General features: G+C 37.6%; 1 protein-coding gene across 1 annotated transcript; it reads left to right on the top strand.

The window, feature by feature from the left end:
• Positions 1-1,762: 1,762 nt before the first annotated feature.
• Positions 1,763-30,640, top strand: CALCRL (calcitonin receptor like receptor; the record flags this gene model as incomplete). Its single annotated transcript, XM_080632105.1, has 12 exons — positions 1,763-2,107; positions 3,058-3,202; positions 4,560-4,670; positions 6,522-6,634; positions 10,249-10,340; positions 15,282-15,408; positions 16,931-17,084; positions 18,307-18,367; positions 18,497-18,563; positions 24,256-24,474; positions 24,850-24,891; positions 30,419-30,640. Exons 1-12 carry the CDS (start codon positions 2,057-2,059, stop codon positions 30,638-30,640), a joined length of 1,404 nt encoding a protein of 467 aa, XP_080488231.1. The 5' UTR covers positions 1,763-2,056.
• Between the last annotated feature and the right edge of the window lie 41,449 nt (positions 30,641-72,089).

Genomic DNA, 72,089 nt, shown 5'->3' on the forward strand with positions numbered 1-72,089 from the left:
AAACAGCACGTTTGAACTTCAGTTTTTCACTGAATTACTTGTGCAATTTCCAGCAATCAGTGTTAGAGGATTGCATGCCAGTGGTAAAAATAGATTACTGATGCACTTTTAGTCTGGGTTAAACAGGCACAACAGTAACTGGTTTTACAATGATTCTTGTATTTGCATCAAGCCATACAATAAACAGCAGCAGTTTCATCTAGTCGGTATATCCTACAAAATGCTTTTTATTGTATTGTAGTTGTGCTAGGAGGATCCAGTTACAGTGTAAAAGCAGAACAGAAGTAGATACAGAATATTTGCTTTTTGTAACTAAGCTGTGTTGTTTTTTTTAAAAGGATGGGCTTTTTGTAAAATTGACTGTGTTTGCCAGTGTACAGTCAGTTGTCATCCACCAGTCTCTCATAGGATGTGACTCCTGGATAAGAAAAACTTCAAAGACAAAAGCAAGTGTGATCCAAGGGAGAAGGTGGCTTGAGTCAGGAGACAGGTACTCAGCTCCCAACAGCCCTCTTGATTCAGTAGCAGTGCGATCTTAGAGCTGGCTTGTGGGGAGTGAAGGCGATAAGATTTGCATGAAGAACAGTTTGGGAATGAGCTCTGAGGCATTGGTGCTCTGGCAAGCCCTGGGGCAATGAGTTGGGGTGTGTAGGGCCAGAGGATGTGGGGGTTGTGAGAGGGTCTGCAACATTGTGATTGGACTATTTACCTGGAGAGTTTTACAGGGGCCAGTGAGATTGAACGTTGTATGTATGTGCAGGTTGGGAAAGTACCGAACAGGGGGATAAAAAGGGGCATAGTGGTAATAAACGAGGATTTGAGTCTCTGCATCAACTTGAGTCCATGTTGTGAAATGCCACACTAGCTATAGAAGGGGCCTTTGGAGTACTTGAGTTTTATATCTGAAGTAGCAGTGTATTATCTTTAGTGAATTAATCTGTGCAAGGAAGCTAAACTCACTTAGATGTGGTCCCCCTTAATTTGGCTGATAATAGCTTCATTAATGCTAGTACAGTGAGATACTTAGCTTTTGAAAAATGATTTAGATGCAAAAAACTTCATCTAAATATGGAAAGGTCTTTTGCTAACATGGAAACAGAAGAGAAGCTCTTATCTTGGTTCCAGGCTTGGCTTTGTGATTTTCTCAGGGTACTTCAGGACGCAGTAAAATCCTGCTTGAGAAACCTCTTACATGTTTCCCTTCCTTTTGAGTGAATTCACATAGCAGAGTTATGCTTAATAGATTAAGTGCTTAATAAATAACTTTGTGTATTTTATGGTTTAGGTGCATTTTGCACTTCAAACATCAATTCTAGAAGAAGTCTGCACTGTAAGATGATTACAGCTGGTTTAGATCTGGTTTTTTTAAATTGATGATACAGTAACTAGTTTACAGCTACTGCGGATACAGGAGCTATTTTACAGCTCACAACTCATTCGTGCATTGCCATTGTCATCGTTGAAAAGCTGTAACTTCAAGATAAAGTGGCTACTTACTGGATCATTTCTTCCAGAAGTGGCAAGATCAAATTCATCTGGTATGAAGAGAACAGGAAATAATTGTGTGCGTGTGTTTGTGAAAGTCTAGTCCTCCTTTGGAAAAAACTGAACTGCAGTTCGCGATGATTGCCTAAAGGCAGAGATGTCAAGGTGTCAACTCGTAACAATTAACCCAGAGGTATATATCTGTTGAAGCTGATACCAGCTACCAGACTGAGACAAACCCTCTGGAGAACTGGTGTTAGTTGAGGCAGTGGAGGCAGTAGTGCAGGAAAAACCCTGCTGCTGGAATCTGTTGCTGGTGAATTGAGTGCAGATTTTCACATCGTATTGTACATTTTCATGTATATCACTTGGTGTCACTGTGCGTGAATAAAAACTGAGAAGAACTCCGTTGAGTTGTTTTAATTCACAAAGAAAATACGAAGTCTTTTATCAGTTTCGGCTTTCATGAATTGCTAAGGTTCTTCCTACTCTTTATTTTTATTTTTTTTTTTTCCTTTGCAGTTTGAGTTTGTTCAACTACACTGTAAAATTCACTGCACTGGATATAAAAATGACAAAAAACTGGATCACATTTTTGCTGCTGTTCTTATCAGTTACTATGGTAAGTCTGATGATTTTTTTTTTTTACTCACTTCCAGATTGAGCAAGTGTGTACACAATACCATAGAAATTATTAACATGGAAATGCAGAAACAACTAATATGTAGTTTCTGTACATCAGGATATCTATTTACCTTCTCCTTTAAATTCATGTGGTAAAGAAATACAAATAGTAGTTACCTCTGCTGAATGCAGCATATCCTTTGCTAGCAGGAAATGTTACAGTAATGGTTAACAAGGAACATACAAGCAGAACTGAGCAGACCCAGGAAAAGTGAAGGAGACCTATAACTTGGATTCAGAGGACATCCTCGAAACTTGTAATTTCACCCTTTTGTGACAGTGGCACAGTATTTCAATCTGCAGTTTTGTTTTTCTGTGAAGTTTAGTAGCTTCCCATAAAATATGTAGCTACTTAAAAAAAATGCACTGAAAAGGTTTAGCTCAAGATCCACGTTTTTAAGTGGATGTCATGTCTTTTGAATGCCTTTTTGTATCTTGAGGGTTGACTCTATGGTTCACCAGACAGAGAAAACAAATAACTCTAAAGAAGCCAAAAGCTTTAGCGCATACAGTATATGGAAAGTCTCTTCATAAAGGATAATTTTTTGCATAATATGCTTTTTAGACTAATGTAATGTTGATATATTTTACTGGATTTATATATTATCTGTATACTTCTGATTGTATCAGTGTTTTTTGGTCATTTTTCCATTACTATTTACAAATCTTGCAGATTGTTACTCCTCCTTGCTCAGTCGTGAGATATTCGTCAAGATTCAGTATATGAAGAATTGCTAAACTAACCAGAAAACCACAAAATCCTAGTGTCAGTAATAAGATTTGGTGATCACTTTCCTTCAGGAAAATAGTATTTAAAGTATTTTAGAGGATTGAAGTTTATATTGGAGTATGTACATGTCTTGCTAGAGAAAGTCTTTTTCCTTTTAGTTTTTGGCCACTGCTATACCATCTGAAGGGCATCAGAATATGACAGAGGACTTCTCTCAGCTGAGTGTTACACGGAATAAGATTATGACAGCACAATACGAATGCTACCAGAAAATTATGCAAGATCCTATTCACAGGAAAGAAGGTAGAGATTATTTTCTTATAAGGGTTTACATAGGCAAATGGTCAACAGATAATTACAGTAATCTAGGCTCCTTTAGTTATATCCATTTCTTGTCTTAGTAGCAATGATTTTTCAGGCTGTAATAGTGTTTGTACAATTTCTTAGAAATGTCACTTTTGGGATTCATGAAGATAAAGTAATATGTTACCTGTTCATAGCACCACTTCTTATATAACACAAAGCTTTTATTTCTGATAAGAAAATGTTAATTTAAATAGATATCCAAATTAAAAAATGATGATGAATTAATCTTACCACTTTATTCCATGCTTTTGTAATACCTCTGGTCACACCTGTCTTTAAAAATTGGAAGTATCTTGCTACGCATAGTTTTCCTGCTCCGAGGCTTTTGTTAGCATTATTTATGCTTGCTTACAATGAGTTTTCTTCTCTTCCAAAATGATTCTTCGGAAGAATTGAATGTCTGGAGGTCAGAAGTAGATACGAGCATTAAAGTGTAAGCTTATGTCCAGGCTGGGGCATCACAGCTTCAGAAGTATCTGGACAGACTGGAAAGTCTTCAGATGAGAAGAGGAGGAATTGCATAACATTTGAAAAACACAGCTTTGAGATGGGGGCATTATTAAGTCCTGAAGGAAGATACTGAAAACATCTACAAATTCGTAGAGAGGGTCAGTTATTCTGCATGCCTTTTGGGAAAGAATTTGATTATAAAACCCCAGCTTATTCTCAGGGGAGGTTTATTTTAGATGTTAAAATTTGTGTGAGTGCAGTGATGCATCGAAACAAGCTTTTGAGGGACACTGTGGATTCGGTGTCCCTGGAGCACTTGGAGAAGTGTCTGGCCATGGTGACTGCTGCAGGCTCAGCTCTGCCTGAGGCAGAGGAGTTATGGCTGCCTCCCAGACAGGCTTTCTAATGGCTTGTAGGGTACTACTGTGTTTTCAAATGACCTAGAAGATACATCTATAGGCTTGGTATGCATCCAACATGTAAATAAGATAAGCAAAGTTGTATTTGCAAGCTTAAGGCTCTTTGTTAATATGCATTGTTTGGTATGAATAGATTTAGGGGGATTTGCCTATTGTGCTCTAGATCTGAGGTTCGTAAATTGTAGATGTAGACTGTTTCAAGGTGACTGATGATGGATTTTTAAAATGTGTTCAAATAAATATACATTTAAGGAACTACTGAGTGGAGTTTTAATTAACTACTGCTAAATCTTATGTTTCTTTTTTCTTTTTTTCTTTTTCCTGCAAGTGAGAAACTTACCTTATACAGTCTTACATCTTACTTTGGAGGGACTGTTATGAAAGAAGGGTTGTTGTTTTATTACCAGATCTCTACTTATTTGCAGGTCCTTACTGTAACAGGACATGGGATGGCTGGTTGTGCTGGAGTGATGTTGCTGCTGGAACTGTGTCAGTACAGCGTTGTCCTGACTACTTTCAGGATTTCAACCCATCAGGTAAGTGTGCATGGACTTCTGCATTAACATATTTCTTAACAAAATGAGATTTTAGGTGCTTGATGCATCCTGTTTGCCCCACTCAAAGTCACTAATATTCCAGAATTTCAGTAACTTCAAACCTTCAAAGTTACCTTCAGTAACTTTCAAACTTCTATGAAAATTTGCATTTTCATAGAATCACCAAATAGTTAAAGGACCTTAATTTCATCTAGTTTCAATCCCCCTGCCATGGGCAGGGACAACTGTCATTAGACCAGGATGCTCAAGGCCCTGTCTAACCTGGCCTTGAACCCTGCCAGGAATGGGGCGCTCACAGTGTCCTTAAGCAGCCTGTTCCAGTGCCTCGCCACTCTCACAGTAAAGACTTTTTTCTTTCTATCCAACCTGAATCTCCCCTTTCTAAGTTTGAATGCATTGCCCCTTGTCCTATTGCTACAGTCACTGATGAAGAGTTCCTCTCCATCATCCTTGTAGGCCACCTTCAGATACTGGAAGGCTGCTATGAGGTCCCCACACAGCTTCTCCACACTGAACAGCCCCAATTTTCTCAGCCTCTTTGTATGGAAGGTGCTCCCACCCCCCTGATCATCCTCGTCGCTTCCTCTGGACTTGCTCCAACAGCTCCGTGTCCTTTTTATGTTGGAGACACCAGAACTGCACACAGTACTATGTGTAGAGAGGGAGAATCACCTATTTTGACCCACTGATCGTGCTCCTTTTGATGTGGCACAGGACAAAGTTGGTTTCTGGGCTGCAAGCACACACTGCTGGCTCATGTTCAGTTTCTCATTGAGCAGCACCCCCAAGTCCTTTCCCTTTATCACAACAAGTTAGTGTTGTGTGTTTTGGTGGGGTTGGTTTTTTTGTTTGTTTGGTTTTGTTTGTTTTTTGTTTTAGGTTGGTTGGTTGGTTTGTTTGTTCGTATTTTCTCTGAAATATATCCTTGCAGAATTCTGGAGACTGTGACATATAACTTGAAGTTAGGTCAGTTTTTGTCATCCTAGAGATCTCTCTAACAGGCAAGCAGAAGTATGACTTACTCTTTTACCTCAGTTTAGCAGTAGAAGCTGATAAGAGATTCTCCCACAAAAGAATCTTTTTGTGTTTCTGTAGGGCTAAGCTTTGTATCTGTAAGCATGTGGACAATGTCACAGACTTCCACTCTTGTCTCTTCCTTCTTCATTTGGTATTCCCAGGGTCTTTTCATGCTTCCTTCTATTTGACGATAGAAATCATTAGTTAGTCGCAGTTTTCCAGTTTGGTTCTTGAGCAGTTTCTCTGTTGATGTTTTCGTGCCTGTTCAGTTCTAATTTACAGTGGTAGGATGTCAGATGTCAGTTTAGATCTTGGATGATAAACAAGCTGTTTAAATATTTTTGTCACTTCATCTGGTAGTTCTTGAGCAGTTGGTTTGATGTGTTTTGATACTTACTGGCTTGGAGGAGGGAAAGCTGTTTGTTTTCTGAAAAAAAACCACATCAGTTGCTCTTGCTAAGCAAAAGCAATGGCCTCTAGTTTCTCAGAATTCATAGTATCACAGTATGTTAGAGATTGGAAGGGACCTCAAAAGATCATCTAGTCCAATCCCCCTGCCAGAGCAGGAACACCTAGATAAGGTTACACAGGAATGTGTCCAGGCGGGTTTTGAATGTCTCCAGAGAAGGAGACTCCACAACCTCCCTGGGCAGCCTGTTCCAGTGTTCCGTCAAACAAGCAATGTCTCTCTAGTCATATAAACAAAGCTGTCATTTGTCTGCTGGTCTTTCTTCATTAGATACTAGGCCTCGGGAAGTAGAACTTCAGTGCTGACAGTGTTTTTCTTTGTTTTTATTTCCATCTTCTTTGTAGAAAAGGTTACGAAGATCTGTGATCCAAGTGGGAATTGGTTTAGACACCCAGAAAGCAACAGGACGTGGACAAACTATACCCAGTGTAATATCTATACACATGAAAAAGTGAAGGTAGGAAAGGAATGAATGCGAGTTCCTCGTGTCAAGAAACTGATCTGAAAAATTGCACAAGTCCAAAACTCAGATGGCAACAGAGTTGATGCAATATCAAAATGCAAAACAAAAAAGTGTGTTGAATAAAAAGGGTGAATTGTGCTAAACAGACTTAGAAAAAACCTTCCAACCCACCTGCTTTGTGTTTTACAGCTGATTTCAGGTGCTTGAATAAATGATAATTTTTTTTTAATGGCATTTTAATGTGTGCATACTCGTATTTGTCTAGGTCATCCTAGACATCCACAGCCGTCTACTGGTAAGCAAAAGTGCATGCCCAATAAGATCAGACCTTTACATTTTACTCTGTAAATTTGAAGTAGGTGCAAGTTCAGCAGAACTGCAGGCTTCCACATCTGTGGAAGATGTGATGACTGCATGAGTTTATCCAACTGAGTTATGGTGGCAGATTTTCTATAGGTGCACAACCAGAGCTTTGTTTGAGATTCATATATCTTCAGGGGTTTGTTTCCTGGTTTTTGTTGGGTGGTTTTTTGTGGTGTTTTGGTTTTGGGTTTTTTTTTTTTTCCCCAACCAAAGCAGAGCTAATGTCTTTTTTTTTTTTTACAAAGTAAAAAATGTGGGGTTTTTGTTTGTTTTTTTTATCTTTACAAGGTAGGCAAGCTGTAGTTGACTGGATTCACCACAGGACCTTTGGAGGCCAAAGGGATGTAAATTATGAGGAATGTTAGATAGGGTTTGTTTTGCCTTGTGATCCTTTTCCTGTGTATGACTTGTGTCTTAGCTCCCAAGTGATGTTTTTTTCAGTCTCTGAGATGTTAAGCAGCTTTCAGGAATGGAAAACATATAATTGAAGTTTATTTAAGTTAAATTTTGCAAGCATCCAAAATTATCCCAGGCCAGGCAGCAGAATGCTTTGAGAGAGTGGTTTGCTATATATCAAAGTTGTTTTATCTATATATTTCTATATATGGGCGTATGCATACATACCTTTGTGGGTATATGTATAGATTCTTTTTGTTGGATAAACTTCAGTTTACCTTGCCCGTGCATTGACATATTTAGAAAAGTAGTAACAAGGAAAAGAATCTGGTGAACTTCCACATGCCTTCTTTCCGAGATCCTCCATGATATGTGATATAATGGGCAAAATTTCATATTTTGCATTCCCTACCCTTCTATGGGAATTTAAAACTGTCTACTGTATCTGTGAGCAAACTCTATGATACAAACTTTACATATATATCCGAGTTTGCTCACATGATATGAGCAAACTCTGCCATTAATACTCTCTCTATATATTATAACTCTACGTCCCTAATATTCTTTGTTTATGAAACAGTCATTGGAAGAAGCTTACTTGAAACTGTAAATGTCCAGTGGGTTAGGATAGACTGTAAATTAATTCAAGCCTCGTGGAAAAGAGCTCAATAATAGCAGATTGTGTCAAGAATACTGACATCTAGTAGAGATCCTGCCTGCCTGCATCATTGCTGTCAGGAGTACTTTATAGGAGTACTTTTCAGGAGTATTTACCTAGAAACCATATTGAGAAAAGGTGGTAATAAATCACAATAAAGCACTTCTGTATTGCTTTTTTGCAAATCATGAGACATTGAATACACTAATGACTAATTCTACTAGCAGAGTGCTATAATTCATTGGTTCTTGCTAATATTTGGCTGGAAACTGAGATGTTTTTTCAGACAGAAGCAGATTCTTGCAGGTCCCTCTTCATGAATAATGAGCTAGTTTCCCTCAGGCTGTTTTGCCAGCATATTTCAAGTCTGTCATGCCCCAGAAAGTACTGTTTAAATGGAATAATAGCTCCAAAAAGGCCTTACAGCTTGCTACAGTTCACATGTTGTTACACTAACAACATTATCTTTTCACTTTGCTCAGAAGGTGGGTTAAATAATGCACAGTAAATGTGACTGTTGTCCATTCTTCTCATTCTTATTAAATTCTTCTCATTCCTATTCTTCTCATTCTTATTAAATCCAAATAATGAGCCCTCCATAGCACATGAATATTTCTTGAATCATTATTAAGAAACGGAGTCAAGACAACTTCAGCATGATCAATAAGTTGTTCTGCTTCAGGAGAGAAATCATCAGGAATTTTTTCAATACTAGACAAAGACTGAATTATTACAGGATCCATATATAAATGAAAAACAATACAAATTTCAATATCACAAGGTACAGCATACAGTAACAGCAAATGCAATCATAAATATACCTTGGTTCTGAGCTCCTATGGAGGTGGGAGCAGCAGTCCCTGCCATACCACTGCCTTATGTTAGTTCTGAGTTGTGCAGAAATCTTCTAAATCCTTAACGTGCACCTTTGCCTAAATCAGTCACAGAATGAGGTGGTGATGTGGGATATGGATCTGTCACAGAAGTGTGTCATATGCATGTAGCCAAGCTTTAGTGATTCAGGGGTAACCCTTTTTTTTTCCTCACAAATTGTTATGAAAGTTTCACTTAAACCTATTGCATTGCTTTTAATTTTTTTTTACGTTATCTTATTTTAAATAATAATGATAATAATTTGAAAAATTCTAGCATGTACAAAGAGGTACCTTTGTCTTATAAAAACCTAAAGCTTTACCTGGAATATTCTTTTCTTTTTTTTTTTTTTTATTTTTATTTCAGAAGTCAATGTATATAGCAAGCTGCAGTTAGTCTATCTTAAATTGACTTAAGTAAGTCAATTTAAAATAAGTTCAATCTTAAATAAGTTCTGAAGGCACATACAGCTTGGAGTCCATGAGCATAGAATCCAGATAGTCGTGCTTTATTTTGATAGAGTAAGGTTCAGCCTTATTGTTATTGTTTCTGTGTACAAGACGATTATCTTAATGCAACAAGAAAAATTGTGAGGCAGATTCGATGACTGAAAGAGGGGATTGTTACAAATGGAATTTAATATCTTATTAATTCAAAGAATTAGTCATAACATGTTGTATATATTCCAAATATTAATTAACTGGTTCTGCATTTTTGCCTTTTGTACCTCTCCAGCTTTTCATAATTCTGTAATTTGGCTGTAGGCTTATTTAATGTAGCCTGTTTAGTCTTCATTGTTACCTTTCTTTGTGCCCTTCTTTAAATGCCAAGTGAAAACTAAGTTTCCAATATCATACTCACAGCTTGTTTTAAAGGAAGTATCTTTAGATGATAAGAGCAAATCTTCTATGACAAAAAAAAAATCCACCATAAATTCATATAGGAAGCACATTTTTTACTTAACAGTTGTGTTAATAGAGGAATCAAGCCTCAGACAGGAATGCCTCCAGTGCAGTAGCATAAATGGCCACATTTATGTAAATATTTAGAAAAAAACGTAGTCGTATATATTAGAAACCTGATGTCTTAACAATGAGTTCCAGTGATTATTTCAGCAAATGTGTTGCGTGTCCTATAAAAAGGAGATTTTAGCAAGATGTTGATTTGCAGGATTCTAGACTTCGCTCATCGTTCTCTGTAATGTTTTTATTAATCCTATTGTAGTTCTTTTATATGCAGACGAGATGTGTAAGTATGTGCTTTATCAGCAATAGTTCTGTATGCATCACAGGTGCTTGCTTTTGTTCTTATGTTGCAGACTGCCTTGAACTTGTATTACTTGGCCATCATCGGACATGGTCTTTCAATTGCATCACTTCTGATTTCTCTTGGCATATTCTTTTATTTTAAGTAAGTATACTTAAAATACTTTGCCAAATATCAGTGGTTGCAAAAATCCTAGTTTCAGTACTTTGAAACAGTAGCCATTCCAACGAAATTAGAAGGAGCAAGAAGGCAAAGAGTCGGTATATTGCTTTGGTGAACATTGTAATGTGATAAAATTTTAGGTTTCTTTTAGTGGAAACCTAAAATCCTAAATCTGCAAATCAAAAACTGTAGAATATATTGAAAATAGGAAGTGAGAAAATGGAAAAAAAGAAAAAGCTTGCTTGTTTTGGGTTTAGGTTTGAGGTTTTGTTGTTGCTGTAGTTTTGGTGATGGTGGTGGGTTTTTTTTTAATAAATAAGTTGCACTGTGGATATGCCAAGCATCAACCAAACAAAAGAACAAATGGAAACCAGAATACTGATGATTTATGATAGGTACAGTAATATTGCAAAGTAGGTAGCCACAAAATGTGGTAAACTCTGAAGAAAATAATGCTAAGAGCTATAATAGGAATGGGAATAATAAAAATAATCCTGAGTTTTTATTCACCGTGTTATCTCTATGACAGTTATGTCATATCCATTTTCTAACATTATTATGTTACCTTCCTGAAAGTGAGCTATGTATCACCACTGTCACAACAACTTGCAATATAATGCACATATCCTTAAAAATAAATTGTCTTATTACTTGTGAACTTACTTTTCTTTAACACGAAAGATCCCTTGTAGTTTTTTTTGAAGAAGTTGATGAGGTTTTGTAGAAAGGTGAAACCAGGAATGTTGCCACAGTTCTCTCTGCTAAATGCTGCACTACACAGTGTAGGCTTTCCTTGCTAACTGGCATAGTTTAAACATTTCTGCATTGGTTTTTATTGGCTAATTTAGATCTGCTCTGTGATCTTACCTGTTGTTTACTGCTGTACTCTACTGTTTCACTCGATCTTTTACTTTGCCTCTAACATTTAAATATGAATGGAACAAATGCTAGCTACTGTGGGGCTAGCTGTCATGCTGTCGACTTTGATTAGGTAAGACTAGCAGATATGTGACAAAAAAATACCCTTTTTAGTTGGACCTGGCTGATTATAGCGTTTCCAATTTAGGTATCCATAATTTCCCCAGGTTCTGGAACAACGTTTCCACAAATCCCCAGCAAACCAGTGTTTCCACCTTGTAACATCTCTTTGTGAAATCCAGTATTCAAAATTACTTTTCAGCTTTTTCTGACTTCTTTTCATGAGGATCATGTTCATGAGGACAAACTAAAACATTTGGGGTTTTTTAATCAGTTTATTTGCATATGACTTGTAAAAACAATATTTACCATTTCCAAATTCACTTTCCCTCCATGAAATCAACAAGTGAAATGGCTCTGAGTTCTTATAAAAAGCTTTATTTTGCATAAAAAAGGCTATACTGTTGCTATGAATGTCGCAAGTTTAACAGACTAAGTATATAATGTGACAGGAAAAATGTTTTGACAGACTTCTCAGGAGAAAACAAGAAGATTTGGAATGTCAGGTTTTAAAAGTTCAGTCAGTAAAGCATGATATTTCTGAACTATAACATGAAAACCAAGCCATTTTCATCTTGGCCTTCTGGCATTTGCTGCAAAAGCAGGTGATCTGCTTTGCAGCCCTTATTACTATGTTGTGTTTGTATAGCCTTACCATGTTTATTTTCTCCCTCTGGTAGAAGGATCATTTCTCCTCAGAGAACTACATGGAATTAATCCAGACCCACAAACCACATTTTCTAGACTGTGGTTATGTTGGGATATAAAAGGAAATTACAAAATTTAAAGGAAGCTAAAGGAAGTTCTCTACAAGCTGTTCGCTTGGGATGTACAGTTCTTCTAAAGTATTTTTAGTACCAGAAGGATATTTAAGGATCTAGATTAATACCAGGATGTATTATGTATCAGCTGAAGCTTGTGTAATTATTCATAGCTTTAACAGGTGGGCTTTTTTTCTTTTTTTTTTTTTTTTTGCTATTGTGTGGGGGTGCCTTTGAACTTGTCATGTATCAAAAAAATCCATTCTGTTAGTCAGTTGATGGTTTCCAGATGATATTTGCTTGATTGCTGACCATTAGAATATCTTTAGGTTTGACTGGAAAGGTGGTACCTTTTCCCAGAAGAAAACCAAGATGTTTTTTCAAATATCTTCAGGTTTTCAAATACTTTATTTTTCTTTTTCCCACCTGAAATAAAGGAGTTGTTGATCAAGCATCATGCCAAATCGCATGGGAGCACTCACAGAGGATAGCCATGCTATGCTAAAAGAGTGGGCACACAACTGAATGATAGATTGATAGAGAGATCGGAAGTTCCCAAGTTACTGAAAGTTAATTTTGGCTGAACAGATAATTCCCTTAGGTGCATATGTGGATCTCACCGGTTGAATTTTGCAGTATATGAATACCTTAAGAATTTAGATCTCGAACATATCTGAAATTTTGAAAATGTTACATTTTTTTCTTTTGGGAGAGGTATTGCAGAACTGATATTTTCCCTAATGCCCAAGACATATAGGAGTCAAAATAGGAAGGGAAATAGGTAAATTAGCAGGAAGTCTGGTGGTGTTTGGTTTTGTTTTTTTTTTACTGCACATGGTTTAATCTAGAGGTAGGTCAGTCAAATGCTTTTAGATCATAATTATGAGAATTAAGTGATTAAAGGATATTATGTCGTTAAGAGAAAATAGTCAGAAAGAGGAATATAGGAAGAGGAACACAAGAGGGAGGGTGGGGAGGCTTAGGAAAAGATACTTTTGTTACCAAAAGCAGTCTTCATTTTTAAATGTCATCAGTCTTGCTTCTTTGTTTCTTGTCTTGTGATCCTCTCAGTCCTTTTCTGCAGGGGTGGAGGTGGTTGCGAATGGGTGTGTTTGAATACTCAACAGGAACAGCTGCTGGATGACCCTGAGAGATGGCCCCATTAGCTGTACGTGCTTTTCCTTCCCTGCGCACTGAGTCTTTTAACGATAAGGAGACAGAATTCCAGAGTTCTTCAGGACTTGTTTACACAGAGCCCTTAGCTGGAATCTGGTGTCGCCTGTCCTTTTGTATATAAGCCATATGGGAAGGAAAAGACCTTATGAAAATACATTTTCAGAACACATAAAAATCTGCATATTTTAGTAGTCAAAGCTGTATGCGTTTGGGGCATTAAAAGTAAAAGAATAAAAAGCCTAATGGAATGTACTTTATCACTTAATTCAAATCTAAACCTGTGTTCTGTAATTTTGACAATTATTCTTTCTCGTTTTCTTCAGGCAAACAACACTTGGCAAACAGAGGTTTGACTAGGGTAGTGCCTTGTGCTGCATGGCAGCACTGGTTTCTAGAGTAATTTCCTTCCCCCATGTTTAGTGAAACAAGGCTTAGAATGTCTCAGGGCTCCAAGGCTTGACTTGCACAAACTCTGCCTGGTTCATGGTATTGTACTGTCCATATCTGAGCGTACTCCATGTATCTGTGGGGTGCTTCATATATTCTTCATGTAATAGTTGTGAAGAATGCAACTAAGAAGTGCAGCATCCTCTATAGCCAGTATTTTTTTTTAGCATCTCTCTTGTTCAGTGGGATTGTTTTGTCTCATTTTCTGTCATGTTCTCAACAGTTTTCAGTATACTCCTCCAGCTTTCATGACTGTTCTGTATCGGCATTTCTCTATTAAAATATAAATTTCTTCTCCCTCTTGCCATCTCAAATTAAAAATTAATCATCAGTGTCCATACTTTATCTTGTCTTCCAGGCATGCTATTTGAAAAGGCTAGACAAGTTGATTTTCCCTTTGTGGCAATTTAGACTTGTCCCATGCTGACCTTTTGAATGTATTTCTGATTGCTCTAACAGTGAAGAGCAGTTGCATGTGTGATAGATATTCCTTCTCCAGTTATTTTGTCAATCAGCTGCACTTTGTGGTGCTGGCTGCTAAATGTAGGTAGGTAGGTGTGGTTATAAAGAACAGAGTCTCTACAGCAGAGGCTTCAGTAGATGCTTTCTCCAGATTTAAAAGAAGAGTGTTTTCTGAGAGTGTCTTTTTATAACAAAATGGATTTTGCTTGCTCTTTTGGGAACTTTGAGCATTAAGGTTTAATATCCCAATGATCAGAATTGTCCATACAGGCTTTCTGCCTTTTTTTGTGTTTGCCTATAAAGCTGAATTTCTTTTAAAAAAACTTGAATGAGAAGCACTCCTGCCTCTTGGAATGGCACTAATTCAGACCTGTTTTCTCTAGTATGGCAGATAAACAGAAATTTGCTGACTGTGTTCAATTTCCAGTATTGTTTAATATTACTGATGCTCTGCTTAGAAAAAACAAAAACAAACCAAAGCAAACCAACAAACAAAACCACAAGAAACCAATTCTTCCAAAGATTTTTTCTCTGATTTTATTGCAAGATTAAAGGCAAACCTTGAAAATCAACACAATTAAATTAAGTTAGATACTGCATTTTATAATTGTTTATATACTGTTTATGACTGGGTTATATACAAAAGTCAATATAAGATTTGTGTTATTTTACTTATTTGAGTATTTCCCCAGTTATAAGATCAAGGAAGGAAAATGACAGGAATACGAGTAGTAAAAGAAAAATATCCTCAAAACATGTTAGGTTTGGGTAAATGGAAATGCAAGGTGAGAGAGCTTCCTCAAAGGTATAAATCTCCTGAAATGTGTTACATTACTGCTATTCAGATGTTTTTTAGATCGCCACTGCAAAACAGGTCTGTCCCTGTGAACACACTGGAACTGAATGTAGTTCACTTTGCCTCTTGTTGGTGTTGAAGGGAAAGTGTTACCTTTCACATCGTTCTATTAAATTTGGACTGTAGCTTAAGAAAGGGTTGATAATAAAATAAAGAGCTCTGGTATTTCAAAATTTCAGGGTGCCCCCAAGTACGCAGCATTTTACCCCTGAGTATTCATTTGTTCTTGTTTCTCTTTTCTAGGAGCTTGAGTTGCCAAAGGATTACCCTGCACAAAAACCTATTTTTCTCTTTTGTTTGCAACTCGGTCGTAACAATAATTTCACTGACCGCAGTTGCCAACAATCAGGAGTTGGTTGCAACTAATCCAGTAAGTGAAAGTGTATTTGGCAGCCTTATTGATTTGTCTGTGAGCAACACGGAAGAGATGAGATGTGAATAGCTGACAAAATGTTGTATATAGTGAGGTTAAAATGTTCAGTAACGTTGTGTTCCTGTTATGTAGTACAACAGATGTCTAACAATGATTTGGGCATTCCACATTTGTGGTTTTGAAACAGTAGAAACACTCTAAGAGACAGAGCACACTGAACTGCTTTTCTGAGTTTCTACAAGTCCCTTAGGCACTGATACAACTGTAAGAAAGTAGCCTGTTCTAGATGATCTCAGTGAGGTTATAGCCGTTCAATTCACCAAGGAAGGGCAGTAAAAAAAGCATTGCAGTGTATTTTGGAACTATATGCTACTTTCCTATGTCTTTAATTTTGCCATCTTCAGTTGAAAAGAATCAATTTTGGGTTTTTTTGTGAAAGGAGGTGACACTGACTGTTATATTCCAAAAGTAAAAGCAAACTAAAAACTTCATCCGTTTGGGTCTGATTATTCTCCGCGCCCCCCCCCCGGTCATTTCCTGATAACACTGGGTAAGTGTGAATCAGAGCCTGAAAATTACATACTTAAATAAACCAATCCCTAATTATGACCTTATTTTAATTTAGGCCTGGAAGATAAATTCAAATTTTATGAAAGTTAGGGGAAAACTCCAGAAGCTTAATCAAGTAAAAAGATAAATTCTCTTTCTCCTGTAAAAACTCGTCCAAGTGCTGGAAAACAAACTTGAGATAGCTGCTAATCACCTGATTTAGTTAGGTAGCAAAATGTGGTAAAAAAGGTTCATTTCTGGTTTGTTTTAAGCTAAGTGCCAGAAATAGATCAATCCAACACTCAGTGATTACAGGAGGGGAAAAAAAAAAAAGATCCACTGTGTCCAAATCTGCGCATTAACTATTGCTTCTTTTTCAGAACTTCGCAGTAAATTGTATATTAACATTTCAGTTGAAGAATGTCTTTTGAGTGAAGCTAAATACAAATATGTGCCACCAAGAGAGGTTCTCCTCAACTGATGCTAAGTGCTGCAATGACTAGGTTAAAGTTGGAAGTATCGTGAGCATATTAAAAACATAATTTATTCTCTGGAGTAGCTATATGTTGTGATTGGTGAAATTTGAGAGGGAATTACCTTCATCAAGATACATTTTTGGTTGTGTGTTTACCATCAGATAATTTAAGGATTCCCTGCTGACTGGAATGGCTAAGTGTGGCAATGTTTGCAATAAGGGAAAATATCATTACGGCTTTCTGCCTTCATGCTCGAGGATCTTGAGGTCCTCATATTTGAATAATAAAAATACAGACTCAGTCACCACTTTTATTGTCACCATAAAGTATTGAATTGTAATACCATGAAACTCTTCCTAAAAAAAAAAAATGTAGTGAAAAAGAAAATAAACACTGAAATTTAACTTGAACAGTATTTTTTACCATTTTGCAAATAAAGCTCTTGCAGTTTTGCAACTTGAACATTAATATTGTACTCTGCTTTTTTTCTGCAGCTTAGTTGCAAAGTGTCACAGTTCATCTACCTGTACCTAATGGGTTGCAACTACTTTTGGATGCTGTGTGAAGGCATTTACTTGCACACTCTCATTGTGGTGGCTGTTTTTGCTGAGAAACAACACTTGATGTGGTATTACCTTCTTGGCTGGGGTATGCGATTTTGCATTCTATGTTTTCAGGCCAAAGCAATCCCTTCCTCCTTTTCATGAGAATTAAAACCTCTGTACTTTGCTTCTCTGAGCTGGTAGCTTTGAACAATGATGACCCACCCCTCTTCTTTGTCTGTGGTATTTCAACAGGCTTAGAATTATGAATATAGGAAGTTGTATGTACTTCAGTCTTTGCTGAAAGAGAGATTATGCGTTTCTGGAGTCAGGAAGCGACTCCTCCTTTGTATAGAGAAAAGAGTCTCCTATTATAAAAAAGACATTAAGAAGTAATTATTCATTGTTCTTCATGTCGAAGATGTTTATTCAGGAATGAATGTTTGTTTTCAGAGAAGTCTTGCCATGTCTTGGGTGGAGGATCAGAACTGAGTTAGAGATGGCCAAGGATTGATTTTTCCAGCAGTTCCATTTGACCTGTATTGTTCACTAACAAATACAAAATAGCTGTAGCTGAAAATCTCAAGAAATATCAGTATCAAAACTAACAAGCCAAACCTGGTCATTTCAAATAATGCACAACAGCATATTCACAAAGTGCAGTTGAGGGCTTTCTTGTTAGCCTCAGTATATTGGCACATTCACCTATAACATGACTTGGTACCCAGGTAGCTGTCCCACTACAAACACACCTGAGATGTAGTTGAAAGATATAGGTGCACAGCAACTTCTGAAAACTGGGTATCATCAGAGTGTCAAGGACCCCACATAACTGATTTGCGTATTCTTTTAAAATTTTCAAGTCTACCTGATTTCCAGAGTCTGATTTCAAATTTGTTTTGCAGGTGACTTTGTTTTCTGTACACCTAGCAAGTACCAACATTGTTTATCGTACCGTTAAAGCTCTGGTCATGTGTAGAATTACCTTTTTAGTACTACTGCCCATTTAGCATATTGCAAGTTGCAGTCTGAAAAATGTCGGTGTTAATGAAGATTGATTGCTGCATTCTAAGCTGTTGTAATTTGATTTGCCTTTTCTTTCCATGCATTGGTATGGATTTCCTTGGAAAGACAGTGGGAATAAGGTTTCATACACCCCTCAGGAAGAAATCTGAGAAAACAGAAATAGTATTGGGACTTGTTACATTAGTTGCTCTACAGCTATACAGTTTGGATGAGGTGAAAGTACAGAAGATGCCAGCAAGAGATGCAAGATGTAGTTATTAGTCAGGTTTACATATGAAGAAAACATTGATTTTTCTTCACAGGTTTTCCACTGATCCCTGCCTGCATACATGCTGTTGCTAGAAGCTTATATTATAATGACAAGTAAGTAGAATCTCAACTTGCTTTGCAAAACTTTTATTTGCTTTAAGGGGAGAAAAAGGAATACAAGAGATAATAATGTTTGTTGGGTTTTTTTGGTTTGTTTTTTTTTTCCTTGTTTGTTTTCTCTAGTTGCTGGATCAGCTCTGATACTCATCTGCTGTACATCATCCATGGCCCTATTTGTGCTGCTCTGCTGGTAGGCATTTTTCAGATAATGATTTGGTTTTCTTATTTGTTTTCTAGCTGTTCTTCATGGGCTCATAAAGTTGATGATAGTCTAAAGCTCAAATTTAGAGGTCACTGTCATTTGCAGGACCTTTCATTTAAGCCAGCAGGTGCCTTAGGCATACAGGATTTGTAAATCTTGGCCTTATTAAGGAGCTGTACCCCTCTTCCTTTGGGAAACTCAGATTTTACGATATTAGGTATCATTCCACTTAAATGCTAGTGACAAGGAAGGACTGTATATTACCTGGAGTACTACATTTCAATCCTTCCTTTAGCTGAGAATGCTTTCTCATTGCCCAGGCCATTTGCCAGATTGACCTTTTATTACAAGCATCCAGATTAGATGCTATCAGACTTGGATCTCACTGAGGCTCAGAAAGAGGGTTCTTGAAGGTCAGGACTGATTAGAAGTGGGAGTACAGAATGGATTTAAATTGGAGCAGGCTCTTGGGAAAGAACCAGTGGAAATAGTTTTGTATCTGTGATTGCCCCTGTTCTGATACTAATCTAGCAGTGTGTGCTTTGGCCATTGGGGTATTGCAACGCCTCTGATTTATTAGTCCTCATGAGCCCAGAGCACAGTGTTCAATCTTACGCTCCAAGTTAATGCCAGCTCCATTACACAAATGCTTGCTGCTGAAGACAGTAAATTCTAGGTAAGTAATTGAAGACAGTATAAAAATCAGTGTTGTACTTCAGTTATGAAGATTAAATTTAACTTATATAATTCAGTCAGTAAATTATTGCTAAATAAATAGGTGCATAATAGAAAAAAATACTAATATGTACCTTTTTATACAACTATCAGCATAACTAATATCTATGAATGCAAAATATAGAGAATGCTGCAGTGTAGAGGCAGACCAGAATTAGCTGCTATGTATTGCAGCCATCTCTTTTATTGTAACGAAACTTCAAGCTGATCTGGCCGAAGTATTGTATATGTGTCTGCTGACCTTTCTTATGGCTTTTCAGTTCATGGAGGGAAATCTGTTGCACATGAAAACATTAAGTAACTTACTTTACTAAGAAGTAAAACATTAAGAAGTAATTTCAATTTCTGACCTACATGAACTTTCCCTTCTGTTAAATTGTTAATGAGTGTTTGCAGAGGGCACTGTCTGCACAGAGAACATTTTTGAAAGCCCACTGCGTAAATCCTGTGGTTCTTTTGACTCCCATTTTCATTCACAGTTAAATTGGCTAGTGAACATGTATTTTGAAGATTGCTTTGATACCATAACACACCTGAGGTCCTCTGCACAGGAAGCCAAAGGCAGTCCCCATGAAATTACTGTGATTTCATGGGCAGCCCCCATGAAATTACTGGCCCTTGGGAAGTGATAGTATCTTGTCCTGATAGTCAGGTCTGCCATGTGTTCATATAAAGACATTTTAACTAGTGCTATAATCTGCAAATTTAAACCAGTTCTAATCCTTTCAATTTTTCTTCTCTCAAATTTAACAGAAGGTGGAATCCTGTTTTCACGGAAAGGAATAGGGATGTTTTTCTTACTTCCATGGTGCTGTATATCACCCAGAAAATATATGCTCTTCTGCATTGTTTTGTGGGGGGTTATGTTCTTTGTCCAGGTGTCTCTTCACAGATATATCATTTAAGTTAAAGCTGAAATATAATTCATATTAGTCAGAGCTTGCTTAAATAATAACAGAAAAAATTGTGCAGAAGTATGAGACTATACCACCCTCCATGAAGTGACTGTGGTTTAGGATGCAAGATCATTTTCTTCTTCCAAGTGATGGCTTCCATAAAGTCACACTGAAAACAGTGGCAAGGCTACTGCTGGTTTCAGATGTACTGGATCAGTCCCAAACCGTCAAGTCTGCTTTCCATTCAAGGGAGCACTAAGAATGTCCTTTGATTTTACTGGCAGCATAATAATCACCTCTGTGCGGTTGGTATGGGAATCTGCATCTGTTCTCTTTGCAATTTACAAGTATGTATGTATACCTTTGACATTCCTATATTTGTTCATGAGCTGTCTTGAAGGCATTTCTATTGGATTTTTGTTGCCCCAGTGCAATCAGTAAATTCATTTGAAAACCATGTAGGAATAAAAAGGATTAAACACAGCTATACATCTCGCCTGTGATGTGAAATTAATTTAAAGGAGTTGCTTTGCTTTCTGGTAACAAAAAAAAAATAAATAATTGAATATGTCGTTCAGAAAAGACAAGCCAGTGATAAAGACATGAGATGAAATGCATGTGTTTGGGCTTTGTGAACAGAACCCTCATTTGCTTAAGCAGCTTGCTTGCCAGAAACAATTTCCACACTTTACTAAGCATGACTTGCTTTGGTAGACATTTAAGCAACAATATTAAACTGCAAATTAGATAACTAGGGAGAAGGCACTGTTTCTATTTGCAGGAGCCAAGATCTCAAAGAATATGAAGAGGACTGTCAAGTGGGTGCCAGGAAGAACTGGCAGAAGCCAATGGGAATTTAACTCTTGTCCATCACTAAAAATCCTACAATTACATAAAGTTAACAATAATGCTATTTTTATGGTCCCTGTTACTACATAACTGTGGTCACATCCCTGCCAAAGAAACTGGGAATGAGAGAAGACATAGGTTGCATTTTTGATTGGAATAGTCTTCAGTTGACCATTTAACTACAACTGTTTGCCTAAGCAACCACAATTAAATAGTGTTAGAGGGAAACAGTAGAGGGTGATAGTTTTAATGCTAAACAAACACTGATCAAAATGGAGGGTGTGAAAAGGCAATAGGTTTGAACTTTAGTGGAAGCAGCAGTGATTTCACTATAGGTTTCAGATGTGCTGGTGCACTAGTGATTTAGTTTGCATTGGTGCCACTGAAAGAGTAGATTTTGATTTAGTTATGCCATTATTTATATAAAACTACAGGGATGTTGATTTTGCCCTGTAATAATGCTACATATTGGTGTCTTCACTGACAGACTTTTATAGATGCAGACTCTTTTAGCAGAAGAGGTAAGTATACTCAACAAACGTATTCTAGAAGGAAGTTCAGGAGATTTTAGCTTCATTACTGACCAATTTAATGACTTTAAGCTGGACTCTGGTACAAGACATAGGAGTTTAGAAGTTGAATGCTTAGCATGCATATATCCAGCCTTGACAATGTCCACAGGCCAGGTATAAAACATATCTTTATGAGCACATACAGGTATTCTGCCCAAGCAAGCCAGGCTGAAGCAGGCTAAGATCTGAAGCTACATAACTGTATTAAAAGCTAAGCAATGACTACCAGCTGGTATCTGAGCTTTTTGAGCAAAGAATGGTCTGTTTATATCATCCTAAGGAGAAATTTAAACAGAATTTAAACGTACATGCTAATAAGGATTACCATACTGCTTAGCACAAACTCAGTGTGGAGGAAAGCGGAAATATCAGGAACTTGAGGAGAGTTTAATGCAAGAACTGCAGCAACCACTGACTTACAAGGTTAGTGGAGTTCACAGCCACTCTTAAGGCAGAACCTAAACTCTACTAACTCCCCAGTACAGGCAGTAGCATTTCTTTTTATCTAGGACTGCCTTCTGTGCCTTTGCTTCTATTTTTGTTCATTTGCCTCGTTCAATTTTCAGGTCACTGTGGAGCTGCCAGTATTTTACTCTCTGTTTGTACTGCAGCTAGCACAACAGGGCTCCTTTGGGGCTTTCCAAACCACCACAGTCAATTTGATGATAATATATATGTGAGTAGTTTCACTGGCCTACTTTTGCTTAAATGTAAAAACTCTACTCACTGCCTTGCTAAAATCAAGACCTGTTTTCTTCACTTTAATTAAGAATTCAGTTCATCCTGATCTCACTATATTTTTTGTGACAGAAGAGATACTCATCTATGTATGCTGCATACTCTTACTGACACTCATAGTCAACTCTGTCCTCCGCTTTGCCTCATCCCTCTATTCCTTTTTCCCCTAATATTTCTTTTCAAACTCTGCATGCTTTTTTTTTGGCTTTTTGCTGTGTATGGGTAAGTGGAACAGTTGGAACAATTCTCTGCGATTCAGCATATTGTAAAAGAAATAGTTTGCTGGGTGATATTTTACACCTGGCCGCTGCTACTTGCATCTTCAGTTAGCATTCAAGGACAGTGTTAGAGGAATTGGCCATGCTACCAAAGCAGGAGAGGGCTGGAAACTCTAGGTTTAATGTTGAGGTTTGAGACATGTTGATGTTGAACAAGTAGATTTGTGAAGGATTAAATTTAGAAATGGAGGAAGGGTTTATTGTGTGTGTGTACTATAGGAAGTTGGATGAGGATTGTGGGCTGCATATAATCTAAATAAATCCCTTGAGAAAGAATCAGAAGACCTTGGATGCTTAAACAGTGCTTAAAGGTAGCTGGATACTTCTGGGAGAAATTCATACAGTGGTTTCCTATGTAAAACAATTTCCTGTTAAAATGGTTTAAATAGCATGTAACTAGAATATAAATAACATCACGTATCTGTCAAAGGCCCCATTGCTGTAACAAATACACAGCTGATTTTTTGTGAAAAATTTAACCAAAATGAAAGAACTCTGCCAAGGCTGTGGAGGACCTGGTGACATGCATGGTCTGAAATGGCTTCTCTGTTTGCAGTTGGCCTGCTGCAAGACCTCCTCCCAAACCAGGGATTCCTAGTCTTTCTAGGAGGCAGTTATCTGTGTCTACCTGCTGGCTTCTTCACCCAGCCTTCCCTTTTGTTTCTAGATAGCTGTGGGACAGTTAGCTGGAAGAAGAGATATCCTATCTCTAGGTCTTTCCTTTCCATGCTGGGTACCCTAAGCAGCGGGGTCTTGCCTCTGTGCCCTGGAGTGTGGCAAGGGGACAGACTAAGCTCCGAAGGTCTCCTTCTAGATGTAGTTTCCATAAGGGGCTTCCGCTACCGCACAGCAGATGAAAGTACAGTGTAACAACCCCTACCATTGCTGTTGCTCTGGTTCCTCGCATCCTTAGGCTGGGGGTGTGTGTGTATATAAATTTATACATATACACATACGTGTGTATGCGTTTTGTGGTTGCTTATGGCAAGTGCTTGCAAATCTGATACAATCTGCATAGTCGTGGTTGCAGTTTAAGATTTATTTTTGCTCAAACTGAATGAACAGGTACACACCACTGCCAACAAAATAAGCCTAAATAACAATGGAAGTAAGCAAGTTTAGCATTTTGCCTGCAATTTTATTTTTTTTTTCACGTATGGGTGGGTTTTTTTCTCTATACTTGTTAAATTCATATTCAGAAAATATATATAAAAAAAGCAGCTTTTTGAAGAACCATGTTTAAATACATAGAGGAAAGAGTTCTTCTTGCCCGGCCTGAAAAGAAAATAATTTTTCAAAACCTAATCATTGACCTGTGTACTGTTACTGTGATAGCAGAGAGTGGTGCGTGGATTGTTAATGCTGGAAGGCCAGTGGTTAACTGGATTGACGCTGGCTTAATAAGTTAGAGGAATAGATGTGGATATCAGATGTTAGAACCACATCTCAGTCACTTTAACGTGTTCTCAAAGAGTTTTAACTTGTGTTTATTGCACAATCACAGTGCTGTCCATGCGGTATGAGTTTTCTTCAGTTGTCTGATTTTTTAAAATCACAAACCAGTGTGTGGGATGATTTCTCAGACCTTCAGTTTCACTTCCTTTTCCAACAGGTGAATCTTTTCTTCCTGCTAAATATCGTTCGTGTTCTTATAACAAAGCTGAAAGACACCCACAAAGCAGAATCCAACCTGTACATGAAAGCAGTGAGAGCTACCCTGATCCTTGTCCCTCTGCTTGGTATCGAGTTTGTCCTGTTTCCATGGCGACCAGAAGGCCGGATTGCTGAGGAAGTGTATGACTATGTGATGCACATCCTTATGCATTATCAGGTAGGAAGCATTAAACAGGTTTTGCTTGCTTGAGCTAGATAGCAGCTGGCATGTGAAGCAAATAAAAGAAATGATTGTGTTATTTTCATTTTTAAAGACGTTCATTCAATATTATTATGAATGGCTTGAACTTTCTCATTCTACTGAATTTTAATTTATTAAAAGGATAGAAACATCATGGTTAATAGTTGGCCCAAGACCTTTTAGTAGTGAATGTCTAGAAATAATTTGCCAAGTTTAGATTTGTACTGCACATTTTTTGCTACGTGTAGCTGAATTTTATCAGAAACCCATAATTCTCTCTAACCCTATATGCATGTAAAAAAATCCTATATGCATGTGAAATAAAGCAGAACCTTTATTTTTGTTTTACAGGGTCTACTGGTGGCTACAATCTTCTGCTTCTTTAATGGAGAGGTAGAGTAATAACTTCTGATATAAATTTATAACACTTTTCCTTTTTATATGTATTTGATGTTTCAGCAATTAAGGAGATGGTAATTTTATTTTCTAAATCTAAATTTGTCAGGTAAAAAATAAGTAAATAAGTATCTGGCTGCCAAGAGCAGAGCATGGAAAAGACAGTGCCATCATTTGTGGCATCATTACTGTAGGACTGACTCTCTTTTGCTGAGCAATCTATTTGCCTCTCGATTATATAGGGAATTGAAGACACTTGTCACTTTGATATAAATTCTCAATAAATATCATATAAAAGTGAAATCTAATTCAGTATCCAGAAGGTATATTTGTCTATGTCAGAAGCTGCATAACATCTGTTAGCCTGGAGAATCAGTGTATAGGTCTTTCTGCAGACCTATTAGAGCATATTGCAAACGTGCTGCTGTGCTCATGTTATGACAGCTCTTTAGGAGAATTTTAGGCTGAAGTTTGGAAAAGTTTTTCTGCACAGATGAAAAATATAATTAAAAAAATCAAAGCTCATTGTGCTTGGGTCAGAAATTTGCATTGATTAAGAAGCACACTTTTAAGTAACCATCATCAGTCAGTTCCAAGAACAAACTTCTTTATTCTTATGTTAAAGGATTGTGCCATATTTCCTATGTGGTACTGATCCTGATGAAGCTAACAAGCACTGCTTTTATCTTGAATAGGTCAAGATCTTGGAGTACACACAGTGACTTTCATCTAGAAACTCTTTTCCCTAAGGTGTAGAGAGAACAGGACTTCACAGTATCAAAGATTGAAATGGTAGAAAGGCTAAAAGATACATATACAAAATTGTTAATATGACTTTTGCTTGCAAAGAAAAAACCAAACAACCCCAAAACAAGTAAACAGAAACCCTCCACCAGAAAAACTAGCTGGTTCTTTTCCAACACTTTTGACAGAGGAACAATTGCAGTCGTACACTTATTCCTACCATCTGTTTGCATGATTTTTGCCCACAGTTGGAACAGTTGTAGTATACGGCTGTAAGTTGATGTGTGGGAATAACCAGATGTTTTCATGTCACTGAACCCTTATTTTCTTCTATCAGATGTTATAAAATCCTGTCACTGTGCTAATATAATGTTATTGGACAGTAATACTTAGAGGTAAATGTTTGGCTCGTGCTAGAATTGATTCATGCAGATCACCCTTCCTTCTCTTCTTAAGTCTAATGCTGGCTGAATTGCAGTGAAACTACCATGGGGTTGCACAGTTTATTTCCGCCACCCTGACCACCCTAAAATCCATGATGCTCAATGATTTTACAAAGGGGACAGAAAAGATGAAGGTAGGATTTCTCCCACTTTAGTGGGCATGGGGCAGTGGTTTTGACCTGATTTAGCATAAAATAAATCTGGGTTCAAGTCCCTGCTTATGTATTTGATTCAAAGCTGAACACATCATTAAGCGTTCTGGATCCAATTTGATCACTTTGACCGTATTCAGCATCAATATATATATAAATTTCATGCTTCAGAATGCCTTCTAAAAAAAGAAGTGTTTCCTTTGTCTAGGAAAGGATTCTGCATCTGGTATGTGAGCCTGCAGGCACGCGTGTATTCTGTTGCCATTATTGTCTCTTACTGTCATACCAATGCCTGAACAAAGTCTGCAACTGCAGCTTAGTGGCTGTTTCTTACCTGTCATAGCAACACCTCATTAGAAACTGTACAAGATAAGAGGTGTCAGAGAGTGGTGTTAATCCTTTCTGCTCCAAGTCTACGGTTTAAAGGTGAATGTTGACACTAGAATTGGTGCTTTGAGTGACAGTGGGGTGTTAGCAATTAGAAATGTTAAAAGCATCTTAGCATTTCCCAACTGCTAGTCTACCTTTTAATGTTTTTCTATACCAAATACCAGGAGCCAAACCTTCCTCAACTGGTGCCTTTGCAGGCCACCTCTGGCCAAAAAATTAATAAAAGTGGTCTACTAGCAGAGAGCTCTAGTGAAAGGAAACCAAGAAATGTAAGAAAAATGGCTGGTATGTCCTGCTGACATAGCCAAGGAACATCTCCAGACTGCTTGAGCAATGTGGTCAGGGCTGGTCTGTCAAATCCAGTTCTGACATGTACTGCAGCTGTTAGTCACAACCCTCCTACAGACAAGGGTGTGTGTGTAAGCTCTTCATCTTTACCTTCTGCGGCAAGGCTTCCCTGAGGACACCCAAATTCTGTTTATGTCCCAGCATCCCACAAAGTTAGGTGCTTCTTAGCTTCCTTACCATATTTTCCAGTTTGAGTTGGCTGAGAGTGGCCTTTGAGGTGACACAGGCTGCAGTCACAGGAGAAGTTTGTCCCAGATCTCTGATAAATCAGTAAAAAGATTCCTATTAAACTATTCATAACAGTGATAACAATGGCCTACATGATCCATGTAAGGTCTCTGGTGTTTGGGTTTTTTTTCTTTCTTTCCAGTGGTCTACAGAAATGATGCAATAAAGATGTGAGGGTGCTGAGGCACTGGCACAAGTTGCCCAAAGAAGTGGTTAAATGCTCCATCCCTGGCAGTGTTCAAGGCCAGGCTGGACAGAGCCTTCAGAGACATGGTCTAGTGTGAGGCATCCCTGCCCCTGGCAGGGGGATTGGAACTAATCTTAAAGCCCTTTCCAACCCAAGCCATTCTATGATAGTCTCAGGTCCACAGGATTATACAATACATTTATTAATAGGTGAGGCTGGTGGGTTTTTTCTCTTGTTGTCAGCTACTGTTTAATTTGTTAGCTGTTTAATTTCTCTTGTATTAAACATCAATTAACTAGTTTGTTAAAGGGCTGATTGAAAGGAGCCTTTCATGAAAATTCCCCCAAAAGAGCTATTGCTAACTAGTAAGGTGAGAAAGTGATAGTTGTCCAGCTGGAACTAGTGTTTCTCTTAATGATTAAGACGCTTCTATTTATTACATAATTTTTCTCTCTTTAAATGCGTAGCATAATATCCTTCCTTAGATGCTATCTTAGTTCTATCTCAGAACTAAGTGCTACCCCTCCTGAGCTGAATTTACAGCTTTGTGCAACTGCTCAAAGATGAGGAAAGAGTGATAAAAAAAGTGGAGGTTTTCACTTCACAGGTAGACACACATATTGTTAAAAAGAGTATAATCAGTGGTGAAAATCAGTTGTGCCATGGAGTTTTCCCGTCATCTTCCAGAAATGATTGATTGGACAATTCAGAGAAGACTGAAAGACTAATAATAAATGCAAGGATGTAACAGCCTAGGGGAATAGACATGTAGCAGGACAGAGGTGAAATACTGATTCAGCAGTAACAGAGAGGATTTGGGAAGAATGCCAGAAATCCATAGCTTAGTTAGAAATGCACCGTGATGCATTTCTATGATGACTGTGATGGGCACTGGCGCGGGCACAAAGGAAATGGTTGCCCATACAGGAAACACTATTTATGGCAATCTGTCACTGGCTGGAGAGCAAGCTAAACAGACTGTTTTCTCCCTAGAAGTAGCCCAAAGGCACTTGTCTGGCAGGGATACTGATGGCTTTTTCTTGAGCTATGGGGACCCTTTAGGACTGGTTTACAAATATTAGTAACAATTTAAAAGATAAACAAGTGTTACTGAAGCAGCCAGGAGGAAGTGTGAGAGAGGATCTTAGTGCAAGGCTTGCTTGCAGCTTGGCAACTCTAGTTTATTTCCCCGCTCTGCCCGTAGACTTCTGTGACCTTGGTTAAGCCATGAAGTTGCAGTTGCTCATATTATCCCATCTCAAGCCTGTGCTGTCTAATGTGACAGTTGCTCAATATGTAAATTTTTGTGTGTTTGTCTACAAGAAGACCTTGATCTTCTTGAAGTAATTGACTATGGAGAGGAGAACAAATGGAACATAGCTTAGGAACATAGCACAGATTGCGTGATATGATTTAAAAATAAGTTCCAAGCTTCCTTCTTGGAAAGTAGGAAATTTTGAATATGGCTTTTCTCTTGGCTTTATGAGGGATTACAGGGAATGGATTGAACCTGTGTGGAGATTTAAGGGTCTATATTTCTATGCAATGTAAATTAATTAATCAAAAGTGTCCTGTGATGAAACAAGAATTCTCCATTTAGACTTGGAAGAAACACAGAATTTTTATATGAAGAGAGGTAAAATCAAATACTCAGCAGTATTAAGATACTTGATTTCAGTGTTTGTAGTTTTGTGCTTAGATGTTCTGAGTGGATTAGAATGGTTTTATGAACGGTAGAAGAGCATCTCCTTTGCCCTAAAATACTAATTTCTTATTTCTTCCCTTATGCCTTCATATTTTTCTTGTGAGGATTTTGAGAAATATGAAGCTCTCCTTTAAACAGAGGATTCTGATACTAGACTGCAGGAAGTCTAAAAATTACATCCCATTTCTTCTATTTATTTTTCATAATTAAAGCCAGAGTAAAATTAGAGGAAGCCGTTGTGTTAGGGAAATGTAAAGCAAACACAAAAGAAACCGTGAGGACATAGGGGAAAATCCTAAATAAAAATATTTATCCACAACATCAATATTTAACTGAGGGAATCACTGTTCACTGTTTAGTTCTTTTGTATGTAACAAACTGAAATGAAGGTCATGTTTGGGAATAAGGCCTGTGAGTGTGGGGTGCACTGCTGGATAAATGTGAGTGCCAGTGTCCCCCAGCAGTTCCTGAAAGCCAGCACCTTGCCAGTCAGTGCAGGAATACTTTGTGTGCAGACTTGGCTGAAGAGAAAATTAAACATGCATGATCTGTGGGCAGTTTTTTTAACATTGAAATAAACCCCTCTTGAAAAAGCAACATGATAGCTATTGCCATTATCATTCCACACGTGGCACCTTCAGAGAGTGACTAATTCCCTGTGAATTTCATGAATGTGAGACTTGATCAATCCCCTGTGCTTTAGGTGTTTAACCATATTGCAGGAGAGGAAGGCTCTGATAAACATAACATCCTTTCAGTGGAGACATGTAAGCCTAAGGCCTTCAGCTATTTTATCAGCTTTATTTTTAACCCTGGTAGAAATAATGGAGTCTGGGAAATTGTCCTGATATTCATTTGGTTAAGGTATGGGCAGAAATAAAGGAAGGCCAGAACCAGAGCAAATGTGAATTATGGTTTGTTGAGAGAATAAAAATTTACAGCTGCTGAGGATGTAGTCTTTTGAATTAAAAGTGCTTAGAGGTGACCTTTTTCACCTGTAAATCTGGGTTGTCCACAGGGACACAACAGACTGTGTTGCTGCTGCTTCTCCTGTAATCTGTTCTTTTCCTGAGCAACTAGTACACTACCATTGTACAATGCAATTATTTAATACTAAATTTGCTAAAGAATGTCTACTTAAATTGTAAATCTTTCAGAATGTGTCATGCGACAGATCGCATGTAGGTACGCCCATTTTCCAGGATTACTCAGCTTTACTACCTAATTTGCTTAGACACATTTATTATGCCCCCATCCATCAAAGAGTGAAGTCCAGTGCTATCTTTCCAAGTGTTTCATATGCATTTCTTTTTGCTTTCTGGCGCAGGTCCAAGCTGTTTTGAGAAGACACTGGAATCAGTACAAAATCCAGTTTGAGCACAGTTTTAGCCACTCGGATGCCATGCGCACCGCTTCCTATACCGTATCGTCCATCAGCGATGTTCAAGGCTACAGCTACAATCACGACTGCACTAGTGAACATTTAAATGGGAAGAGCTACCATGACATGGAGAGTGTTGTTTTAAAAACTGAAAAAATGTATGGTTGACTGCCAAAGGCTTGGCCTATGCCACTGTGCTTACCCTCCTGAACTCCAAATTTGATTTAATGACTTCATGGCCAGAAGATTTTACCTAACCTGGGATATGTTATTCCCCTGAATAATGCAAACTAAACTAACATGTTTTCCATATGTATGTATATGTATGCATATATACATATCTTTGTTTTTCTGTGTATCTTTATAGTATGGACATTTGTACATATATATATACACATATCTATATATGTATGTGCATTTATATGAGGATACAAACTTTGCCTCTTCAGTTTCTACTGTGTAGACAAAGTTGGCAATTTTTTGTACAAAGGGAATCAATGAAGGATTTCTTTTTTTCTTGGAAGTTTGTACAAGACTGTGTTGTGTTGATGCCACTTCACTTGTCTATAGAATCTTGGAGTGTAAATACCATACTGTACTGGCTTAATTCAACCTAAAATGCAACAAAAGAAAATGGTTAAAGTAGGTGCAATAACAACAATAGATTGTCCAGGTTAATTTTGTGACCAGCATTTGACTGTCAAAAAGCCCAAGAGGTAGTCTGAGATAACAGATTCAGACATTGACCATTTGATTTGGTCAACGATACTGAAGGTTTGGTTTGGCCAGTTTCTTTTTTCCACTATTTTAAATCAAGCATAGATACACCAGTGTAAACTTGAGATTTTTACTTACCTCTGTAATATTACTAATGTAGTATTTCACAGCACGCTTTGAGCAGTTTTATTTAAACTTACATATACAGGAGTGTCTCCTTCTCAAGTTTATGGAAATTTCTTATTGACTTTAAGACAGACAAGGTCAAGCAGGCATTACTGCCAGAAAGGAAAGTAGTAACCTGAATAAGTGCAAATCCTTACAGGCACTAACACATAACTGAGGCTGTTGGAACTTCGCTGTGTGAGTAAGGAATTTACTCAACTGGGAAACCCTCATGTATATAATTTGTTCTAGTCATGTTGTTGTTTTATTTTTAAGTGTTTCCCTGGCCATATGCTTGGTAACATATTCCTTCATTCTTGGGGCAAAGTTTTGATCAATTTTGTGGCGGCTTTTTGTATGGGAAAAAAGCCTGCAAGACTGAATGCAGTGCAAATGTCATATGACCTTTAAAGCCAGTGTATGAGAGTCAGGCTAATCAAGCAACCTAATGACAGTAATGATCATTATTTGGAAAACCCAATATAAAGTTTGTCTTACAAGGGTTCAAAACATTATGGATTGATAATATTATTTGGAATGCTTGATTCTGAATCTCTGTTAGTAGCTTTGAACAGTACTTGTAAGTTGCTTTGTTGGTTCTGGTGGGAAATAAAGATCACACTGAAAATAAGGTTGTCAGGAAAGACTTGAGAAAATGTATCTTTGTAGTGATCTATGTTTTTGTAAATCTTTGTTTTAAAGACATTGTAGTTTTCTTAAGTGAAATGACGAAAATGCTCAAGAATGAGGGCATGATGTGAGGTTAGAAAAGTCTTACTGAAAATCAATAAGGTAGAAAAAGGTTTTATTGGTTTATTTTGCAGATAAATCTACTTCAAGTGGGGAAAAACCAAAATGAAGTAGAAGAAAAGTAGTGCTGGAGTTGACAGACAATTATGCTAATTAATGTATATCTATCTGGTGCATGTAAGCCAGTCAAAAGAATGAAAGACAGTTCTTTCTGACACCACTTCAGTTTTAAATACCTACTTGTGTATATGAGCAACTTGACTTTCACATTTAAGCATTTTTGTCAGTAGCCTTTCTGTAAGCTTCGTTAGCTAGCATCTAGTTATTTTGCTGCCACAGTGTTCATAAATTTGTAACTTTGTATCGCTTCAAATGCTTTGTATTGAGAAGGAAAACATGAGGAGGAAGCAGTAAGTTCATGCCACTTGCACCTTTCTGTAGTTTTTTGCGGTTCTTATGTCTGGAGTTTGAATCTAGAATTTTATTAATGATTTAGTTTCAGCTAGGATGCATGGGTCAAGATTTCTGTTCTGCAGGGCTGTTGATTGATGAGAATTATTTGAAAATCGGTTTTGCTTGCTGATCTATGTAGTGTTACTTAAGATCTGTGCAATGTTCTGGAAATATTAGTGGTGTTGCAAATCCCTGCTGTGGTAGAGCAGCTTTATACTGGGGGACTAGATCATCAACTGGTATGGATCTGTCTTGTGTTCCATTTTCAAAATCAATGGGTACCAGCTGAGGGTCAAAGCCCAGGCAGATATCTATCCATTTAAAAGTGCTTTGAAGTATTCTATGTCTTCTTATCAAGCAATTATTTCATGATACCTCGTGGGTTGTTGTAGTGTATGCAACAATTTATAGAGTGTGATACAATATTAGATTTTGAATTAAGCTTCCTTCTCAGCTAATTCAAATTTAATAGCCTATAATTTTTTTTCATATGTACTAGTTGGTAATTGCCCCCTGTCCTCTGTTAGAGAAACTTGTAATGGTAATTTAGGAGGGAAAATTGTTCTCCTACAGAAATCATCCAACTTCTAGCTGGACAGTTGCAACATGCTCCCATGCATGCCTGCACTTTGGAAATTAAGTACACATACAGCTGAATGTGAGAGAAAATGTAGCTGTGGAGGGTTACATGGCATAGGAGAGCTATGTTTTCCCCCTTCTCAGAAGGTTAACTAATCTATTTCCTATTTTGCATTGAAAAACATAAATTCCCTATTTTGCCTTCCTACCTCACCTTTTTCAGTTCCTACACAATCAAGAGAAGGGTCTGCTTCTTAAAATGTTTCTCTATCATCATAAATTAAAATCAAATCCTTATGCTGATTTCTCTTTCCTTATTTTCTACTTTACAAAATGTTGTAATCCTTATCTGTGTGCTCTGGGATGGATATAGACTTTTTTGTTGGGCTGTGAGATTTCTTTGAACATGTATTATTTGCTTTTTGGGTTTGTTTGGGTTTTGTTTTGGTTTTTTTGGGGTTTTTTGTTGTTGTTGTTGTTTTTTAGTGAGGATTTATTGCATCAGTCTACAGGGGCTACAGAAATATTTGTCTTTGGTGTCTATCTCTAATACCAACATGTTAGTATTCTATGAGAGGGAATGTCTATTTTTAATGCTACTGTCTTCAATTAATAAAAGGCTCCATTGCAGGATCCTCTCCGCTGTTTGATTTTTAATGTTAGCATTTATGCTATGTGATGATCTACTATTTGGCTGTAGAAATGCTGCAACACGTACTCCTTTTCATGTCATAAAACATTTGGGCTGGAAACCAAGCAACATTCAAGTATTGTGCTATGTAAATAAGATTAACAGAAGCTACAGCATTGTATTTATTGCTTACACTAAGAATGACATTGAAAAAATGTGAAGTTATTTTTTGGTTGTGCTTTGTTTTCATTTTGTTCATATGAATCATCATGTATTTTAATTGCTGAAAGAAGTATTACTATGTTTGTGATCAATAAAATATTACTACAGTTACTCAGATCTCCTATGTTCTAATATGGAAATAACAAAGCTGATCTAAACTAGGTTTTCAAAGATGTCTTTGCTGTGTGTTAATGAAATATTAACCTAGGGAGAAAGTCATTACATAGAATTATTAACAATTATTACATTTTTAAGTGTTTGTTTATTTAATAGTTACATTTTTAATGCATAGTAGAATGTTGCATTTCTGGAGGATGCTTACTCAAAATCTTCATATTTCTATTTCTTGTCTCCTGAATCTGCCTTTTAATAAAAAGTTATTATTTTATTAAGAAATTTTCTGTGCCATCATGAGCTGACAGCAGAGTAGAGCCTAAAGTAAACATATCTGTCTTCTTTGTTCCATTGGTCTAGGTGGAGTTCCTTTCAACATGGCATTCAACCAGGTCTCAACCAAAGAGACTTGCCTGTGCAGAAGCTGTTTTGTTCTAAAGGACCTACAAGAACCAAAGCAACAGAAAAATGAGTGAGATGTCCCTGCTTGCCCTTCCCTCTCCACCCTGAAGTGATGGTATCTGCACAAAAACTGTGAATGACAGGTATGTTTTAGATCTGTAGAACTGGGCCTGTTCTTTGAATGCTGAAGCGTATCTGATCTTAGATGTCTACCAGCATGTAATTGCATAAATCACTTTAGTATGTATTATATACTAAACCAGCAAATAAGTGCTGGTAAGTAGATTTAAAAATAAAGAACGCAGTGTAAAGCTTTTCAGATTCTTTATATGCAGTAGCAGGAATCTATATACCTCATTGTCCGTGTGAAAAAGCTAGAAAGATGGATTAAATGGTTTAACCAGTGATAAAGTTGGGACGTACCCTGTATCCGACTGATGGATTAAAGCTGTGCAGGAGGACACAGAAATGAAAGGGAGCAAGTACTCAGACCAATAAATCAATAAATTCAATAAATGGGGTTTTGGGGGGATTTGAAGACTGAAGACCTTAAGGGGTTTATGGGGTGGTGGTTTTAGGAGGAAAAATTATAGAGAGGAGAATATGTTTGCACTCAGAGCTGTAACCACACCAGAAGACAGCAGAGCAAGAGTTACTTCGCAATTTAGAAGGGAGGATATGTACAAACCAGATGATGGCAACAGACATGTAAAAAAAAAATGCTCAATGTGGAAACTGAATTTGAGAAGATTGTGTCATACTTAGTTGTTTAGCCTAGCTCTCTTTTAATTTCTTGGCAAGAACAGTAATTATTTTTTTTTTTCTTAAAAAAAAAAAAAAAATTGCTTCTGTTTGCTTTAAGTGAGACAAAATCTTTTTGAGGTTGGGGATGTCAGGAAAGGATGTGTGGTAGTGGTTGAGGGTGGAGAAGGAAGAGGAAGAAAACATTGTCTTGGGGCTTTAAAAGTACTTCACTCTGAAATCTCAGTTCGGCCAAGGTATATAAGCAGTTCTGGGCTAAAGAAATGTACTCAAGAAAAATAGAAAATAAGTGCCTAAATAAGCCAAGCAATATTAGAAAACACAGGGATCTAATACTGGGTCTTAATAACTACTGTATATATAATACCCATATTTAAAAGTGTGCTAATGTCCAGTCAACAAATGCACAATCTCCCAACTCCCATTCCTGACTTTCAAGCAGGAGACTAACTTCAGGTCATTGTGCCTATCTAGGACTGAATGTCAGTGAGTGGAAATGGTTACAGATTCTACTAGTACTAATTTACATCTATTACTTCAGCTAAAGATACGGCTTACTGTTTTCTATCGGTACATACTAATACCAGTCACTGCTTCTCGGTGATACGGATTCTGTGTAGCTGCATATGCAGAGTTCAAATTGTTACTTACATAAAAGTATAAAATAATTGTTAAATGATATAGAGAAAAAGTAAAGCTGATTTCCCAAATCCAAATGTTACTACCTACAACATTTTGCCCTTATGCCCAGCAATAATAGAAAAATGAAAATAACAGAAAAATGAACATAAATTATATCCAAAGTAGCATTTGCAATTGGAGTATATGCATCTAAAAGCATGTGAACACAGTATTTTGCCCCTGACAGAAAAATAAACCACAGCATCGCAAACTCCATAGGTAAGAGTAAACAGTGACTCTTAGAATTTATATATAATTTTAATAAAGGAAATGCTCTTACAGCACAAGTGGCCTTGTAATATTTAGACATGACAAAAAATATGCTTGAAAATAAAGCAACGTTCAAACAAAGAAACAAACCCAACCAATTTCACATCACCTACTGCCACAAATACCATTCCGCTCTGCAAGATATGAAGATTACGTCTTTTGAAAATACTTCAAGTGCTCTACTTGTGTATCATGCATGGTCTCGTCATGGCAGTCACCATAGAAGTAAAAGTTCTAATCCAAAGGTTTAACTTCTTACAGTTACCTGAATCTGATTCTCAAAAAAAAAAAAAAAGCAAAGTACAAAAAAATCACTTTGAACTAGCGGACCAGTTACATGCTCAAGTGAGTCATTCCCGTTGTTAACACTAAGCCTGAAAACTGATCTACTGCACATTGAAGAAAAAGAACAGAATTAAAGTTACAGAATTAAAATTGAATTTGTCTTCATAGTAGTGTTGGGGTTCAGTGTGGGCTGTATGCATTGAGTCTTCATTGCTTTTGAGAAAGGACAAGCTGAACCTAAATGCCAAACTCTTCATCATATCATATTTTGTTTGGCACAACAATTTGTGGTCAAACACATATTTGAAAACAGAATAGGCAAGTGGAGGATGGCAGAAAGCAGGTGGATGTGCTGACACGCATGTTAAATGGTCTACAGGTATGTGGCTGCTGCAATCTGCTTTGAAGATTATGTAGAGCTAAAGGGCTACCTACTATACCTGGCCAGAAGCACTGAATCTGGAGTTTAGGAATGCTTTAGGAACAGCAAGATAATTCTTACTTGTATTGAAATAGCAGTAACACACAATGCATTTAATGCAGAAGCAAACATAGAGCTGGACACAAAACAAAATAACCTTTATCAAATCTCACAAAGAAGCCTGAGCGAGGTCTCTGTTTGCGTATGCTGCTCCTATAAATAATCATCAATGAACAAAGCAAAAGTTTTTCCTTGTCACTTCATTTTCATACACTGTGAACATTGTCTTTTCCAGGAGTCTGTCTTTAAACTGTACCCAGAGCCTGACTGGAAGTTCAGAGCTGACAGCCCTCTGTTTATAATTGTAATTATTGTCTGTCATCCCATAGCTGTATATTTTTAGTAACTTTTAAAGCATCCTGCCTAAATAAAGAACGTAGATTCATCCACATGGAGTTCATGCTTCATTTGAGACAAATGACATATAGGACTGCTTTTTAAATTAAACTCAGATTTATGAGTTTAAAATAAATGCACACACTAAACTGTAAAGCTATTAACAACTACAACTCCTAATGACTATTTAAAAGTTTTCTTCCCCTCAACAAACTTTACCACTTTCTAAATGAAAACTGTTACAATGGGAAAGTATCTTCTGACCAGTGCTAACTCACATAAAGCTTAATACCTTGGTTTAGGTGAATTTAACAGAATATAAATACAGAAAAATCAAAGCCTCTAATGCATGCTGTCTGAAAAAGTACTTACACGTTATTGTTAATTCCTGATCTAAGACAATCAAGCTTTTCTGGAAATTCAGGCTGTATAATCAGTGGCAATCCAAAAAAAGGCCACAAAGGAAGAAGAGGTGAACACTGGTGCTGGCATCCCTGGTGCTATCTGGCTAAAGCAAGTTTTAACGTTAACTGCAGTCACCTGGGATGCAGGCAACCTAAACTGAGTTTTTGATTCTGCAGGAGCTCGAATGGACCAAGAATGCAAACCTCCCGCTTTTAAGTGTTAGGTATTGTTATTCCCTCCTTGCTGACCCAGAAGAGCATATTCTTCTTTTATGCAGAGAAATGGTTTTGAGTCACCAGTGCTCCTATGGCCAAAGTTTGGGGCAGAGATTAGGACTGAATCCTCAATATTTGCTGTAGACAGCAAATATTTACATGAGAACTGCACAAATTATGGAAGTAGAAAATAAACTTAACACAAGAATGTATTTGCCTAGTTCCTTATCTTGGTATTTGGAAATGAAACCTGACAAATGTGTGCCTGTAGCAGTGAAAGTGCTTCTGAAGGTCTTCTGTGTATTGGATAGGTACTTCTGTTACACTGGTGTAATGAATGTCAATCAAGTCTATTCCTTCTGAAGAAGGGTAGTCTCAGTGTTGCTCCATGTTGTGACAGTCGACTGTACATACACTAGCATTTCATATAAATATATAAGAAAACAAAATATTGAATTAGTAGGGAACAACAGTCTTTTGATGTTACAAGAAATATATTGCACTGAACAGAAATACCTATCAGAGTTTTCTTATTCTAAACACAATTATAAATATGATGGTAAAAACATTTCTGAATTTAAAGTAAAGGAAAAAAAGATGAAATTAACTGTTTCGTGCCTATTCTTCTAAATGTGTTACAGAAAGGTTTAAAATCAGAGTATTTTTACTGTTCATACCGCATACTTGTAGACTTATACATTAGACATTTGATAATGACTTTGTCCCTTAGGTTCCGCTAGATGTATGAGCTCATCAGTGAAGAGACAGGAACACAAATAATCACATTTTACTTAGTTAACCTTGAATATGAGCCAAATATCTGCATTTACAGAGAGCTCAAAAGCACATTTGGCTAAGTTTCCCGGATGGATCTGTGGCCATATATTCCACAGAACAGTGCCCATAGCCAAGTTTCTTTCTGTTACTTACAAGGGACTCCCATCTTGTGCTTCCTAATGGATTCCACAAACTGTCTTCAAGCACTGCCTACTTCCATCTCATTTCAGGTTGATGATGACAATAGGAGTTTCCTTCTTCAAGGGTCACTTCCAATATCCTGCAGGCAGATAGTCACCATGGATACTTGAGAATCTGCAACAAGAGGAAAATTCAAGATTACTTGACAAATCATACTGAAGTTGTATTCTGTGTATTGTAATACAGTACAGTACTCTCATATAAAAAGTATAATTGTAATACACTTTAACCAGGTGATGCAATGGACTACCTACAAGAATTTACAAAGTTAAATTATCAATTCCTTCAAAATAGTCATAGCAAATACCTGTGGTAAACTTAACTCTATTGCAGATAATTTCAAGATTTGGCCTCTAACCCAAACTGTGCTTTCCAGTTCAGGTTTGTATTTACTACAAGGTATAGAAAATGCTTCCCTTTCTTTTTGACAATGGAAAATTATAGTAGTTATTTCTTTATTTAAAGCTGCTCACCTCTTTTTTACTTATGTTTCCCCACAGGGACTGGTTTATAGAAGTCAGGAGTGCTGTAAATAGCCTTCTCTAGCCATAATTAAAAAGCTAATCAGGATGATCTGTAATTGAAATCTAAGAAATTCTTAATGAAGAAAGTTGAATAAGGAAGATTTCAGGGAGATGAGAAACATATCAATAACAAAAATGGAAATACGTTAGCACCAGAAATCTGGAAACGTGGTTTTGTTGCAGGCAATAGCATCAGTACGTACAGTTATGATATTTCCTGATATAGCAGAAACAATGTTTTTAAAGTCATGTAACGTGCTGGGTTTTTTATAAATAAGAGCACTTGAGGTGCTAAAAGCCCTTCTTATGTAAGCTCTAGCAAAAATATTTTAAGTTTTATACCTTACTCTTTCCCATCACCTCAGACCTCAGTATTACCCTAGCATTGGCGTGATTGCTTCTATTCTTCCAAATAAAATCATCCCCTCATTTCTTAGTAGTCACCGAAGACCAGCACCCAGTGGACATCCACATCTCTGCAAGATAGTTGCACCAGCTATTTCCAAGGGTCTCGGGAACTGGAGGCAATACTGCTCCAGTCTGGCATCTTTTTCCCAACCCTGCCAGCAGCACCAGGACCCCAAGAGTCTGCAGTAGGCCAGTCACTAGCACTCAGTGACTTTCTGATTCAGCTGTTGTACACTCAGCGCAGGAATGAAGGAAGAGAAGCCTCAGAGCCTTTAACTCACACCCATTTCCTCAGGAAAGTTCTTCTGGCACCGGAGAATAAATGGCACTGCACCTTCCTGGAAGAAAGAATGCACTAAGCTGGTTTTCTGGCTATACTCTCCTTGCTCTGCTGTGGAATCTCTGGCCTTCTCCTCAGTCACTCCTTGTTTATGCCTTTTTAATACTGTTGAAACAACTGAAGGAAGAAAGAAACCCCATCAGTTTCTACATGCAGTAGGAGCTGCAAGTTGAAAGCCAAACAAATCTAAGAATTCATCATATTTCTAATCCTGCAGAAGCATACAATAAGCAAAGCATGGATGGTATGAACACTCTGCAAGCTAGTGGCAATACTGCAAATACACAAAGACAATAGTAACATGGAAAGCCTATAGAGTGATGGTGTTAAAAATTAAACCCAAAAAAGATATTTGCACAAATATGGACTGTTAATGATTTAAGAGCTCAAAAAAGTCTGTGTTCTATCCCTGAAAAATAATTGTACTTTAAAATAAAGAAAAGTTACATATTCCACTCTTTACAGTCTCTGCTGACTTTCCAGGCGCATGCATGCTGGTGAGAGGAAAAATTAAAAAGGAGCCTGAGAGTTTTACCATCAGTGGGCATGACCCACATGCTTAAGAGAAACAACAGTGTAGCAACTTTACATGTTCTTCTTTTTCCCCATTTCCTTCCTTAACTGCTTTAGTCCCTTCTTTTACTCACAACATAATATTATCTGGCTTTCACTTCAGTGATTCAACATGTTGAACTCCTTAGCTGTCCAGCCTGGTTCCCAACAGTTCCAAGATAAAGAAATCATTCCTATTTCTGTTAAAGCAATATTTATTGTTGAAGGTATTTAGTGTAGCATTCAAATACTATCTCCTATTTCTAGACTAGATAAGAAGGTTCCCACAGCAGTTTAAATAAGATGTCTAGACCAACTTAACTGTCTGGAAGTGAGCACAATCTTTTTAAAGGTTGAAATTACCTGCTTTTTTTAAGAATGTCTCCTCTGGTTGCAGCTGAAAACAATATGTTAACATAATGAAAACGACTAGTCTAGCAATGGTTCACTCTGAACTGTAACTTAGTTCAGAATGAGCAGGGATTTGTATTAAATACATGTGGAAGTGCACCATTAAGTAAAATTAAAAAAAAAAAATCAAGTTTGCCCTGCTTCCTACCACCTAACCCTTGAAGTTGTATTGCCCTCACATTCACAAATAAGCAGCATCCAGAGTCTACCTATGTAGCACCTTTTTGGTATGTTCCATTCACCTTCCTAACAACCATTATGAGACCATATCAACTAATGCATTCAATTGCATTTGACCAGCTGACCCTGCAAGCCTTGGCGTTCATCATAACTTTCCTATAGGTCTGCCCTATCTTTGTTTGAAGTTCTATACATTTCTTTCTTTCAAAGTATTTATTTGAAGTAGCCTCTGAACGTTTATCATGAGATAAATGAAACTGGCAATATGCTCTCTAATAGAGGGCATAATAGTTGTTTGTGCATACTGATGGACAGGCTGTGTGTCTAGTGAGATACACTTAAAAGAATCTGTTGTCTTCAAGTCACAAATAATTGACATTTACTGGAGAATGTGAGTTACCACAGAGAGAATAACCTTTTAAGTACATTAAAATACACAAGGAGGGATCAAATTAACAGTGCTGTCAGAAAACTCTTAATACCCAAATTGCAACCTTTTCCAGCCCTTTCATATTATGTTTCCAAGCCTACAGTGATATGCAATGTACTAAAATCACTATACGCGCATCAGATGTAACCTGAAAAAATGGAGAGGTATCTGGTAGAAATGGGTCCTACTATTGATAAAATTAGAGGGGTTTTATCACTGCTGCCTCGTTGCAGTCATCTTCAGGGTACTGTAGTGAATCTCCTTTTCTGGACCCAGCATGACTTTGAACAGTCCAGATAATGCACTGCTGCTTGAGAATTACAGGCTCCGGATTACACTTCATTGCTGAAGAGCAATGTTTAAATTTAAAGAACGATCCTGGCAGATATTACTGTATCATCTTCATACTCTATTTTTCAGACAATGCAGCTCAAGGGATATAATAAAGCTAGATGAAATATGATCCACTATGTTCTTCTTAATACAGAGAAAGGCCAAACAGACTTTCTGATGTATAATATTGCCTTTCAGCTTAAACAGCTGTTTAAAAATTGAGAATGTGAGATCCCCCTCAGCAGCAAATAGGTGGTGTGAGCAGCATGTTCTCATTTCAGTGATGACAGAAACCTCAATTCAGCAAAAAAAGATCTTTCTTCTCCCTACTTGTTCTGAACTTGTCATTTTAATTTCAAGCTTTCTTCATCATCTGTAGGTACTTAGTTGTTGGGGATATAATACTCTTAATTCCCAATCACATGGCTATACTACGTGTCAATAAAATTATTTGGTTTTGCTTTGGGATTCAAAGTTAATGAATCTGCATATTAGTTTAACTGCCTCTAAATTTTCCAACCACAAGAAGTTGAGAGCCTCGGACCTACTGAAGTCTGCAATGGGAGGGCAACAGAAGTGCACCTGTCCTACCAGAGCTCCAGAAAGCCATAGGCAGGACCTGAACTCTCTGAATAAACTTCTTATAACAAGATCTATTTTTACCTGTCAGTTCAGTGGCCACCCAGACGTCTTGACAGTAGAACAGTTCAGGTATCCTTCATAAATGATGCTGTCTGGTGCTGGATTATTCTTTTGATCTTTCCTGTAAGCCATATAGGAACATCTGCATCAGAAGAGCTCCTTGAGACTTCTACCTCTCATGTGAATTTGAACAAGGACAAACATATTCTGGTCCTCTTTTGTTTAATACTTAGTTTGTTTGTTTTTCTTGCCTCCTTTGAGACTATCTTGGCCCTGTTCTAAAAGCCACTACAGTATCCACTGCAAGTATTTCATGCACTGTCAGTTTCTTGCAATAGCTAGTCCAGACTAGTTATTCCACAACTCCTCTTGTAGATACTGCTGTTCCTCTAGAATAAAAGAGGGTTATGCAGTTTTATTCTCAATTTGCTTTATTCATGTTGGAATAAAACATTTTAACCATAAATATTTTTTCTGGAATATCTACTCCAGCAAATTTCCAAGCTCAGTCATCTCATGCTAATGGGGAAGCAAAATATAAGGCTCTCCAAGACTCCAGGGCATATTTTGAATCTATAAATCAGCATCGCTTATGTTTAATAATTTTGTTTAAAAATTTTAATTTTAATTTATTAATTTAATTAATTATTAATTTATTATTTTAATTTTAATTTATTTTAATAATTTATGTTTAATAATTTTGTGCTAAAAACTATTTGTCTTGTAGACTTTCTACATGACTCCATATCCACTATGGCCCACCATTCAGCAAATAGTTGTGACAGTAAAAATGTATTGTACTAGCTTGTCATATTTCTAGGCTAAACCGGCGAAGATATCTGGCCTTGCTGAAAGACACAATGAAAAAAAAAATGTTGCAGGAAGCTTATATTTAAGCCTTCAAGAACTGCGTCACTAAAAATGTATGTGTAGGTATATTTTGTGTATTTTACAAAAGCACAGAAATTGCAACCAGTATTTGCAAGTCTTAAGTCTATATACTCAAGCCAATTCCCCAGTAACTTTGGCTTTGTTCCCATGTAACTCTTCTGAATTCTACTTCAGCATACCTGATATCAGAATAGTCACCCAGGAGGCAACCTACTTGGAGACAAACCTCTTTTCTCCATTTAGGTCATACTCATTCAACGCGATTTTCTATAACAGCAATGCATTAATTAACAAGCTTTAAATCAGCAAAAAGCTTGAAGCAATCAAATAATTGGAATTTTCAAGACTGCCTTACCCGTGCGAGTTTCTGACTTTTTTTTATATAGATGCTGTTTGCCAGGCTACATCCAAATAAGAGAAATATGTCATATAAGAAGTCTGACAGAAATATGCCAGAGCTGCAGGCTTTGGTGGAAATCAGTGGCCTTTATTTGGAACAAGTTGCAGAACTGCTGCTGAAGTCTTTACCAGAGGTGGTTTGTAGTACTTGAAAGATCACCTAAAGTGAATGGCAATAAAATGAATATAACAGACTAAACTTCATTTCCATCACTCCAGAAGAAATACAGCAAATAAACTCCCCTCTAAGAAAGAAATTATTTTTTTTAAGTTATTTACTGCATGACAGTTTCCAAATACCAAGAAAATAGTGAAGTAAAGAATTATTTACTTTTAGAACAAGTTGAAGTTATTCTCTAAAAAATTATTTTGCTGGGAGAGAAGATTTTTAAGAGGCTATGATAAAATACAGAACACAAAATCAAAATAGGTAACACTTACCAAAACATATGAAACACAAAAAGCTAAATTCTGAAATGCGAAAATTTTCCATATTCTCTTCTCTCTGGTCTTTTGTTATTATAGCCAGCATACCTTGGGTTTATTTTTCTCTAACTTTTTTCTTGTCAGTGTGTAATATCATTTCAACCTCCATAGATTAAAGCTGTTCTCATCACAGACGCCTAAACTGCTGTTGCTGATGCTTATTTTTAAATACCTGATTGCAGTGTAGGTCTATCTTATAAATAACATAGTTCTATCATTCAGATCCGCTGTAAATGCAAGCTCCTACTTTCCTACCAGCTGTTTTCTTCACATTCTACATATATCTTTCACAGGTTCTGGATAGACTTGATTTTCTTAACTCCCTTCCTACTTAAGCTTTATGATGCATCTGTAACAGCAGTACTGAATGAAATCTAAAGACTTATGTCTCAGTTATTTATGGTACTGCCCACATCTCCAGCCCCAGCTGCCCTCATAAAGTTGACTGTCCTCCCACAACACCAGCCCCTCAGTGGCAAAACCATATTATCAGTGTTTCCATACTATTTCATTTATACATCGGATATAAAAAGGCAGATCCACTGTGTTGGTTAACTCCCTCCAGTGAGTATCCTGTCCCATTTCAGCTGAAAACCAGCTAATGCCTGCTTCATAGTTTTCCTCATGTATTTTAGTATTTTGCAGTACACAGACTTGCAATTAAGCAGGTCATTTAAATGTATATAATGCCTGCTACTAAGGAAGATACATATCTCATCTCCTCAATGGCTTTAAACAAACGTGTCACCAACATATATAGTGCTCTTAATCTGGTAACAGCATGTTATAATATTATATAATTCTTTAATATATGTAAAACATATAATGATATGCATGTAACACCCTTCAAGAGATAACAGCAAATATCTTAATATCTTTAATAACATTTCTGAGCTGCTCACCTTGAGCAGTAGTTTGAGATTTTATCAAAAAATCTTGAATAAAGAATTCATATCTTAGGGCAAGATAAGACAGCTGTGGGTTTGTTTCATGCTTTCTGTTATCACTCAAAGCCAACAGACACTTTGGGCTTTGTCCTTTCAGCCAGTGTGCTCAAATCCTTAAAATATTTCAGGTTCAGATTGAATTTGCAAATCATGCTTTTGTATCTAAATCACACTTCTGTCTACTCTTGGAAAGGAGAAGAATTTGCCAGGATAATTTTTGGAATAGAATTTTTTTCCTTTCAGACAGTTTCAAACAATGTGGCCCTTTCATGACTCCAGACTTTTTTTTCCTCCCAGCTCAACCCAATTAGATTACAAATATTTTTCTAATATCTAATCACAGTGTCACTAAAATTTGTTACTCTGTGATGCACAAGCTGCAAAAGTCCAGGTTTGCTTATAGCAGGACTGTGCCAGTATTCTTCTGGGAAAGGTCTCCAAACAGCTGAAGTTTACACTTGTTGTCAAAGTGTCCTGGGTTCAGCAGTAGCAGTCATTTTTCTCCTTCTTAGTAGCTGGTGCAGCACTGTGTTTTTGACTTTCAGCCTGGGAACAATGCTGATAACACCAATTTTTTTAGTTGTTGCTAAGTAATGTTTACTCCGACCAAGGACTTTTTCAGCCTCATGCTCTGCCAGGGAAGAGGGGAAGCTGGGAGAGAGCAAAGACAGGACACCTGACCCAAACTAGCCAAAGGGGTATTCCATACCACAGCACGTCATGCCCAGTATATAAATTGGGGGCAGTTACCCAGAAGGGCTAGATCAATGCTCGGGTCAGGCTGGGTATTGGTCGGTGGGTGGTGAGGTGTTGTATTCTCTTCCCTTGTTATTTCCCTTATCATTATTATTATTGGCGGTAGCAGTAGTGATTTGTGTTATACCTTAGTTACTAAACTGTTCTTATCTCAAGCCGTGGGAGTTACATTCTTTCGATTCTCCTCCCCATCCCTCTGGGAGCGGGGCAGGCGAAGAAGAAGACGGGGAGTGAGCGAGTGGTTACGTGGGTCTGAGTTACCAGCTGGGCTTAAACCATGACACCCAGTAACACAACTACTCATACTAGTAACTACAACCGCTTTTGCAAAGCAGCAGTGTCAGGTTGGTGATTCATGCAGCTAGGTTAGGTAGAAATGCCTCAACAAAAGGCACCCTTCCAGAGGAATAAATACCCTGTCAGTGGAGGGAGGACATTTACTTTGACCTACTTATAAAGGTTTGTGTTTTCACCTCTTTCCCAAGGTTATTATATCCAGTATCATAAATTACTTAGTCCTTTAGCTATAGGCTGACATTCCTGTTTCTTTCCAATGTTGTTCTGAGCCTCTGTGATGAAGTCCTGTTCCCATTTTCAGGTTTCTAACTAAATCCCTATACCTTTACATTTGCTTTGTGTTGAGCAACATACCTGAAGCACTGAGAAAGCATCAAATTGTAGCCTGTAGCCTGAATATAAACCCACAAGTTTATATTCTGCTTGTTTCTTTAAATTAGTGCTTTAAATTTCCAACTATTGGAAAAAATATCTGACATGGCCATCTTTCAAATTACATTTCTTCAAGAAGTGAAGCTATTCCATTTTAAGAAGTGAAAATCTGTCTTACTCTTTTAATTAATCATTTGAGTCGTTCATACAAGACGGCCCTTTGGATGTTTTTGATTTCTCCTACAACAATGTGTTTATTATTGTTTCTCTATATTTCTCCCCAGAATGACAAAAATCTAACTATGGACACAGCAGTGCTAGACTCTGCTTACAGCTTTCTTCCTCTTACTTAACAAATCATTAACAAAACATTAACAAATTCATTGCTGACCACACATATAAAGCATATTCTTAGTCACACCTTCCCCCCACCCCCGAGATGGTCCCTATGCTTTAAGTTGATATTAATAAAACATAGGAGTTCTTTCCAACTTCAATGACATAGATGAGCTGCTCTACCACACTCTTCATAGAGGTTAGGTAGTTTTACTGTGAAGCCATGCAAAATACTGTTAACTATTAAAAAAAATAAATAAATTACCCATAGACATCAGAAGCTTTCTTCAAAGCTAGATTTCCTCTTAAGAAAGACACTTCTGCTGCCTGTCATGTATATTTATGAATTTACTCTTATATGGCAGTTTTCCTTCCCCCTGACAGCAAGAATGTGAACTTTGAACAGTGACTGTGAATCGTTCTGAACATTCTCCAAATTTTATCATTATTTCAGTTCCTTAAAAAGTTTTAACAACAATTTTCAGAGGACACACTGCAATTTTAGCAATCCAAACACAATATTTGGCAAAAAGTAATATTAGCCCTGGGGGCAGTAAAGTCCCCAAGCTAGAGATTTTCTGATTGCTTGTCTCAAGACAATCAGGAACAAAGGGTATAAGGCCCAGAGGCTAGAGAAATTTCCTCTAAACAGATAACCAAGCTACTTTGCCTGGAAATAGTATCACTGCCTACAAAGGAATGACATATTTTAGGTGCTCTTGGAATTTTTCCTTCTTCCCCATGCCTTCCCCATGACAGATAAACTGTCTAGGGTGAATCATGCTGCATGTAACATGATGAATTACTGAAGACAGGAAGCTGGAAATAAATGTTTTTCATACATTGAGTTCACATGCACTTCACTGGAAGAGTTAGAAAAAGAAGTGTTTGATAACCGAATTACTGTGCTTCCTTACTGAAGTCCCTTCCTGACAAGCAGCCAAACTAATTTTTTAAAATAAATGAGAGAGCTTGAGTAACCCACTTATCTTGGGTAGTCACAATTGGTGCAGTATTATTCTGGCTAAAACAATCTCTGTTATTACTTTACTCCCAAACAATATGTACAAGCCAACTAAAAACATTATGAATTTATCATAGCATTCTGATTTCTACATTGAAAGAGGTAATACCATTTAGAGCAAACCACTGCCGAAGATATTAACACTACCTTCCACCTTAACCTTTGTTTTTATTTTCCTCCCCAAAGTGAAGTCCTCTTCAGGATTGGCAGGTAATAAATAGTATTTTCATGAAGTATGTTTAAAATACATGTACATATAAGAAACACCAAGAAATCCCAACTTCCATGTGAAACTCACAATGAAGTAAGCATAAGACTGTTCTCAAAGAATTTAGAAAGCAGTTTAATTGATGATATCTGTAGAATAGAAGGCAAAGTAGTTCTGAATATGTTTGTAGTACTTTTTAGTATACTCAAAATGAAAGAGAACATGCGAACTCCAAACAGCTCAAAAAGCTTTTCAAAGTTCTATTAAAGCCATTCCTGATATTTTATTGGAAATGTGTCCCGTCCTCAATAAACTTCTTTCATGTTCTGCCATCATGTCAATGAACCTTTGTAGTCATGCTTTGTCTTCTGTAAGAAATCAAGCCAGAGGAAGTAGCTTTGGGTTTTTCCCACTTTTATAGTAACTACTTTTCCAATGTTATGTCCTTAATTCAGAACATTTGGTTGCATTTTACAAAAGCTCATTGAATTTTGAGCAATAAGCTCGAAAATCTCAGAAGTTCTGCTGACTAGAAAGCATTCTGTTTCTGCATATCAGAGAGCTTATCTACACAAATAGGATTTATAATCAATCTAATGTTTAAAAGTTATCAATCCTTTACGGGAATACTCTTAAATTAGTTTAAAAACTTCTGTGTTACTGGAGATGATAGACCCTCAAGTAGAAGTAGTAAGATTTACAAATGCTCTTTACCAAATCCACCATCCTCTCAGCCCTTTCCTACTGATAAAAGGCATAATGGCCTTTCTAGGCATACCTCAGTTACTTTGGCATGAAGTCTGATCCTGGCTACACAGCTTAAGCTACTTTAAATTTACCTTTGTTGAGCAAGTGACCAGACTTTATAATGAAGTGCTTGAAGTGAGTATTCACATCAGCAGAATATTCCACAGAGGGACTGCAACAGCACCAATAGCTTTTCAAGCAAACGTGTTTAAGATGGTACATCACTGTATTAATGCTCAGCATATTTCATTGTTGCATTCTAAAATGTTGGAAATTGTCACTGTCTAAATGCAGGGCTTTATTAGTAAAAATCCAAACATTACAGGAGCCTGTCCACAGCATCAAGCACAGGGATCAGATTGCAGTGAAGACAACTACAGATCATTGGTCACTGAAGTTCCCAACTGATAATGACTAAAGCAAATGGTAAACCAACAAATTTTATACAATTATTCCCTAGTAAACAATTGTTTCCTTGAAATAAAAAAGTGATACTCAATGAAGGAGCTGTTTTACTAGCATAAAAGGTTTTAAGCAGAAAACTATTTTTAAACCTAAACCAAACATGCTATTTCTTATAGTAGACCTGATACTAAACTGTGCATGGAAACAAACACAGACGCTGTGTTCAGTACTGGAAACTGAACTGTGAAAGAAATAACAGTATCCAGGGTCATATTTATTAAGCGTTATCCCAGAACTTACCTTTTTTAGCACTTACTTTTGATGATTACTTTAAACCAGCAAAAGGCTGTGCTACCAGCTTCATGATGGGCTATATTCTGAACCTGACAACTTCTGCATTGGAAGCAGGAGGCATTGGATATAGAAGCATCTCCACTGTTGGCACTAATTTCAGGTTGTTCCCAGCTGACTTTCACTGGATGTGTTGTTATGGTGATGACCTACGAACAGTTTTTAATGGTTGGAGGAACAGCACCAGTGGAGTTTGAGAAAGAGATGATGAGCATGTGAGGATGCTACAAAATAATAAAGCATATTTTAAAAGCATAAGGTAATAAACAAAACTACTCATACTGTACAAATCTCTATGGAAACTACTTCGTACCTAACCAGACTCAAAAGTGGTAATAATTTCACAGTGTATGAAACAGTGTACCATTGCCAGTGTAAAAAACCTAACAGTGAACACAAACGACCTACATTAATGGCATCCAAGATATATGGGGAATTCTAAAACATCAAAAATGAAAATACTCTGCAACTAAATTCACTTTTAAAGTAGAGGAGCACTTAACATTACTGCACAATGAAGTGATCATTCTTAGATACGTTACCTTCTCACCTAAATTTCAGATGACACTAAACCACCTTCACAAACCCTATGAATTTCATTGATTTAGACTTCAAAGACTTAGAAGATTTAAAGAGATGAATGTGCAAACTCTTGATTTCAAATTTTTATTTTCTGTTTCCAGTTCAGCTGGAAGCACAGGGTATAAATTTCTGTTTATAGAGCCTAATTTAATAGATTACATCATTAATAGTCTACCACACCACTCTGTCACTGTTTACTTGGCTATGAAAGAGGAAATAAGCCAACAACTATATGAACATCCAATGGCATTTCCAAAATGACACCTACCCCCCCGTATCTGAATTACTTAGACTATTTCAACAGATTTATTATACATGTGTCTGAATGAAACAATAATTGCAAGGTAATACTGTGCAATAAGTAATAATTACTGAGCATTTCTTCTATTTTGTCCTACTTCCTTTCCTTTCCTTTCTTGCTTCCTAGGGCAAAAGTTCACTAACACAGGACTATCCCATCTGTTTTCAAGATGACTGTTACCATTTTGGCTCTCAGTAACTTCAGTTTACAAATATTTGGCTGCAGTAAGAGCTGATGTTAGAGCTTTTTTCACTCAGAAAGAACTCTCACACAAAACTGTTATTAACTCCACCTTAATATTGATAATCAGTGCTTAAATTAGAATATTATTTATTAACATGATTTATTTTCATGCTGCAATATTCACAAATCCATAAAAGATCAGGACTACATGCTGTAGGAATCTAGGGAGACACTGACTTTACACTGGTGAGTTTACAGTTTTACCAGAAAACAAACTAGCAAACAAACAAACAAAAAGCCCTAAACAGGAGAATCAGAAAATTCTAGCTGATATTAAGGTAACTCATTTTTGTTACTGAATTCAAGTTAATAGTAATTAGTTGATAACTTGCCTTAGGAGAAAAGACTGTAGATACATTAACTAAATAAAGCGAAAATCAGCATCATTTGAAAGGTCAGAAAGAAAGAAGTGAGAAGAATACAATCTGACTGATGGGCATAGAAAATGATCTTACTGGCAATATTCCGCACTAGGGTGGCTAGAGCAGCCTGAGTAATCCGACTGCACATTCGTGTAGCCAGTGCCTTCCAAAGCCTATGAAACCAACAGAGCGGTACAAAGCAACTGCACTGTATGACAGTGACTGACTTTAGTTAAAGCTATCTTATAATGGTAAACAATTCATGAATTTCAAGATAGAACTTGTTAACTTGAGGATATACAAGACCATTTTTTCTACATGTAATGGAAACACCATTTCATGCAGAAACTATTAACAGTGTTTACAAACACCAGGATATGAATCACACAAAAATAGCTTCTTTGGTATACAGTGTCAGTGCAAAAATAGGTTGCTTCAGAACGTTCAGGAAAGTGTCTTTAAAAGCTTTGGATCAGATTTACTGATCTCACCAAATGACATCATGAAAGGCCAGTGTTTGTGACTTTACATTAACCATTATTCATATGTTGATTCCAACAGAATTGATTCTAAATATACGTATTGCTCAATATGTCATAAGGTGTCCAAAATAAGCATTGGATATTTCTGTTAAAGAATTACAAAGAACTGTACACATAATTCTGACCACCAGTTTCAAAACTGTGCCCATTGTTGTAACCTTGTTGTGGATAGAACTACTGAACATTCACAGGCTATTTGTGACTTTATGGAAACTCACCAAGTTATTCAGTGTAAAAACAGAGCCTTAAGTGTCATATAGACCTCAGCCATTTTTTGACAAAAAGCAGTAGAGTTTGTTAAATAGACTTTTTAGCAACTGAAATTCAGATTTTTAAAAGTCAAGTCCTTTAGGTGAATTTTTCCCAAGATGTCTGTCTAACTGAACAAAAGTCAAAGTGAATTTTTATTTACTATCCTTCAATAGAAAAAAGCAGCCCAGAAAGCCACCTGTATGTTGGACTGCATCAAAAGAAGTGTGACCAGCAGTTCAAGGGAGGTGATTCTTCACATCTGATCTGCTCTTGTGAGACCCCACCTGGAGTACTCTGTCCAGCTCTTGGGACTCCAACATAATAAGGACATAGACTTCTTGAATCAAGCCCAGAGGAAGGCCACAAAGGTGATCAGAGAACTGAGAGAGCTGGGTTTGTTCATCCTGGAGAAAAGAAGGCTCCAGGGAGCCTTGTGTCTAAAGGTGGCCTACAAGAAGTCTCAATAGGGACATTTTACAAGGACATGTAGTGAAAGGACAAGGGGCAATGGCTTTAAACTGAAAAACGAGAGATTTAGATTAGATTAGAAAGCTTCACTGTGAGGGTGGTGAGACACTGGAAGAGATTTTTCAGAGAAGCTGTGTCTCCTCCATCCCTGGAAGTGTTCAAGGCCAGGCTGGAAGGGGCTTGGGAAAACCTGGTCTAGTGGAAGATGACCCTGCCCATGGCAGGGGGTTGGAGCTAGATGAGTTTTAAGGTCCTTTCCAACCCAAACCACTCTATGATTTCATGCTTTGATAATTGAGACAGGAGTTGTGCTCTGGAATATACACACAAAAATATGTACAATGTGTTATTTCTTGTATTGCTCTCTTTGTTACCCATTGTGAAACATATTGATGCGCCAGAATGAGAAAATTGCAAAAATCAAAGAATTAATCACTGATTATGATTTTAAATTATAAGCACAACAATTTCCTTTGAATAATTCATCAAAAAGATTGGGAATTCAACTTCTGTCATATTTCACCTTTTACTGAATAAGTCATTTACATTCGTTTTTATTTTTCCATATTATGAGATCACTTACAAAGCTTAAAATAACTCGGCAGTTCTACAAACATTTTTCAGTTTTAACATTTCCTTGTTTATTTACTATATGCATTAGGTTTTTGAACAGCAGTTTTCCAGCAAATTTGTAAAAGCTTGCAATGTTCTTTAACAGAAAGATAAGGGAGCTCCCTAGTCACACAAGTGCAAGCAGAAGGGCTCAATTTTGGAAATCTTTATTGAGCACGTGCCTAAAATGTTTAATCCTATTGATTAGCAGCAAAACTATTTGCTAAAGTGATTGCTCACTAGTGTGTAAAAGATTATGAAATTGAGTCCAAAATGATGAAGATCAAAAATTGAGAATTACTACTAGGAAACAAGGTAAGATAAAATTAAATCAAATTAAAGCTCATCCATCTTATTATTTATAATTATCCAGGAGGTTCCTCGATTCTGTGGAAGTTCCTCTTACAAGTAATTGAGGAGCTGACAAGGAAAGGTGCCATGCTTGACCTCATGCTCACCAACAGGGAAGGACTGGTCAGGAATGTGATGCTCCAGGGCAGCCTTGGCTGTAGCAATGAGATGGTTGAGTTCGAGATCCTCAGGACAGTGAGAAAGGCACACAGCAAGCTCACTGCCCTGGACTTCAATAGAGCAGACTTTGGCCTCAACAGGAACCATGGGAAAAAGCCTTGGAGGGCAGGGGGGCCAAACACCATTGGCTGATATTCAAGGAGCATCTGCTCCAAGTTTAGTAGTGTTGCATCCCGACTAGACGGAAATGCAGCAGGAAGGCCAGGAGACCTCCATGGATGGATAAGGAGCTGCTGAGAAAACTGAGGGGAAAAAAGAAGCTTATAAAAGGTGGAACTGAGGACAGGTGGCCTGGGAAGAATACAGAGACACCGTCTGGGAAGCTAGGGACTAGGTCAGGAAAGCTAAGGCCCAGTTAGAATTAAATCTGGCAAGAGATGTGAAAGATAACAGGAAGGGCTTCTATAGATATTGCCCGGCGTTCTGCTATAGCAGTCATTTTTCTCGTTCTTAGTAGCTGCTGCAGTGCTGTGGTTTTGAACTTTCAGCCTGGGAACAACACTGATAACACCAATGTTTTTAGTTGTTGCTAAGTAACGCTTACCCTGACCAAGGACTTTCTGAGTCTCATGCTCTGCCAGGGAGGAGGGGAAGTCAGGAGGAAGCAGAGACAGGACACCTGACCCAAACTAGCCAAAGGAGTATTCCTGGGCACATCATGCCCAGGATGTAAACTGGGGGCCGTTACCCGGAAGGGCTAGATCACTGCTCGGTCAGGCTGGGTATCAGTTGGCAGGTGGTGAGCAGTTGAATTCTCTTCCCTTGTTATTTCCCTTATCATTATTATTATTGGTGGTAGCAGTAGTGGCTTTGTGTTATACCTTAGTTACTGGACTGTTCTTATCTCAACCCATGGGAGTTACACTCTTCTGATTCTCCTCCCCATCCCTCTGGGAGCAGAGGGAGGAAGGGTGGGGGGAGTGACAAAGTGGCTGCGTGGTTCTGAGATACCGGCTGGGCTTAAACCATGACAGTTCTTTGTGGCACCCAATGTGGAGCACAAAGGGTTGAGATAATGACAGGTCTGACCAGGCTGTGCCTAATCGTATTTGTGATAAGCATTCATTGTTTCAAATTAAAAGTCACTTGTCACAATGCTGATTTATTGGCTCTCAAAGTTGTTGCTCTTGATCTCAAAGTTTCAGCATGTCGTACCTTATTTACAGCCGGTATTTGCTGTGTTAGTGTTCATCAGCTGAGAGGCTTGGGCTAAGGTTCTTGTTTCGCTGTACTTTATGGTGATGACTTGTAATATAATAGACTCATTGATCATGAAACTGATCTAGCTTGCGCTCCCAGTGTGGTCACACCTCCTTACTTTGGGAGGTATATAATGGAAGTGTTCCCTCCTCAGGTGGTCAGCCTATGAAGGAGACATTCCTTTATGCTCCCAGCTTCCCCAAACAGACTATTTACAGCATCATTTGAGAGTTCTGAAGGTTTTGAATGGCCTTTGGATACCCTTGAGACCTGCCTGCTGATTGTGATGGGGATCACCATGTTGGCACGCATACAGAGTGTGTTTTACCCATGACCTCGAAAGTTAAGCAGAGTCAGGGGTTAGACAACGATGTAGGAGGACCAAGAGATTTTCCCCTAGGCTGGACAGTCCTGAGTGGCAGGGTGTGTCAAGTATGGGCAAGTATCTAGGTCAGTGGGCCCCTCCAGTGCTTTGGAACTTCACCACCGAACAAGCGCAAAATTCAGAAAAATTAGTAAAACACTTAAATGAGGTGTGTTGTCATCTTGGTCATATGAGAGAGGGACAAATCATGGCAACATGCTGGGGCTTGGCCTATGCTTACAGATGCTTGTTCAACACTGTCCAGCACCTTCAAAGGGAAAAAAATGTCTCTGGATCTTATGGCAAAGGAACAGACAATGCAGCTACTCCAACTCCAAGTACAGCAGCTACAACAACCCCAGTGACAAGTACAGCTACCCAAACTCCGACATCAACAGACAGCATAGCTGCTGGTATGTCCTGGTTTAGCAGTAGCAGTCATTTTTTCTACTTCTTAGTAGCTGGTGCAGTGCTGTGTTTTGACTTTCGGCCTGGGGATAATACCGATAAAACCGATGTTTTCAGTTGGTGGTCAGAATGTTTACCCTGACCAAGGACTTTGTGAGTCTCATGCTCTGCCAGGGAAGAGGGAAAGCCGGGACGAAGCAGGGACAGGACACCTGACCCAAACTAGCCAAAGAGGTATTCCATACCTAAGCACGTCATGCCCGGGGATGTAGAACTGAGAGTTCCCGGAAGGGCTAGATCTCTGCTGGGTGGGGGAGTTATCAGTCGATGGGTGGTGAGGTGTTGTATTCTCTTCCCTTGTTATTTCTCTTATCATTATTATTATTGGTGGTAGCAGTAGTGATTTGTGTTATACCTTAGTTACTAAACTGTTCTTATCTCAACCAATGGGAGTTGCATACTTTCGATTCTCCTCCCCATCCCTCCAGGAGCGGGGGGAAGAAAGGGGGGATGGGGAAGTAGACTGCGTGGTTCTAATTTACGGCCTGGGCTTAAACCACAACATGGTGCTACACAAACCCCAACAGCAACAGACAGCATAGCTGCTGGTGCTACTCAAACCCCAAGCACAGCGGCTGCACCAACCCCGACAACAAATACTGTAGCCACTCCAACCACATTGATAATCACTGCAGCTAAACCAGAGGACCACTTTGTGCCAATATCAGTTGCCTCTGTATGCAAGGGGAAAAGCAAAAAAGCGGCACAATAAGCAACCCGTACAGTGAAGAAAGATGAAGAACCACTTACCACACGGGACAGCATCTGATCAAGAGTTTCTATTACATGAATCAGAGGAAGAAGTGGTGACTTCTCGACCCTGGACCTCAACCAAGGTATGGAATATGCAAAAAAATTTTACCTGTCAACCAGGGGAGCACATCATCACCTGGTTGATACGATGCTGGGACAATGGGGCCGACGGTCGCGAACTAGAAGGTAGGGAAGCTAAGCAGCTGGGATCACTTGCTAGGGAAGGGGGAATTGACAAAGCAATTGCAAAAGAGAAACAGTCCCTCAGCCTTTGGAGGCAGCTCTTGGCAGCTGTGAAAGAAAGGTTTTCGTACAAGGACAATGTTATGAGTCGTTCGGCAAACTCAACCGCACTAGAGAAAGGCATCCAGTCTCTGAGCGAATCAGCCATTGTAAAGATGACCTATCACAGGCTGGATGCTGGGAATGCATCCATAGATCCAGATGAAGTCAAATGTACACAACCCACGTGGCAGAAATTTACATGGAATGCACAATAATCATATGCCCACTCACTGGCAGCAATCACCTGGAATGACATAGTACCACCAACAGTGGATTAAATGATCTGTCAACTCTGAGAGTTCAAAGACAATCTCACCCCTCCATCATTTCAGCTGTGAAAAACTGTCCCAGGAGTTCAAACAACTGAGAGATGACCTATCCAGCTCCCCATGTGTAGCAACCCATATCTCAGCTATTAACAAAAGGCATCCTACTGCTCGAGAGAGAAGATATAGGAGGTACACGCCACCCTATGGTTTTACCTGCGGGATCATGGAGAAGACATGAGAAAGTGGGACGGAAAACCTTCCTCAGCTCTGGAGGAACGGGTGCGTGAATTGAAGAGGAGAACAAAGGTCAAGGATGAAAGCTGTGGCTTCAGTTGAGCAGGTTCCCAGATGGAGTGGAAGAGCTGATTTTACTCCAGCTCCTGTGATAAAGAAGACTAATCCCTGTCTACAAGACATAAGTAACCAGTGTTGTGATGAATATTAGATGGGCCCTGCATCCAGCTAGGTGGAGGTAGGGGATAATCGGATTTACTGGACTGTATGGATCAGATGGCCTGGCACATCAGTCTCACAGAAGTATAAGGCTCTAGTAGATACCAGTGCACAGTGAACCCTGATGTCATCAAGCTATCAAGGGGTGGAACCCATTTCTATTTTTGGAGTGACAGGAGGATCCCAAGAGTTGACTGTACTGGAGGATGAAATCAGCCTGACTGGAAGGAAGTGGCAAAACCAGCCCATTGTGACTGGTCCAGATGCTCCATGCATCCTTGGCATAGACTACCTCAGGAGAGGGTACTTCAAAGACCCAAAAGGGTATCGATGGGCTTTTGGTATTGCTGCTTTGGAGACTGAGGAAATTGAGCAGCTGTCCACCTTGCCTGGTCTCTCAGAGGATCCTTCTGTTGTGGGGTTGCTGAAGGTCGAAGAACAAGAAGTACCAATCATGACCACAACAGTACACCGGCAGCAATATCACACCAACCAAGACTCCCTGATTCCCATCCATAAGCTGATCCGTAGACTGGAGAGTCAAGGAGTGAATAGCAGGACCTGCTCACCCTTTAATGGCCCCATATGGACAGTGCGAAACTAATAGAGAGTGGAGACAGGACACCTGATCCAAACTAGCCAAAGGGGTATTCCATACCACAGCACATCATTCCCAGTATATAAACTGGGGGCAGTTATCCAGAAGGGCTAGATTGCTGCTCGGGTCAGGCTAGGTATTGATCGGTGAGTGGTGAACAGTTGTATTCTTTTCCCTTGTTATTTCCCTTATCATTATTATTATTGGTGGCAGCAGTAATAGTTTTGTGTTATACTTCAGTTACGGGACTGTTCTTATCTCAGCCCATGGGAGTTACATTCTTTCGATTCTCCTCCCCATCCCTCTGTGAATGAGGGGAGGAAGAAGGCAGGGGGAGTGAGCAAGCAGCTGCGTGCTTCTGAGTTACCAGCTGGGGTTAAACCACAACAGATATGTAGCAAACAAAAGACAGACTAGGGATAATGTGGGCCCACTCTGGATGCTGTTAGGAGAACTGGCTTCCCTGGATTTGGAGAAGGCTGATGTTCTCAATTACTTCTTTGCCTCAGTCTTCACCACCAAGTGCTCTGACCAGACCAACCAAGTCTTGGAAGGCAGACGCAGGGACTGTGAGAATGAAGACCTTAGGCTTATTGTAGGAGAGGATCAGATCTGAGACCACCTTAAGAGCCTGAATGTACACAAGTTCATGGGACCTGATGAAACCCATCCACGGGTCCTGAAGAAGCTGGTGAATGAAATTGCTGAGCCACCTTTCACCATAATTGAAAAATCATGGCAGTCAGGTGAAGTTCCCAATGACTGGAAAAAGGGAAATATAACCTCCACTAGCAAGAAGGGGAATATAGAAGACCCAGGGAACTACAGACCAGTCAGTCTCTCCTCTGTGACTGGCAAAACCTTGGAGCAGATTCTCCTGGAAAGCATGCTAAGGCACATGAAAAACAAGGAGGCAGTTGGTGACAGTCAACACAGCTTCACTAAGGAGAAATCTTGCCTGAACAATTTGGTGGCCTTCTATGATGGGGCTACAGAACTGGTGGATAGGGGCAAAGCAGTTGACGTCATCTACCTGGACTTGCAGAAAGCGTTCGACACTGTCCCACATGACATCCTTGTCTCTAAATTGGAGAGACATCAATTTGATGGGTGGACCACCCAGTGGATACAGAATTGGCTGGATGCCCTAACACAAAGAGTTGTGGTCCATGGCTAAATGTCCAGTTGGAGACTGGTAATGTGTGGTGTCCCTCAGGGGTCAGTGTTGGGACCGGTCTTGTTCAACATCTTTGTCGGTGACATGGACAGTGGGATTGAGTGCGCCCTCAGCAAGTTTGCCGATGACACCAAGCTGTGTGGTTCAGTTGATTCACTGGAGAGAAGGGATGCCATCCAGAGGGACCTCGACACACTTGTGAGGTGGGCTGATGCCAACCTGATGAAGTTTAACCATGCCAAGTGCAAGGTCCTACACCTGGGATGGAGCAATCCCAGGCACAGCTACAGATTGGGCAGAGAAAAGATTCAGAGCAGTCCTGCAGAGGTCTTTGAGGTGTTTTGATGAGAAACTTAACATGAGCCGGCAGTGTGTGCTTGCAGCCCAGAAAGCCAACAGTATCCTGAGCTGCTTCAAAAGGAGCGTGACCAGCAGGTCGAGGGAGGTGATCATGCCCCTCTACTCTGCTCTTGTGAGACCCCACTTGGAGTACTGTGTGCAGTTCTAGTGTCCTCAATATAAGAAGAACATGGAACTGTTGAAGCAAGTTCAGAGGAGGCCACGAGGATGATCAGCACCTCCTGTACAAAGGCAGGCTGAAAAAGTTTGGGCTGTTCAGCCTGGAGAAGAGAAGGCTGCGTGGAGACCTCATAGCAGCCTTCCAGTATCTGAAGGGGGCCTACAAGAATGCTGGAGCGGGCCTCTTCGTTAGGGACTGTTTAAACAGGGGAAGTGAAGGTTATATATAAGGAAGAAGCTCCTTACCGTGAGGGTGGTGAGGCACTGGGACAGGTTGCCCAAGGATGTTGTGAATGCTCCATTCCTGGCAGTGTTAAAGTCCAGGTTGGACAGAGCCTTGGGTGACATGGCTTAGTGTGTGGTGTCCCTGCCCATGGCAGGGCTGTTGGAACTAGATGACCCTAAGGTTCTTTCCAACCCTAACTATTCTATGATTATCAAACATGCATATTTATGAAATATTGCCAATACATGCATCAATTAAAAAAAAAAAATAAATGTTCAATTCTTACTCTTCTTTCATAATTTTTAATTTACAATTCATTTATATTTTTTTAATCTTTTATCTATAATCCTGACGTTTACAGCTACTGTTACAACAGATTCATAATATAACTTTTGTAAAGCAAGTCAGATACATAAAAGCTTCTCTCTAATGAAATCTCTGACTATCTCTGACCACAGATGACCCAACTTTTCTAGCAACAAACCCCTGTTTCTTTCTGCTATAATCTATAATACTTTTATTAAATCTCAAGGAATTTTCCACTTACAAGAAATGTACAGAGCTCTCAGAATATTATTCCTTAAGTAAGTGTAAATTTTGTCTGTTGAAACTGTTCCACTTTGCAAAAATCATTAGAAGAGTTTCCATAAATGTATGAATACTTCTATTTCATAATGGCAGAGAAAGCAGAGCCTAGATCTCCAATAAATGTCTTACAAACTGTGCTATATACTTCAGTCAATGCATTTCACCTCTCAGTGTAAGATGTTTTGGGAGTGACAAGACTTTATGATACCATCTCTCAGAACAGCCAAAACTTACTTGGTTAGGCTTCGATATATAAAACTCAGACCAGAAGTGCCTGGAAACTAGGGCATAATTTATGGAAATTACCAAAACATTTACAGTTTGGGTCAGTGTAGCTCCAGTGCAGTTATCTGATTTACTTCAGATTATGAACTTAATCATCATCATAAAGTATTGCAATTCGGTCTTTGACAGTATAAGATACCATTTACCTGGCTGTTTTGATTTCTTCAGTTCTTTAACTTTTACAGCAGCAGCCCAATGTTCCATTGCATGAATTGTGTATATCACAGGAGACTTGATCACATTATCTTTAAGAAAAGTCAAAATTTTAAAATTATTGCAAACCTCATAGGAATTCATATGCTCTGAAAACAAGAGAATGGTTAAAACAAACAGAAAAAACCAACTAAACCACCAAAAACCAAAAACAAAAAAAAAGAAAAACAAAAAGAAGTCAAAGGTGACTCCTCCTGCTCCTGCTAAGTAGTAATATATATCTATCTATAAAGAAGTGAATCTAACTTGGAACACCATACATGAACCCTGAAGTTTTGATCACCACTGCCATAAATACAGTACTTAAAGAAATTAATACAGAATCCATGAGGTCTCTTATCACCACTTGAAAAGCTCAGAACAACAGAAATAGTTGAACTACTCTGAATTTTTTTTTTGACATTGAAATTAATTTAGTTATCATCATCTAGGGGATCTGTCTCTGAGTTGCCACTGAAAGGCCTGGATTTTTGAGAGGGCTTAGGACGTACTTTCAGAATTTCATGAGTCTTTGCAGCAGATACTGACGGTGCTTGTATTACATTCAGCACAGCACACTCACAAGTTGACTGAGGGCTATGTGTACAACCATAATGGAAATCTAAAATAATAATAATGTTTCAGGTTGGATACACTACCAAAGAAAGCACTTGTTAAAATACAGTAAAAACGGACTTTGGGCTTTTACTGGAATGGACTACAGTTAAAACCTCATTGAACTGTGAATATTAAAAAACCCCAAAAAATAAAACACACAAACAAAAAAAACCCAAAAAACCAAAACAAACAACCCCCCCCAAAATACAACAACAAAAACAACCAATACCAAACAAATCCCAAAACAACCAACCAAATAAAAACCACCTACCTTTTCATCAATGCTAACAATAATCTCTGAAGAGATTTCAAACGGACTGGAGATATTTGAAATTCTTCTGATATTCAGCACCAATTTCCAGCTTTTTGGAAATGTCTAAACCATTTTGGCTATATGCTTTTAATAAAACCTCAGACTGAAACAGACATCTAAAAAAGAAAACAAATCCCCCAAATCAAAGTTTTATGAAGTTACAAGCAGCAGAAAATGCAATTGTATAAGAGGAGTTACGAAGAAACATTAACATGATTAGTGGTTCTATCTATCCCTCCTATACTGCAAATATAGATATGTTTCTCTTTTACAAATACTACCCATGTGGTTTCATTGCAAGTAATTAGTTTTTATAAGATTTAACTAGAACCAGGAAAAAATATAGTAGAAAGTCTATTTTTAATAAAGGAAACATATTAAAATAGCAGCCTTCCAGTATCTGAAGGGGGCCTGCAAGGATGCCAGAGAGGGACTCTTCATTAGGGACTGTAATGACAGGACAAGTGGTAATGGTTTCAAACTTAAAACAGGAGAGATTTAGGTTGGATATAAGGAAGAAGTTCTTTATTGTGAGGGTGGTGAGACACTGAAACAGATTTTTCAGAGAAGCTGTGTCTGCTCCATCCCTGGCACTGTTCAAGGCTAGGTTGGACGGGGCTTGGAGCACGACCTGGTCTAGTGGAAGGTGTCCCTGCCCATGGCAGGGGGGTTGGAACTAGATGATCTTAAGGTCCTTTCCAATCCTGATCATTCTATGATTCATTCTAATTTATTTTATAGAGGTAATGTTTAATGCCTTGCCAGGGAAATCAGGCAGTCTGGATTCTATTCCTAGCTTAAACCTAAACCATTAGGCAACTCACTTCATTGCTCTGTTCTTCATCTCATATTCTTAAATGAAATAATAACATTTGCCTTTCTATTTGGTCCCTTCAAAATATAAATTCTGTATGGCAGAAGCACTTACTTTCCATATATGTCCAGCTCCTTAGTGGCTTGGATTTTGTTTGGGTCTTTTAAATGATCATTTGTTTTAGTAATAACACCGGAAATACTCATCACAGCATTAATTTTTTAAGGCTAAAGCCTACAATAGATAAAGATCCTTAAATCCTTATTGAACTGCCTACATGAGGAAGACCTATATAAAAAAGACAATTCAAAATCAGAGGAAAATTACTATCCCATCATCAAAATTAATCACTGCCAGTTGTAACTTGGCAGTTAGATGCATCAAAGAGGAGAGGAGTAAATCAGTGTAAATTATATTCTGGTTCTTCAGAACCATAAGGAAACAGATTTACTTCTAAATCTTTGTTTTTAAATTTTAAAATGTTTAAATAAACTTTTTTTTTCTTTTTTTTTCCAAGCTCTGCACCTGCTTACCCTTTATTTCTTAGTTTTAGTTCTTTAGTTCTTGTTTCTTATTTCACAGTGAGTTTTGCTTTTCTTAACAACAGTGCTCATTCAGACACTCTCTTTTTTATTTCATGCTTACACATACGACAAACAAACACAGAGACAAATTCACGTAACATATTCTCAGAATTGTCTTCATTATTTAGTTTTCTTCAGAGCATGTCTACTTTTGCTTCATGTGAACCCTAGACAAGACCTTCCTGCCTACACTGTGAAGAATTACGCACCCTTTGGATTTGCTATGGATTCCTGGGATGAGTTGGTATATGGCCTCCCCCTTGCAAATTTCAGTACTGCCAATGCAAATTCATTGCCATGCACAAACAAAATGAACAGAAGTCAATGTGAAATCAGCACATAAGATGACAAGATATAGCCCCAATGCAGGAACAAGAGAACTGTGCTACTGCTGCTAGAAACAATTTTTGAACATACACACAATAAATTTTGTCAAATATTGATCTGTGAGAACTTTTTTTGCCTACAAAGCAGTGCTTCTTGATAGGATACTATGTTTATCCTTTACTACCCCTGCCTTTCCACAGGATTCATAGTTATAGCTTACTGTATAGTCCACCTTCTCACTGTGAAAGCTCAATGACAGAGGAAGAAATGACAAAAGCTAAAACCAGCCACATTGAAACCAAACATGAAGGCTGCATAACAGTTGTTGCAGTTTCTTTTCTGTAGCAATAAAATCATTAGCTCCTTTTAAAAAACTTAGAAAAGAAATATACAAACACAAAAATATAGAGGGTAAATTAAACACTGCAGAAGATAGATATATTTATGAAAGAAAAATAAGAACTCGAACAAAAAAAACCCTAATAAACTCCAGCTAAAGCAATGAAGAATTTGAAACTAGTACATTTCTAATGAATGTACCTCAGGGTAGCTTAGACGTACTCTGGTACAGACGCCAAATTTAATGTTATTTTTAGCCACGGTTCTTCTCGTCTAGTACATCTTCAGAGCAAGGAAATGCAGCCATACAAAGGTAGAACTGCTTCACTAATAGATTCTGATTCATCTTTCTCCAACTTTTGGACTGCCATTTCACTTGTCCCACAATTAGGTAAAAATAAAGATAGAAAAAAATACCACATTTGCAGAAATGCATACAATATTTTAAAAAATTAAAGGTTATCTCCAGAGTTCCCTTCCAATTCTAATGAGACTGTGAAACAAAACAGAAGTTACTCATGAAACTTGGTCTGGTCTGTTTCACTTTGGAAGATTCGGGCAATATGTAAAGATCGGTTTACTGCGCAGCATCACCCACTTCAGACAATGAACATCACTGACATTTTACTGCAATTTAGAAGAGTAAGTTTATACCCACCATAGGGAAGTGCAGCTCTTTGCTGTTTGGTTGTGTTTTTTTCTTTTTTGCAATATTATTTGAATTTAAGCCTAGCTTATAAATTCTACTGACTTTTCTTAGTCTTAATTAAGGAAAAGTTGTTGATTTCTTATATATATATGATATTTTAGTTAAAAACTACATTATCTTAATATGAAACATGTTATGTTACTTTTAAGACTGTAGGACACGTTAAGCATATTTAATTCACTGACAGTAAACCACTGTAACATGAAGTTCTGAACAAAACAGATTTCCTTTTGTTTTAGTAACAAGTCAGACTAAACCTGCCTCCTCTTAAAGTTGTATTTATTTTGAGTTAGTTGATCAATATGAGGCAATTTTGCTCAACTAGTAGTATTTACACAATAACAACAAAATGTCGAATATTGCTATATTTTCACATACTTTTCTGCCATAAATATGTCTGGTTAGCTATGTTTTTTTCCTAATCTTTAATATCACCAATGCCTTTGACATTGAAATCACATGAAGACTCTGTGAAATTCTAATAAACCTATGAAAAATTTACATTGCTAAGATGTAACTTATAACAAGGGGGGAAAAGGAGACTTTCTGAAAGTAGAGTTCAAAGTAATTCTCTAGAGATCAGCAGAGTTTCGTGTGAGAAATATATCTTCTCTTGGCTAGCACAAGCTCCGTACATACTTCGGGCAATCTCAAAAATTATTCTTCGACAATAACTTCTGTTAAACATTCTAGTGGTATGGAAAACTATGTTACATTTTTGTATGAATTAAAGAAATTATAAAAAGCAGTTGAAGAATGGCCAATCATATATGGGGGTGGAGAGTGTGCAAAAAACCTTCCTTGGGAAATTACCTGAAAAATAAGTTTTGATTAGGTGAACTCTCTTAGTATGTTTAAAACTCACGCATGTCCTGAATCAAATGCAGTTGAGCTTAACAACAATTTAATTCTAGATGTAACAACAAGTGCTAGAAACAGAGGAATACAAAATCCCAGAAAGTGACTGAAAAAATCCTAATAGTATGCAATCTGGTAGACACAGGGAACTGTTAATACAACTGAAAGAGCAATATACAACTGAAATTGAAGGAAAGGAACTGGCATAAGATGGAAAATATACCAAAGGCTAAACAAAATCTTTACATAGAGGAAAAAAAAGAAATTAATCTAGAAGCTGCCAAGGAACCTAGAGGGTCTAATGTACTGAATGAGGCAATGCCACAAGGAAACAAATGTCAAAAGAGATAAGAAAAGTGATGAGAATGCAATAGAAAAAGTGTCAGAGAATGACATAACTGAAAAAGTAAAACAAGAAAACATGGGCAATAGGATGAGACATATGTCCCTTCTGAGATCATCAGTCTTCACATTCTGAGTAAATGATAAGTTAATTAGAATCAGTAATAAAATTAGGGAGGGAAATCTTAGGATCTGATTTGGGATGAAGAAGTGATATTAATGTATAAAAAAGCTGGGAACAAACCAAATAATGGTCAAGATGGTTATAGTTTCATTGCCATTTAAAAATTCATATTTATCAGCATACGAAAGGATTGTGGTGAGAGGAGATAGAGGAAGCAGAGGAATCTGTTCAAGGCATTGTTTAAAACTCAAGTCCTCCATTGTCATGAATTGTATCTCTCCCTGGAATAATATACCCATCATATGACATCTTTGCCTTTTTAGGACTTGGAAGGAAAGCTACATAAATAAATAGCTACATTTTTCTAGAGTCATACAAAGGATCAAGGCTGTGCTCACAAAGGCCTAATGAACACTCTGGAAGGACTGCATGAAATGAAGTCATTCAAATTTCAAACTGACATACCACTCACTTTTGCTGCTGAAACTAGAGCAGTTTGTGCATTGACACAAATGACAGATTTTTTGTACCTGTTCAACTCCACAACATCCATGGCTCAGAGCAGCTTCCAGTTCACTTCCAGTGCAGTGCTCACCTAAACTCAATTAGGAATCAGAAATTAAACATTTGCCCACTGCCTTTTGACATGCAATTCAGTCATATAATTCATAACATTGTCTAACATACACTAACAGGATCTGAGTCCTGCAAAATACGATTATTGCAAATTCCATTTTCAATTAAGGAAGTATGGAAGTGACCAAATATAGAACTTGTAAAACAATCAAGACCCTCAAGCATTTCTTCCTTTCATTTTCAGCTTTTACCGTAGCTAGCATGTCTCTGCCTCTGTACTTGAGTAAAAAGAACATGTTTCATATGGGGAAATAAGATTGATTGCCAATTGATTTTTACAGCCCACTTACATAAAACTTTCATTCTGACCATTCTTCAAGATACATGTATTTTATGGTAAATTATCCTTATGTCTAGAGTTTACTTTGAGGACTTATTTCTTCAGCAAAACTAGTCCAATACTCAGTATAGCCCTTACATGTTTAGCTAACATTAAAAAGGAAGAAAAATCTAAACAGTCTATCTTCTCAGAAATATCAATGTAAATTTATACTTTGAGCCATACAGACTGATGCAAAGATGTGAAGACTTGCTTCTGTTTGTTTGTTTATTTCCAGTAGGATTAAGTTTGATGCACATATGCATACCCATAATCCTGCAGAATACAGCTCCAAATTAAGCCTGATGCCTTCTCTACTGCATACAATAAATATACTGATAATATTTGGGCAGCAAAAAGGCTACTGTTTGGCTTTGTTTAAAAATCAGAATTAATACCAGACAATTGCCATTGTTTCTAAAGCAAGGAGAGTTCCTTCAGACAAAGAAGCTATCAGTAGCAGATGATAAAGAAAGTTGAATTGAAAATCATTTAAAAAAGCAAAGTAATGAAAGAAGTATTTAAAATGAAAACTGAAATAACATGAAAAAACAATTTATATTTTCAAACTGAATCAGATACAGACTCAACTGTATTACAAAGGGTATAATAAATAAAATCCATATGTTATCTAATTTTCTAGTATGCTTCTGTTTGCAATAATGGAGTAAAATGCTAAGATAACCAAAGGATTCTGTAAGAATCTGTGAGAATTCTGCAATGTTAGAATCTTTTCCTGTTTAATGTCTCACAGTGAGAACTATTATTCCTGTAATGGTAGCTCCAGGTATTGTGCTGGCTAAGTTACAAAGGATATATTTCTGTATACCACTTCTATCCTCAAAGTCTCACAGCGTTCAAACTGGATTTTATCAAGTCATAGTCAAGTGCATAATTTGTAATCTTCCAGTGCTCCACTTCTTGCCATGTGAAACAGTAGTCAGGCAGACCAGCTGTGTCACGGGCTTCAAAAACATGCATCTTCTTATCTATTTGCAGAAACACTGATCATGTATTCTTATTTTATTTATTATTCTTATGATACGTATTCTTATTTTTCAAAAGGAATACATAGGTCTTACTCGCTGAATAAGTTAAGTCCTATTTCATTTCAATTTGTAAGTAAATTTATTTCCTTACAATTTGCACAAATCCAATGGAATAGTTCTTAAGGGCATCGTCAAGGTGTCTGACCACTATGTATTAAGGACAGTATCCTTATTTTACCCTGCATAGATGCAATAAAATAAAATGGAACCAAATAATAAGGGGATAACATGCTATTCTGACTAGTTCCAAAGCAACTTTGAATAAGGAAAGGTTAAAAAATAAATAAATAATCCCACCTACAAGAAACTCAAAGGGCATTTTTCTCTAATGCATCCCACAATTTGGCAAATTATATATTATAAAATTATAATATTATATATTATAAATAAAGGCAAATTATACTAATAATTTGCCTTTAGTTCAGTTAAACAATTAATTATTATTAATCTGCAATAGTACTCAGATGAGCTCCCTGTGCATTTTCTAGGAGATAACTGTGTTGGTAAGAGAGACCAAATGTAAAATACTTGGCCGGTTTTCCTCATTGAGAATGTATTGCAATTAATATCAGCCCCTTTAAGATTCTTTTTTGTCTACACATCTGAATGCCTAAACATGTCTACCATAAAGTAAGAGATTACCTAGAAATGGCATTATATTAATCACTGGTGATTCTAAGATTTTGGATAGGGCTAAGATATCAGTAGCTCTGAGTTTTAGGCCATATAATATCAGCTTTTCACCAAAATGTAATTTAGGTAACTAGTTAGAAAGAAATCCCCTGAAAATTAACGGGTTACAAACAACATGTGCGATTTAATCTTCATTAAAAAAAATATACTATAGTATTTACTAGGTGTGTCCCACAGGGAAAACAGAGCAACAAAATACATTGCTATCTTATCCTTAAGTTTACATCTGAAGAAACAAAAATGTTCTTGTATTCATTGTCCCATTGTATCTCTACTAGATCAGATAAAGAGGGAGTGTTCTTGCTGTCTTTGAAGTTGTATCACTCACTTCAGTGATAGTGGGATTTGAGCTGCATATTTAAACATCATCTAAACAAAAAGCTTGAAAGACATTGTATATAGTTTATGCAACAGTATCCATAATTCAGTTGTGAGTACATGATATCTTATTCTGATATGAAAGTAGGTAAATTATTAGGGTGATCACTGAAAAGCTCACAATCATAAGATTTACATTGTTTCTTATCAGTAGTTCTTTCCTGTCCCACGGAAACACTGTTCAAATTTAAACAACTAGCCATTGAATAACAGTAAAATTCTTCAGGTTTTTAAAGATACATTAGAATTCCTTTTCTTCCTAAACATGGTAAAATTTTGCTCAGATACTGCACCCTGGAAAAACAAATCTGAATCATTCTATTTAAAAAAACCCCTAGGTTCCTGTGGCTCAATGAGTTATCTATCCCTGATATCAACTGATTCTCAAGGGTTCTTCAAAAAACATAACACAATTCTGGTCAAAAATACTGTGTGGGAACTCACTCATTTCATAAATATAAGGAAATGAACTATTTTGCTGAACATTTCTTACAGTTCCCCCTTTCTTCCTCCATCCCATTTATGCCTCCACCTCCTGTACCACTGCCTAAAATAACTTTCCTATCTGCACATGCATTTGGTTGAATCATAGAATAATAGAATAGTTAGGGTTGGAAAGGACCTTAAGATCATCTAGTTCCAACCCCCTGCCATAGGCAGGGACACCTCACCCTAGATCGTGTCATCCCTGGCAGTGTTCAAGGCCAGGTTGGACAGAGCCTTCAGTGACACGGTCTAGGATGAGGTGCCCCTGCCCATGGCAGGGGGGCTGGAACTAGATGATCTTAAGGTCCTTTCCAACTCTAACTATTCTATGATTCTATTATTATAAGGAACCTAAAACTAGTTCTCTGTGTGTTTAGTCTTCATCTGATTTGGATTTCTACAAGCAGAAAAAAAAAAGGTAATACATCTCTCCTATCTTTGCATCGTAAAGTCTCTTAAATCACATCTTCCTCATATCTTCGACTAAGGAGTCTATTTTAATAAAAAATAAGATTTCTCTTGTTTAATGATTATATGGAGTTCTTGGTAGAGTGAGTGTTGAAGGAAAAAAAAAATTAAAAAAAATCTTTTCTCCCCTCCCTTTTCCTTTGATATATTGGAAAATAATGTTATCATAAATAGACATGATTTGCTATCAAGGACTATCTATACTTTCATCATTATTAGCAATGCAATTTACAGTAATAAATCAGCAACTGTAGACCATAACCTAAAATATCAGAAGAAAACTCGTAGACATACTTTAGCAACCCTGATTATACTGGCAAAAATTTCTGAAACCTAATTTTACCCTGTGTGAATAGATACACTTGCTTTGAAGTATTAACATGTAAAAAACTTCTTAAATTTGATATAAAATGGAATCTGTAAAGAGCAGGAGTTAGAAGGCAGTATTCAGGAGACATTTTAATTGTTCACTTGTGCACTTTAGAAAATGCTACCCCATTGTAAAATACATCCTGATTATACCCGTTGCAGTTCTAAACCTAAAGGCACCTTGAGGTTCTGGTTTTGGGTCTCTGAGCTCTGCTTGTGAATAGGAAATCTGTGTATTTGTGTTACTATATAACTACAGCAAATATACAGTCAGGTTTCTCTACTAGCTTTGTATGATCCACTTTGTACGTTATTTTGGGTTTTTTTCACCTGTCACAGTTCTACATGGAATAGAAGCATAATGACCCAACTCCACCCAAGCTGGGTATTTCCTGGTAATTAATTAACGGCAGTGAAGGGATTTTAAATTTGCTGTTGGCACTCAACTCAATGAATTGTCAACCGTCAGGAAATACCCTCCCCTACCTGTCCTATCTGCCAAATTACCAATCAAGCATCTAATACCAAAAAGCAAACAAGGGTTTTATGTTATTAGTTTAATCCATTTCAATGAAATTAATTAATTAAATTCTTAACTGTATAAATTCTGAAAAATAGTCAATTTACACGGTGTACCAGTGGCAATTTTTACTTGTGGAAGTCCATTATAAAATAACATAAAGCAATATATAAATTAAGTAATAGAAGAGACAGGAAACTGCCTACATATCATGTCCTTATGAAATCAATATACTATTTTGCAATATATTAGTCTCATAAATGTTGCTGGATAGCTTCTCGTGATAATTTTACAGCTGAGTACACATGCTGGAAAGCCAAAATTTTAACTAAGAATATTTGTGTATTTGGTCTGTATTTACTAAATAGGAAGAAAAACATGAAGAAAAGGAGAGAGAAGGAAGAAAGGGGGGAGGAGAAGAGGAATGGGAGACAAGTGTTGAAATGGGTCACATTCTGAGTGATTAAATTCACAAGATCAAATTTTAAAAAATGAAAGCAAAGTGGGGCTGTTCACCTTCCACCTTATAACTCATAACTCAAATGGCACAGCCAGAATATTTGGGAATTAGGGTAAATACCTCTGTGCATTCCTTAAAGCAAATATTTCAATCAAACAGCACTCTTGATTCCTTAGTCTCCTACAGGAGATTCTTATATTCTGCAGTACCTATTAAAAAGAAAAAAACAACAATTCTTCCTATAGAAATTATTCTATTTTAGAGAAAGTACAAACGCATTAATTACGCCAATAATTTCCTGCATAAATTATTCTAATCTAGATAAAATACAACAGCATTAATTGTACCAAAGAACCAAAGCACAAGTTCTAATGCAGACAATGAATCACAGGTGTCCATCAACAGCTTATTTTTTAAAAAAATATTTTAAACAAAATGTTAAGATCTGACTGGAAA

The sequence above is a fragment of the Psittacula echo genome (genome assembly GCF_963264785.1).
Source record: "Psittacula echo genome assembly, chromosome: 20".
Lineage (NCBI taxonomy): Eukaryota > Metazoa > Chordata > Aves > Psittaciformes > Psittacidae > Psittacula > Psittacula echo.